This window comes from Drosophila willistoni (assembly GCF_018902025.1).
Source record: "Drosophila willistoni isolate 14030-0811.24 chromosome XR unlocalized genomic scaffold, UCI_dwil_1.1 Seg8, whole genome shotgun sequence".
Lineage (NCBI taxonomy): Eukaryota > Metazoa > Arthropoda > Insecta > Diptera > Drosophilidae > Drosophila > Drosophila willistoni.
Window position 1 is genome coordinate 1,472,154 of NW_025814059.1, and position 72,089 is coordinate 1,544,242.

Here is a 72,089-nt window from a genome sequence, read left to right on the forward strand (position 1 = left end):
AAACTAAAAAAAATTAAAGAATTTCCACTCCAAATGAGATAGTAAATAAATTATTTTGTCAAATGAAAGTTTAAGTTCTTATAACGAAATTAGAAGAAATATATACATAGATAAAATTGTGATCAATTGTGACCAGGAAAATATTGATTTTAAACCACAAAAAATTGCATTTTTGGCAATGATGGTAAACAAGAAAAAATAATAATTAACAAATTTAAACCCGTGTTTTACATTTGATTTAAGATCTGGGTTGTTTTTAGGACAATTTCGTATAAGGTACACAATCTTGAAGTCGAAGAAAAATCAGCAATTGAGATTCCTAAAAGTGCAAAAAGCATTGAGATTGCATTTTCAAATTTTAGTAAAACTTTTGATCAGTCGCTATAAATCAAAGTTTACATTTAATGTACAATTTAATTACTTTCAATTGATTCTGATATATAAGTCAAAACTCTAGAAAATGCTTGATATATTCGAGGCTAAAGGCTGAGAAGTGAGAAATATTTTCCCTGAGGCGGATCTACGCACTTTATTAATCATTTAAGCCAAAAACTAATCATATCAACTAATCATAGCAATGAATGATTTGATACAATCAATTTTCAATCATTTTATCATTAATTTTCATTGCAAATAATTGCATAATTTAGCCATGAGAAATATGTATAGTCCAAAGCCCATAAGCAAGTCATTGGCAATATGCATAAAGTCAAGAACAGGCAATAATCTTTGCATATCTCAAACATAAGTAAGACAAGCAGCAAAAGCAAAAGCAACAGCAACAGCAACAACAGCGGCAGCGGCAGCAATAACAGCAGCAACAGAGCAAACACAGCAACAATAAAGTAAACATCAAAGTGGAAAAGATACATTTTGTATCCAAAGGAGTGCGTGTGTGTGTCTTGAAACGTCTGCTTTGGTATTAATAGCAAATTTGCACGAAGTAAATACCAAAACTCTAGATATATACAGATATATATATGTATATATATATAGATATAGGCTGAGAGACAGACAATCGGCAGCCAGTCAATTATCAATAGACAGAGAACCGCAGCTATCACTGGGTACAAGTGCCATGTATCTTTGGGTGTGTGTGTGTGTGTGTGTTTGTGTGGAACACATAGATACATTTGTAGCTAAACTGTTGTTGTTGTTGGTGTTGTGCTACTTCACCTGCGTGTCATGTATTTCAGTTTGGTTTTCATTTCATTTTGTTATTGTTGCTGCTGCTTGTTGGTGGCCACTGCACACGCAAAACTAACCGCAACATAGCTACTCTCCATCTCTCTCTATCTCTCTCTCTTCCTCTCATACGCGCTTTGCTCTCTTTTTCTCTCTCTGTCTCTCTAGTGCTCGCTCTTGTTCGCCCTCTCTTTCTGTCTGTCTCTCTATATGTGACTCTTTCTCTTTCTCTACGTGTTTGGCTCTCGCTCGCGCCATCCAGCGGATTGGCTAGCCTCTCCATCGTCTACGCTGCTGCTGTCATTTAGGCCACACCTCTATTTTGTTTCCCCTCCCATCCCCAAACCACCCCACTCTACGAGCACCACCACAACCCTCCCTCCCTCCTTCGCCCCATTCCCACACAACACAAACACATCTGCCAAAATCCATAGACAAAGCGACGTTTGCGTGTTGCCACTGGTTCTCCCCTTTCCCACACTGTTGACCATATCCATTGAGGACCCCCCACCATTCAGATCCGCTCCTGACTTGTGGTGGTTGGGAGTCAAGAGCATAAAGCTCTACGTCCATCTCTGGGGCTACCTAATGGCTTTAAGATGCCATCTTGGGGGTTGGTTGTCAAAATGAAAATGGCTTTTATGTATTTGGCGTGCATTGGGGTAATTTTATAGCAAGCCAACATTTAGGATTCAGGGAATTAGACTTGGGGGAGAAACACAACTACAGCAATCATTATTATACACCCACACACACATACACACACACACCAGTTGGGGGTGTACATACATATATATACACACATACAAAATGGGATATATGTTTTAATTGTTCAAATATTGATTTCTTTCTTTCTTCCCTAGGAATAAAACGAAAATGTCATAAGTTGACTTAAATTTATGCTTTAATTTATACATTTTTATGATGAAATTGAGTTCAAAGAGTGAGACAAAAACAGAGAGTGAGGTAGATGAAAAGATATTAAGGGTCCTTTGCGTGTTTTCCTTTTTTTGTCGGATTTGGAAATTAGGTTGCAAAATTATCTGATATGTGTTCAAGTTTATGAACCTTTTTTTCGGGTTTTTTTTTATTGGATTTTTGTGGTTTCCGAAAGTGAAGAAGACTTGGCAGTAAACTACAAAAAAAAACTAGTAAAACTGGCAATAAGGATGAATATAGGATTCAAATAAACCACTTTAATTTAGACCTTAAGTTAACAATTTGGAATAAAGGTACAATTTAGCATTTCAATAAAATTGTTATAGTTTTGTTGGTAACAAGTTTTATAGGATTATGAAGAGAATTTAAGCCAAACAAGTGTTCATTAAATACTTATTAGGATAAATGTCAAATAGATTGATTTACTTTGCGAAATGTAAAACTGTGCGGAGAAGGTAAAGAGGTAAACTCTGAATTTTCCATGTTTCATGGGACACCCTCAATTTGTAAATAAGAAACATCCTAATTTAGTATATTCTGTATTACCTAATGATTAATCAGTAAAGAACTCAATACATATATAGTGAAAACATTTTTATGATTTATTTGTTTGGACCGAGTGTGATGGTGTTAGATATATGTACATATGTTCATGACCGAATTAGGACTCTAATAGATTGAAAAAGGTTTAAGAAGCAAATTGAGAAGAAAGATGCTTAATTAAAACTAGAAAGGACATGAGATATATAAGGTTAAGGTCTCATTTATTGTGTTTACTTTAATATCTTTCATTTCCTAGACTATTTCGTAAGGTTCAGTCTCGAACTCGACATTTGTCGGTCTTTCCGCCATGCAAACCGCATAACCAAATCCAACAACGATCGAATCTAAAATGGCGAACTCCCTCCAATTCAGTTGAGTTTCATTTGTCTTAGAAACTCTTATACCATCCAATAAGATCAGCTGCTTGCCCAAGCACACCTGAACAAGTTTTGGTTGCTGTATAAGAGAAAGACCACAAGCCAGCCGGATTACCAACCGATCTGAGAGATAGACGTCGAGAGAGAGAGCAAAACAAGAGAGTGTGAGTGTTTTTGTTGCTCTCACCCACATGCGGCTGAGACATGGAAAACACCTGGTAAAAGGTGAGTATTGGATATTGGTTGTCAAACGTCAAGCAAAACCATAAAGTCATTGAGTATAGCCAGATCGAAGCTCAGGCCAGGGAGCATGAGAAGAGTCTCTCCTCGGTGACACCGAGCAACTCCGATGACTGCGACTCCGACGACAACGAGTCGCATTCGTGTTCGGCAAAGGTGAGCCAGAGCCAGAGTCGGCTGATGGCTGAGGTGATGGTTGGGCTGCAGGTAAAGACGGAGAGACAGACAGAAATACAGCCAGCCAGACAGAGACAGTGAGAGAGAGAGAGTGAGTGCGAGTGCGAGAGCAGGGGAGGATTGACCAGGCTACTAGCTGACTGGCGAGGTTCGTCTGCGCAAAACCTTCGCTCGTCCAATCAGTATGAACTCGGTACCCGCCAGCGAAGATACGACTGACAGAGACGAGCGCTCGGCCAACAAGAACATATAACAAACAGATATATTTCAACCACAAGATACAAGATACTTTTTACAAACAAATTTCAAGTAACTCTTCACATTTGCATTTCGTTCGTTGCGCGTTGTTTATGAAATATACAAATTATAATAATAATAATATTATTATTAATAATTAAAAAAAAAAAAAAGTTAAGAAAAACAAATAACCCCACCAAAAGTGCCTTACAAAATTTCTACCTTCAAAAATACAAAAAGAAAAAACTTCAACTAAATAAGAAACTGCCAAACCAACACAACAATCAAAAATTTAAAATTTTGTTAATAACTTTAGCGACAGACACAAAACGCGGAAGTGCAAAAAGCCGGCGGCTTTTTACAGGATGATCATGTAGAGCGAGTGCGCGCAAGAGAGAAAGAAAGAGAGAGAGAGAGACAACCAAATTACAAACAGAAATTGGCATAATAATTATAATTAATTCAATTAATCAGAGCAACAAAGCAGGAAGCACGCTACCTACAAATATATATCGATCGATATCTATATCCATATAAATTATTATTTTTTTTGGTTTTTTTTTTGTCATAGTGCAAATAAATATTATCTGTATGAATATATATCCTGGCAATCTGATCAATCAATCCATCAATCGAATAAATCAAAATTCACAAGAAAATTAAGTATTCTTTGAGTGCCATTGAAAAATTGAATATATCTATCACAATCTACCTAAATTTTATGCCTTGAAACTGTTTTTTTTTGTTTTTAAACACAAACTGGCAAATAAATTAACTAAAGAAAAGCGGCATCAACATTAATTGAAAAAGTCAAAATCAACATCAAACGGCAACAGGAATTGCCCTACCAAGGAAATCCTTTTGAATAATAAATTAACATAAATTCTAAAATCATTTTCATAAAAAATAATTCCAAAACACAAGACGCCAACTTTGTTTATGTGTGTGTGGCGTTTTTTTGTTGGGTGTGTGTGTTAGTGTGTGGCATTAATTAAAAATTAAGTGCAATTTTTTTCGATTTTATTTAATGCCAATAAATTAAATTCTGCTTAAATGCATACGGATATTATAATTGGTGATCAATTTGCCGCCAACAATAATTATTGGGTGATGCAGGTGAGTCAATAAAATAAAAATAAAAACAAAAAACTAATAGATCTAAGAACTTCTGCAGTTGGAGATGAAATTCTAATAGGATTTCTTTTCACTTTTATTGAGAGGCAATAAGAATTCATATTTGTACAGAAATCCATTTAAAAATATCTGACAAAGTGTGCTAATTAAAACATTTTTATGGCAAATTAAATTTTGGCAAAAAACAACAACAACACACATACACACACACAAAAGCAAATACGAACAATAATAACAAAAGCAACATTTAAATGCTTCCGCTTATCAAAATGCAAATGTTTTTTAAGGGTTTTTTTTTTCTGTCAGATTTCTGTAAATTTGTTGTCTTCTTTTCATTAATTTTTTTTTCGTTTTTTTTGTTATAAATAAAATGCATGCGGTAAACAAATTAACTTGATTATCGATATAGCGGATATATTGTGCATATGTATATAGCTGTATTTGTGATGATAATAAAGTGGGAACAGGCCCCAAAAGAGAGGAAGAGGCAGAGGTAGAGACGTGTTTTTGGACAGATTAACACCTTTTTATACCCTTTAGGGCTGTGAAAGGTATATTGATAAATATATAAATATCCCTCAGGGTGGATGTATTTATCCTATTAACGAATCTATAATGATCTTTAACGATCCTCAAGAGCTAGAAATTATCAACTTCAGTTTGAGCAAATGTCAAACACAATGCAGAAAGGCTAAACATTGAATTTGTTAAAGTTCCTGCATATCTTTCTTCACCCATTGCTGGGTATCTGAAGGTCGTTATAATCGTATCATTTCTCGTTGTTGTTGTTGTTTGAAGTGTCGTCCCATCATCATCATCATCATCATGCCCAGTGATTATTTGTCAAAGCGCCGTCGGTATTAGCTGCAATCGATTTGTAAATCTTGTTATCACCTGCCCCGGGGCAAAGCAAAAGCAAATTGTTTGCCCCCTCTTTCTTTCTTTCTCTCTCTCTCTCTCTCTTTGGTTGGCTTATTTTAAGCCGTTCTTAAACAGAATCACCAGCGTCACAGTCGGTCAAACTCTTTTGAAGAGTCGATTTGTCGTTGATCGTTTGGCCGCACTTTTCACGCAAGGAAATTGTAGCGTTTGCCTTCTTGTAAATGTTTGCCAGCTGAAGTAGAAGGCAATTGAATGGGGCGGGAGACCTCTCTACCTACGGGAGAGACTTTGACAGTGTCCCTGTGTCTGTCTGTCTGTCTCTTTGTCGTTTTGTCGTTTGTTTGTCCATTGTTTGACTCGCGCTTACTTGCGAAGCTCTGGGTCAATATTTGTGCACAACACTTTGCCAATGTGCCAAGTGTTGTTGCCTCCAAAAGGGGATATTACATATGTATGTATATATAGATAGCCAGTCAGTCTGGCAGTTTGTCAATCAGTCAGTCCGTCAGTCAGTCAGCCAGGCTGAGGAGCGAGTTGATGATCCGTTTGTTTCATTATCCAGACAGTTGCCAGTTGGGTGGCCAGACAAGATTATGACTAATATTGCGTATGAGTAAACGTTTCTTTAGAATTATTGATCCTAGACTGTTAATATATGTACACTACATCGATGTGTAATGTAATTGAATAATTAAGAAAATATCCCCACTTAATCCTTATAAGTTATTTTGTAGAAGAAAGTGATAAGGCCTTTGAAATTAAATTCAGATCTAACCAAATTGTTTTCAAATTGTATTTTCTTTAATACAAATAAGTCTAGATAAATTTATGGAATTGCCTATTAATTACTTTAACTTTAAAAAGAAAATGCCGTAAAAGTTTTCTTGCTATATTTGTTTTTAAATCTGCTCAATCATTATTTCAATATCTTATACCCAATGAATTGATTTCTATAGGTTAATTGTTATTTGTTTAGAATTGTTTTTTTTTGGCCAAATCAATGAAGAGCCAATTTCAGCTTATCGCTGACCATATAAATCACTTTTCACATGTCTTATCATACTTCTTTCTATCGACTGACTTGTTTGTTGTTGTGTTTTTAGCGACACTTTGTGTTCACCAAGTATTTGACACGTCGGCCTACCAGTATTACCCTGTATTGATAAGATCATAGATATTGCCTTACTCAACAATACTCACTCACTTCCTTCCACAAGTTCTATAGATAAACAGACAGCGAGTGTAAGTCTGTGTGACTGCTAGAGAGAGAGAGAGAGAGAGAGATGGAGAGTAAAAGAGGTACAGGGACCCCCCTGTAACCTTAAAGCTAACAATTCTCCGGAAACAACACCATAAAAAGAGTTTTTTCTTGTGGTTGTCCATGGAATGGCACCCTCCGTCCCTACGTTGTTTCTTCTTCTCTGCCGAATCCCGAATCCCCATACTCATACCTTCATATATACACCATGTCACCATATCATCACCTGGGTGTTCGACAAGTGTTCCGCCTGTCGCCATCAATAGCTGCACTAATTAGGCATGTGTTGTCAAATATTTACACACGGTCGCAAAAGTACAAAGCAGTGTCTCACTGACTGACTGACTGACTGTCTGTCTGACTGGCTGAGTGACTGCCTGATAGATAAAGCCAAGAGCAAAGTGTAGAAGAGGGCCATGCAGACCATCACCAACAGGAGATGGAAGGGACAGAGGGGACTTCTTCCGTTTTTTTCTCGCTTTTGTCACTGATTTGTAACGATAAGTTTTTGGTAATTCCCACGACTCAGCGAACGATTATGACGAAAAAACTTTCATTGACTTAGACTTACATACATACATACATACATAGATATAGACACGGACGTAAAATGTATCCACACATACGTATGTTTGTTCTTTATGACATTCTTAGATTTTATGGATCGTTTATATGGAATTTCAGTGAGAAATGAATAATTGATCTAATCGGGCACGTAGACAGTTGTTTTTCCCCTACACCCCCCCTCCCCCACTTTTTTTTTTTTGCATTGCATTTGCTGATTAATGGACAGAAACATAAAGTCGCAAAATGGATAAGAATCTGGAGCTAAGAGATTTATGCTAATTGCTCAAATCAAATGAAACCTAAAGACATAAAGCGTAATTTTTCTTCTTTCTGTTTCTTTTTTTTCTTTCGTTTTTTTGATTTAAACAAAGAAATGAAATGATTTCTATGTATTATAAATGATTGCAAAGTAAATATATATGAAATTGTTTTCATTATCTATAACCGTAAAATGTATTTGCATTCACAAATCACAGAAAAGGCGGCCGCCTTCAAAGACGATGGGTTAACAAGAATTGCAGCTTGATGATAACTTTTTGTTCGGTTTCGTTTCGTTACGTTCATCGTTCATCTGGGCCATAAACACAATTGAAATTGAAGCGAAATTAGATACAAAAACAAATTGTATTTGGTTTTATATTATTTCGTTTTTGCTGCCCGATAAGATACTGTAATTACAATAAGAAACAAATTTAGTTCAGTGTCAATAAGTTCACTTTCCATTTCGAAACCTTTTTTTTTTGTTTTGGCACGAGCAATGACTAAACCGAGTCGAAAGAGTCCAATATGAAATCTCATTAAATTGCCTCACTGTGCACAGTGTGATATCGCGAAACGATTCATTGTCCAAAATAAAGCAGTTCAATTCTATGCAAATCCCTTGTCGATTTCCTCAATAGTTTCGAATCATATTGCCAGTGTTTTTTTTTCTCCTCTTTATTTTTTCTTTTGCCAATTCATGCAAATGAAAACGAAAACTGGCACACACAGAGAGACTAAAAGGAGTGAGTTAGAGAGAGAGAGGGAGAGAACTATTGGGCAAATTTGATTGATATGCCGCCTGTCCAAGCTGGAGGTCAAGTTTGGATCAGACATCAGCCAGGCGAAAATTGCCAAATTGCCAAACGAAAAATCAATCACTCACAATCCATTGAATGCCCCCTACAAAACGGGATTCCGAATCGAAAATCTTTAAGGAATGTGCCAAATTGAAATGTAGAAGAAACCAAAAACAAAAAAAAAACGAATAGACAGTTGCCTGAAATGGAAATCAGAGGATAAAGTTTCAAGGGCTACAGTGGTTAAAATTTAACAAATAAGAATTCTAAGATTATTATTAGAGAATTTATTTTATAAGATTTGTCTATACAATGAAAAGCTGTTTATTGATGAACGATTCTAAATTTCTTGCAGTTTTTATTTCACATACTAAAGTATATCAAAAATTAATATTATCTACACATTTCTTAGACTAGTAACCACTATGCCCATATCCTCTTTATGGCACGTGAGCTCAAGAGAAAGAGAGAGAGAGAGGAGCGAGAGAAATATACAACCACAACAATAAAGGGAACCCTTTTAGTTGGCTAATCCGAATTTTTGGAAATCAACCAAAAATTTTTGATAGATTGCTGACCAAGCGCCAGATTTTTTTTTTTTTTTTTTTTTTTATTAAAAATTCGTAGAATTATGTAGAAACATATTTGGGATTTCCGATCCTCTCAAGCTTATTGAGGTGCTAAAATCACAAAAATTTTCTATATATACATAGTTTCAACATTGAAGCGCAATTCGTTTCAAGTTTGATTGGATCAGCCGGAGCACAGAAAAAAATAAAAAACCAAAACAGAAAAAAAACCAAATCAAAATATAAAATGCTCAACAGCTGACACACACACACACAGACACGGACTTGAGACACGTTTTGAAAATAAAGCTCTTTGGAGATCTCATTTGATGCCGCATTAAGATCAATTATTTGATTATGAAATCAAATCTGCGTAAAATCTTCAAATAGTTGTCCAGCTTAGGTCGTACCCAGGTGACCCAAGTTGTAAATTTTAGTTGAAAATGAAATTTATTTTCGTCATTCTCAGTTGTCAGAGTCGTCGTAGCCGTTGTCAAGGCGAAGGTGAGAAAATACAAACAACACACAGTGAATAATATGTGTCCAATGAAACATCTAAGATCGTTGGCTTCTGATAAAGCCATCATCATCATCATCATCATCATTGGCCAGGCAGCAGCATCATTATGATGTTGAACATTTCAAACTCTAACTTTTAACTTAAACTTAACTAAACCAAACCAAACAACTCAAAACAAATTCAAGTTGCAAAAAAATTAAATTAAAACTTGACTTTAATGGCAAACCAATTAGGTTTATGTGATAACATTTCGCAACAAAATGAAGTGAAAACCAGTTTCTATTTCATTTCACCTGAAAAAAACTTCCAAAAACTGTATAAATACAACTTTTACAGACTTTTAGGTAAAACAGATGGAAAAGTCTTTCAATGTTCCTCTTCAAATCAAATCTTGTATCAATCTTCCAAAACAAACATACGAAAAGGTAAGAGCTTGGTTCAAGAACCAACAACAACTATCAGCAGGATCAATTTCAGGAATTGAAATGGCCATCCGAGTACTTTAAAGCTAAAACTAGTTGAGAATTACAACTAAAAAGTTTGACAAAGCATAGAAGAACCAGATACTATCTTTATTTGCATGCCATCGAAAGTTTTTAGAAATCATTTAATCAGAGTAGATATATCCAATTTGTGATTTATACAATGAACACTTTAAAATAACTATTAAAATTTAATCAAACTCTTAGAGTTAAAGTATAAATCACTCTGCCTATATGTTATATAGAAAATTCAGCTCATTATACCTAATCATAGACTCTGCAATCAGAAGGATAAAACGATTAGATGCAGGATGTTCAATAATGCAACTAACTTAACTACATTGTTTATCAAGTTGTTGAATTCAATTTCAATTCATTCAATTATGGAATTATATTTGTTTTGATTTAATTGCCAACTTTAACTTTATGTGTTATTAATTGCCACAGTCAATTGTTGGGGGGCAAAAACACAAGAAACACAGACTAAAGTCTTTTTGATTTGATTTAATCAAATTATAGCTCAAATGGTGCCCATGACACACACACACACACAAACAAATAGACACACACATGCGCTTAAAATTACTTTGAAAATTTTTGTGGATTATTTGCTTATTTAACTTTTATCACCAATTAAAGGCGTCTATTGATTGTTGTTTCCATATTTGATCGATCGATCGATCGTTTGCGCTAATTGTCAGAGTACGCAAAAAATAAAAATCAAATCGAAATGTAAGGGAAGAGGAAAACGAAATATATATAAAAGAGAGAGAGACAGAAAGACAGCACGCGGCTTCGTAGCGCCAGGTACCAGGCAACAACTGTGCACACACTTGGCCTAAAAATACATCACTTGGCCAGGTTGAAAAATTCGTTGATTTTTTCTTCTTTTATTTAAGTTTTTTTCTTTTTTTTTTTTTTGGGCAATTGACCCACTAATCGTTGGTATCAATAGATGAAATACAGAACGTATACACACACACACACACACACACACACAGTCAGACGAATAGACAGAGTTATTGTTATTGTTAAAAGGTTGGCCGTTGAACTCGTTCTACTCACCCCCCTCTTGTATGAACTAATGGGCAGGTTATATGTACATAGATAGGGCCATAATACTTGCTATATAGCAATTCGGTATGCATATTTCCTGTTGCTTAAACACAAATTAATTGCCCGCAAATCCTGTACGAGTGAGCGACTCGAACCGACCACCGATCACCGATCACCGCTCACATTATTCAACAGTTTTCATTTCAAATTTTTATTGATTTGCATTAAAACTAAACAAAATGAAAAGAAAAACTCAACAACATGTTGCGCATGCGTAAAGTTCCCCTCTCGGCGGCCTCGTGTCAGGCTTCAGTGGTCACCTCTTTGCTCTTCAATTTGATCGGAAATTGGTTTTATATAAAATGTTTATGCCCAGGTCTCTGCTTCCTGGCTATGGGGTATGGGTCACCCTCTAACCTCTACCCTCTACTCTCCCTCCATTTGACTCGAATTGTCAGAGCTTGAGTGGACACCCCAATAATGACATGGATTGTGTAGCGTGAAATTGTGAGAAATATCTTTTAGCGACGCTTCGTCAACATCAATTTATGTTTTATTAGGCATTCATTTTTTTGTTTTTTTTTGTTTTATCGCTATTTGTTTGCCAAAGGATATTCAATATCCTGATGATATGCAATAGCTGTGCGAAGGTTTTTATGCAGATGAATGAGAATCGATTTGAGCTAACCACCCTTTAAAAGGCAATAACTAAATGGGGTGACAATAGCCAGAAAAAAACTAAATAAACTGAGGTGAGAAATTGAATTATTTAACGATATTTTAATGTAGTGAACAAAAAAGGAAATACGTTTGGTGGAAATTTTATTCACTTCCGCTCCAATCTTTGAAATGTATTTTGTAAATATAGATTTTTAATGATCTAAAGCAGACTTGATTAAATTTTTGCTTATTATTTTTAAAGACAAATCAAATTTGTAAACAAATCACGTTCAGTTTTGCTATAGTAGTAAGTATTTCGATATGAGAGAGGTCTAAACACAGTGAAGACTTAATATAAAGGACACAATGCTCTTGAATCTTTGCCTAAAAGCTTAAACTACTTCATTAAATCATTACCCATGCTTTTACTTTTATTCTTTTGAACTACATGTATTTAAGATATTTGAAAAAGCAGTAAATATATGTGTTTGTTTAGATTCGTAGCTAAAGTGCTGAAAATATTTTAATCTATTTAAAAGTTTTCAAAAATGTTTTAATATCAAGTTTCAATTAGAAGCACTTTAAAAAATACTTTTGAGAAACATAACTGTAGGAACAAATAAACTAAGAGGTAAATTTACACTCTCAAGAAATCATTCTTAGCTTTTGAATCTAAAATATATAACAAATGCGATAAGCTTGTTATTTAATATTTTTGTTTAAATTGGAATTCCCTTTGCCATAATTTTAAATAAATTTATGCAACATTTGGAATTACTTTTTAGAGAATTTTACAATAAATCTCCACAAATTTCAATGTACAGATCTATATACAACATTCACAGCATAAAATGGCGCCCCAGACATGAAGAGAAGAACAACAATAATAATAACAACGACAACAACATGAATAGTAAAAGCAACAGAAACAGCAATAAGCATAATAGTTTGAGTATCATTCAGTCTCGAGTGGCTGTGTCATTAGAATAAATAAAAAATAAACCCCAAATAGAAACGATAGATATACAACTTATATACAAATACATTTAAAGTCAGCCAATAATGAAAATAGATACACAGAGAGACAATAAAAGTAGCAGCAGCAACAACAACGACAACAACAACAATCGATAGACACATAGATATAGTCAACAACATCAGTCAGAGAGATATGTAAACTAAAGAGCAGAAAGAAGAAAACAAAAATGAAAAAACTGTCGCAAATTGCGGTCATTCGTCATGCGCACATGAGCAGAACGACGGCAGCAACAACAACAACAACAACAACAGCAGCAACAAATGCTTAGCAAATGGCGTCGTGGCAAATGAGGGGAGGCTCGCTACTTGAAGCCCCAGCCATAAATACACACACACACACACACACATACATAGTAGATAGATAGATGGCGGGGCAGTTGCCACTGCTGCTGCTGCTGCGGCTGCCGTTTCTGGGGTGCTGCAGGGCTGACTGGAGACCAACAACGTCATTCGAAATCTGTTTCAGCAACAACAAAAAAACATTAACAAAAATCTATCTAGCCTTTTATCGACTTGAACTTTTTGTTGTTATCTTTGCTGATGAGAAAAACAAAAAAAAAAAAACTAAACAGCAAAAATTTTAAAAGTATATATGTATCTGCTCGTATATGTGTATGATTGTGTGCTCAGGGAAGTAGTTTGATCGAAAAAACAAACAGGGTAAGAATCACAATCAGTAAATTTCCATTGACATTTTAGCCAAAAAAAATAAAACATTTCCATTGGCAAGCAATGAATAATGTTATAAAGATATTAAAATTCCCCCAAGCGACAAGCTACATGTTGAATAGTCATCTAATTCCATGGTATTAAAGCAGTCATATTTAGAATTTATTTACATGACTTAAATTCATAGAATTTAGCAAATAAATAAAATTAGAAAAGGTTTTCATCCACTTTTATTTCAAATCGTTTTGACTGTTTAAACTTTTTATAGTATAGTTAATTTCAATGGGCAAACAAATTTTGGAATTATTTTGTAAATTAAGTCTTCTTTCCCTTCCTGTTCTATATAAGAAATTTTTAGTCCTTTGGTTTTTTGCAAATCTTTGAGAGGAACAGCACGATAAAACGAAATTAAATTAACTGAAAAAATGTTGGAAAAACTTACAAAACGCTTATTTACATACCTACATATCTGAAATATATTGGTAATCTCTTTACGAAAAAAAACATTAAAAAATCTATTTTCTGTCCCATTTATGTTTTTAAAAAACCTTTGATCAAAAAAGTTAAAAAACTTTGATGAAATAAACAAAGATGGGAAAAATGAATTACAAATCTTAGCATATATGTACATATATGTATATACAGCTGGTAGGAGAAGATTATTTTGGATTGCCATTTCAAAAATATTTCGAAATGGTTTTTTAAGAGTTTCAAATATATAAGAAATAAAAAGCATATAAATTGTTGTGGTGTTCTAAACTAAAGAATATTATTAGAAATTTGAAAATTAGAATTTATGGGAAACTTTGTTGCTTTCCAACCCCCTTTTTGGAAACACCCCTGTCCACCATACACACGGGAGAGAGACACACTCTCGCACTGCCTAAGTATGAAATGTGTTTTGATTTGCTGTGCTTGGCAAAGCTTTTGCCGTTGCTGCTGGCTGCTGGTTGGACGCTTACAGCAGCGGGTGTTTTGTATTATTGTTGACGGAGGGAGGGCGAGACAGAGAGAGAGATAGACAGAGAGAGAGAGAGGTGGGGGTGGCATTGCTGCTGATAGGTAGTCCGTTAAAGAGGGGGGCAAAGGGGGAGTGTTGGAGCAGTTGCCTCAACATGGCGACTTTGACTATTTTGCTGCTGTTGCCGCTGCTTAATGGTGCTTAACTGCCGTCGACTGCGTGAATTGCGCATGTCCCAAAGCACACACACACATAAATCCAAAGTGTATATACATCTTATGTATATAGCTATATCGGTCTATGTGCTGCGACTCTATGTATATAGGAAGACAATTGCGCTTAAACAGTTATATGAGAGAAATGAGAACAAACCAAATTGAATGAGGAAGCCAACAAAATTAAAATAAAATTATCTACATACACACACACACACATACATACATCGCCATTTTGTTGACTGTTAGAAATATGTATGTATCTACAAAATGAAATTTATAAACAAATTAACACAAAAACTTTCTTTAGGGACAAAAATAAATCGAAAGTTAAATGCGTCAGCCGAAATAAAAGTAAACAACTTTTTTTTTTGGCAATTGCAGGAAATAAAAAATAATTTAATAAAATTATTTACTGTCTTAGAAGACGATGAAACATCTTTAAAATCGAATCTATCTGAATGAATATCATTATTTTCACAAATGCTTTCAATTTCATAATAACTTTTTAACCATTTAGTTATAGTTTACATTCACAATAGATCGATCTATCTGCCAAGTCTCTGTCTGTCCGACTGTTTTGTTTCTGCCTTTCCCCAGCCATCGATCGAGCCATTGTTTAGACATTCATTCGAGCTCAATTTTCCCATCGCCCCGCTTAGGTCCCATCATAATAATGATGATCATTATTATTATCATCGTCATAGTGAGTCGTCGTCGTTGCCGTTGTCGTTGTCGTTGTTAGTTATTATGACCATTAACGCTATTATTATGAAAATTTTCAGCATCATTGATTTTTGTTACCGATTTTCTAATTTAACCAAATTATTGTTTATTCCCTCCTTCTTCTTCTTGTCTCGCGACGAGACGTCTTCTCATCATTGATTTATTTTAATTCCAAGCTTTCATCCATTTGGTAGAGTGTTTTGTTTCACTTTTTGTTTGACGGTTGTTTTCTTCTCTGTTAACTGATTGCGTAAATAACTTTTGGGCCTGAATGAACTCACACACACTCAGCTTTTTCTTCAATGAAATACCGAAAACTAGCATAAATTTGAAGTTTTGATTGGCAAAACTCTTAAAGTAGTCAACATAGTTAGGACATTATCTAGTTTTTCTTTTTGAATTCCAAATTCTCGTCTTAGCAAATTAATAAGTCGATTTCAAAAATCAATTGAAACAGATTTTGATACTGACTTAATTTGATAGAGCTCTGTAATTGATATTAATAAGTAATGTATTTACATAAATTAAAATTCGTAAATGCTTTTAAAAGTTACTTAAATCTGTTGTTTGGTGTTATTATTTCTTTTGGGCGGCTCGCAAAAAAAAGAAAGAGCGCAAACCTGTTCACATTTTGAACGGAAATCGTGTTGGACATGATGTGTTACAACCTCCCATCTTTCCCCCTATTCACTCTGCCCTTCTTTTTAGCCATCTTCATCTCCATCTTATGTGGCATACGACTTGACGGGACTGCAAGGAAAAGAAGAGTTCACTTGGACGATGCGGTTATTTGTTTGTTGGTGTCAACGCTGTCACATATTTCATGACTCTCGAGAGTCTGGGGGTTTTGGGTTCAATAGTTCACGCATCTCATCCAGCGAATCCCGCAACGAAGTCCCCCCCCCCCCCACTCTTCTATAACTGTGTGGCTGTGTGTGTGTGTGTGTCTCTGTCTCGTTTAGTCGCCTTCAGTGGCTTGGACATATGCATTTTGTGTTTTTTTAATTTCCACTCGTTGGGTAATTGCTATTGCTGTCCCCTTGGGCCATCATGCCGCATTTGTCCCAACCAAGAGAGCCATGTCTGAGCTTTAGCTTTACTTTTCGCTTTGAGTCGTGATTGCAATTGGCAGGCAATCGACGGGGGCAGCCAGGAGGTGCCTACAAAAGGGGGCTGTGGGATGTGGTATGAGGGATGAAGGGTAAGGCTGTGTTATGTCCAGACATACATATGTTAGAGCTTTATAATTTATATGCCTTCGATATTTCGTTTATTAATTGTACATACAAAACTAAAAAAATGAAAACTTTTGTCGCCCGAGGTTCCCCAAACAACATACAACATTTTTTTTTTTTGTTGCAATAGCAGTATTTGCAATATTTGTTTGTAATTCATTTAATTACATAGAATTTAAATTGCTCAAGGTTGTTTAAAAACACACACAAAACACAAACACACACACACACACACACACACACACACACACGCTCAGTTGATAATTTATATGTCACTCGTAAAATTAAATGCATTTAACACGAAAATTAAGCAAAAGGCAAATAGCAAAAAAAAAAAAAAAAAAAACCTAAAAAGGAAGAAAGACACAACAAAACAGAAATAACATCAACAACAAGTAGCAGAATATTTTAATTCATTGAAAACAGAAACAACAACAACAACAGCGAACAAAACAAAATACAAAAAGAAATAACTCAGACTTTAATTGAACTCATTTAAGAAGCTCATTAAAATAAATCAAAGTTGAATGTATATTGTTTTTTTTTTTTGTTCTTTTTAGTTTTTTAATGGTTTTCATTTGAGCGGGTGTGAAAGACGTTTAAAGTGAGAAAAGAGAGAGAATTAGTGGGAGATGAAATTTTAATTTCATATCATGAAAGTTAATTTCTATTAAGATTCGTCATTTTGACAACTTTCTCAAGCTAAGAGCAATAAAAGATTTTTGTGAATTCTTTAAAATTCGAAAAATTTGAACTTCAACCTTTAAAGAGGGTTTAAAAAAACTACTGAAAAGAATATTATCTGTCATTTTATTTGGTTTGGAGTTATTAATTATGTTATATAAGTATTCTAATGCAATCAAAAGAATGTGGTTGTCCACTTTTTTTTTCTCTTCGTTTTTTATCTCGCATTATCGTTTTCGTTTTTCATATTTTAAACCACTTCTCATTCCATTTTGCATTCAATCAAATATTGTCACACATTAAACGATTTTATCTTTGCCTAATTAAATGCTAAAAGTATGCTTAATTGGACAGCCGATAGACTTTTGAATGCAAAATGGATATCCAACTAACTGGCTTAGAAAAAAAAAAAAAAAAATAGAAAAATGAAAACTTCAAGTCCTCGTCTTCGTCTTCGTCTTTGACTTGGTCTGGCATTTCAACTTGCCACACAATCTGCATATGAACCGCCAAAAGGAGAGTCACACACTGTGACATCGAGAATGGATATATGCCAAAACATTTTGACAGACCAACTATCAATTTATATCGTTAGCGTTTTGCTTTGGTCTTTGGTTTCGTTTAGTTTGGTGTGGTTTAGTTTTTAGTCGTATTGGAATCGTTTGGTATGCGATGCAGATCGTTCACTTAAATGTTCCACTCAAGGCTCAAATTGAAGCTAATTGAAATGTCGATAAGGCAAACATTTTGACAATATTTTGTTTCTTTTTCTTGTTTTTTTTTTTTGGTCTGTCTGTCATATCGAAGAAGTTACAGCTTGGCCCACATTGCGTATACGTAATGTTGACTCATTCTAAACAAAGTGACAAGCAGCAAAAGCACACACAAACACACACAAAAACAAACATGCCGCAATGTGACCCAGTTTGAGACAATAACCATGAGCCATGACTCATTTGCAGACTCCAGTTTTGGATGTCCCAGCTAGCCTGCCAGCCTGCCAGCCTGCAAGCCAACCAGCAGCAGCAGCTGCGAAACTCCTTTGAAGTTTAACTCATTGCGAAATTTATGCGAACAATATGCGAAATTTATTGTAATGACAAACGCTTAGTGCATAATTCGTTTCATTCTGAGCATTCGAAGCAGCGACTCTTCAAGTCTCAATGTATGTGTGTGTGTGTGTGTGTGTGTGTGTGTGTGGTTGCGCCCGGTTGGAACAGGAAGCGGGCAATCATTTTGAATTGTGCTCTGCAGCTGCTCCAATTGACGCCCACCTGCAGAAGGGAGAACGGAGAACGGTGAAGCAACAGCAACATCATTTTGTTTAGGGTGGGCAGGATGAAAGAGGATTACATTGACGTCAGTGGGTTTGCAACAATAACAACTAAGTGCAACATGAAATATGTGCAACAAAGTCAAGAGGGATGCACAATTTGTTCATAAGTGAGAGAGAAAGATACAACTATCATAAATATGGTTAGAGCTAAATTTGGTAATTGGGCAAAACGAACAATTGCTATACACAAATACATACAGACAGACGAATGAATGTACAACCCAATTCAGAAGACAATTCCCTTTGAATTACTATATCTAAACAATGTATAACAAAGGAATGAAAGTCAACCTTGTTAAATGATCACTGTTTGTTTGCTTCAACTGTCTAAAGTAACGATTTACCAGAATAATTTCGAGATGGAATCTAGTAGAAACTTTTCTATATATACTCGACATATCAATTAACTTTTTCAATTGTTTTAATCGTCAAATCTTTGGAGTCTATTTCAATTGATAAGACTTGAAAGCTTTTCTCCTTATCTTTATCTTTTTGGGCAATCAGGAATTTAATTTGTTCCTCATCAACTTCTTTATTCGTTTTGTAGAATTCTTTTGCTTTCTTTTACTTTTCTTTCTCTCTTTCAATCGATGTGTGTTAGTTTCTCCTTGCATTCATTTTTTTTTTGCATCCCTGGGATCCATCCTGTTTGGCATTCAACTGCATTTCAACTGAGTCGCTTTCATTTTCATTGAACAATGTGCATCATTAACGCAAAAAAAAAGAAAAAAAACGCGTTGTTGCTGTTGTTGTTGTTGCTGCTGCTGTTGCCTTTTTACTGCTCGTTAACAAAAGCGCAAATATTTTAAGCTTTAACATTTTTGTTGTTGGTTTTTTTTTCTGTTATTTTTACAACAAATAAAATAAAAAAAAATGTATAAAAAACATTGTTGTTTTGTTGTTGGTTTTCTTACGCCTTAATGAAGTGCGATTCAGCTTCTCGCGAGAAGCAAAAAAAAAAATAAATAAAAATAAATAAAAAGAAAAAAGGAAAGAGAGGAACGAAACGAGAGGAGAAAAAAAAATTGTATTAACAAATGTGTATAAAGTTTATTTTTTGCTAAATGAGGAAGTTGAACAAAATTTTAGCAAGTGCTGTCTTTGCCCCCCGCCCTCCACCCCCACCACGCTGACCCCTCTCCTCCGCAACTCACATCACCCGCTTAAAATTCACGTGTCGCCGTTGAATGCTTTTTTTTTGTTACTCTTTTCTGGTTGCTTTTTTTTTTTTTGGTTTTTTGTTTTTTTGTGGGCTGGTCTTTGACCATTTTTGGTTTGACTTTGTTGTGTTGATGTTGTTGTTGGGTCTTGCATTGATTAACGCATTTCTTTGGCTGTCTTGGGCATTGTTGTTGTTGGTTTTGCTTTAGCTGTGGCTTTGGCCTGAACAATTGTTGTTATTTGGTAGCTGCTGCCGTTTTGGCAAGTGATTTATGCCGCCTTTGGGGGATTTTAACTGACACATTGAGGAGACACATTTGTAGCTAACTAATAAGTTTAGTGGCATAATGAATGGCAGTTGAAAAGGTCCATTGAACAGCAAGAATTGTATAGATGTGGAATGGTCTACTGTGGTGTGGATTGGATTTGGAGGTGGCTTGAATTGGGTTGGGATTGCAACATAGATTGCAACAAAATGAATCACAAAATAAAATAAAAACTTCCAATTGCAATTCCAAATTGAATTACAATTAATTTGATGATTTTGAAAATGAATTTGGCAATATAAGATTTAATATGGAAATCGTTAAAACCGATTGATATATTGAACAAAATTCGAGTTTAGATTTTGCAATTAATAATGCACTTTTAATAAAATTCGTTCAAATCAGGGACAAAGATTGACTAAGCAAATAGAGCGGCCCTATCTTGAAGGCTTAAGGAACCATTTCGACTTTGACTAAACACATTAATATCTCAAACTAAACATCCTGCACACACATACATTCATTTGGTGTCTCATTTTTTATGGTCTGGGTATGAAAAACATTGACGAAACGTTGCCACATTGACTTTTAAACACGCGCACGCGTCGACCCAGAGCACACGCCAGAGTCACAAAGGTGTTAAAAATACTGAGACCAAAAGGGCAATAAGCCAAAAAGGACAGGCATACACACACACACGCACATGGAAAGAGAGAGAGAGAGAGAGATGGAGATAGCGAGGGTAAGTTAACAAAAAGGTGGTTAATAACCCGAACGCTAATGAAAAAGGCACTGAAAAAAGGGGCAAACCAGCAACAACAAAGTCAAATGACGTCAAATTGGTGCACAAAAAGGGAAAGAAGGGCTGACAGGCAGGCAGGCAAGGTTAAGCCGGTACTCAATGAACTTCATGGAGGGTTGAGGGTCTGTCTCTCGTCATCATCATCATCATCATCATCTTCATGATGATGGGGGCGTATTAACTAATTTATGATGATGATTTAGACTGGTCAAGAAGTTGATGATGAATTTGGGTCTCTTCATTTCGGCTTTTTGGTTTTTTTTTTGCAGCTGCCCTTTTATATACTACCCCTTCTCCGTATTTTGTGTTGATGACGGGCAACTTTTTAATGGACTGAACTGGCGAGGTTGAGAAAGCGAAGAGATAAACGTTTCATGCTTTTCTTTTAACACCTTTTCGAGAGATTTGTGCATGCGATTTGTTTTGTTTGCCCAGCCACTTAGCGCCTCAGCAAAGATTAGAGAAAATGTGTAGGCTGTTTAAAGGCAGCACAGCGTATAGCTTAGATTAGAGAATGAGTGAGAAGGAAAGACAGAGATTGAGAAGACGAGTGTGTTGCGGGAGCAGGGGGAAGACCCCATTTAATTATGTAAACGACACGAGCATCAAGAGTCCAAAAAGAATAACTCCTAACGAAAAGAAAAAGAAATAATGTTTAAACCTAAACCGAAACCGAAACCCATTTATGTCAAATTGACACCTCGCCTCTCTCAGATTTCCAATTCTTCTGCTGATGCTTGTGCCTCTCGACGATATTTTCTCTCTAATACACATTAAATATTTATGAGCTTACCTCGGCTTTTTGCCTAATTGATGAGTTCACTCTCAAGATAAAGGTGTAAAAAGGGTTGGGGGCGGCAGCTTAGTGGGCTAGCGAGCGGGCTGGGCGGGTATAAGGCAGTCATGTAGCGGCTGTATGTTGCAGACAGGTGAGTTTGTTCTTCTGCGTTGAACAATTTTTGTGTAGTTGGTGCCAAAGGCAACATCCAGCTGTGCCGACAAATGAGACTGGCGACAAGCAAATAAACAAAATCAACTTCGCCTTCTTCGCCATTCCCCCGATACACCCGTACCATAATCTTTGCCTCTGCCTGTGCTGTGCCTGTGCCTCTGCTTCTGCTTTACAATTCTCTGCTCTAGTCGCGTGTAAATGATTCTTCATGTCCATGTATAGGCTGTTGTTGTTGTTGTTGCTTCAACATGCACTGCAGCGCACTTTTTGGTCTGCTGCTGTGTCAGAGTCAGAGTCAGAGTTTGAGTCTAAGAGTCTGTGCAGTTGCTTGAATGGTTGCTAGATGCAACAGGTAGCCGCTCGGCCTGTCAATACCTACACGCCTGCAGGAAAACCAAATAAAAGTAAATGTTGAACGAACGTACAACAAAAACAAAATAAAGTTGAGCTATGACTTGGCATATATGCCACATAAAATGCCTAGACTTTAGGGATACCTCTCTTCTGCCGTCAAACAAAGTATTACTTCTTCATTATGTGTGTTTCTTTCGTTGCATTTTGTAGGGCATGTCACATTCGATTAAACACACCCTGTCACAAAATCGCAGCCAAAAAAGGCTGCCTCGTCCGTTCCTCTGCCTCTCTTGCTTATTTAAGTTCACAAATGTTGGAGAAAAATCAATTCCAAGAAATTGACTGCAAATCGCCAACACACAAGTGACTTCCAAACTGAAACTCTAACTCAAATTCAAGCCCAGACTCAGACCCAAAACTGAAAACTCCTCGTCTTGGAAGACTGTAATTTTAGTTTGGGTGACATTTAAATAGAGGAACTCAAGGGGGCTAAGGAGTTGACCAGCAACAACAACAGCAAAAAAAAACCGAAACGATGCAAAACGCATGTTCAGCATGGGCTGCACTTGTTGCTGGACTAAGGCTAAGCTCTCAAACTCTCTTCTCAGCTCCAAGCAGCAATAAACTCCACTCCACACACACACACACTCGCACACACACACCCAAGCACCAACTACTGTTCCAAATTTGATTTGCTATGCTGATTTGGCGACAAGCTAAGGCAGAGGTAGACTTTCCAACTGCGACTTTGGGGCGTATGCAAAAAAGAAGAAAATGCGGAAAACATATTTGGCATAGTTTTTTTTTCGGTTGTTTTTCTTCTTCTTCTTTTGCCATTTGGTTGACCAAACTCGTTGTGCCAAGATTTACGAGCCAACTTGGAGTCCAATAAAATGATTGCCAGCAATTTTTATTTTCAGTTTATTTTAGTTTTCTTTTATTTTTTGTTGTTGTTGGTTTTTTTTATGCAAATTGTTTTCTTTTTTTCTCATGGACCTTAACAATTTTTGTTAGAATGTTGCAAACTTATTTATTTTTTTTTATTATTTTTATCATTTTTAATCAGCTTTTTACCATTTGACAGGGGAAAATCAAATGACTTAGGCAACGAACTTTTCATTGGTATTTGGAAAGCAAAAGACTTAGGCAACAAACTTGTTCAATTGACATTGCAAATCAAAAGACTTAGACAACGAACTTGTTCTAACTGTTTATTTCCTGACTGCAATCACAGGCCAATGGGTTGAGCTGGAGTTGAGGCTACAATAAAATCCAAAAAAAAAAGAAAAAATTAAAAAAAAAAAAACTTTCACTATTTCACCTTAACAAACATTTTATACAACAAATTTCAGGAAATATAAAATCTATAGTATTTTTTTTTCTTGCCTTGTTTTGTTTTTTGCACTCAAAACTCAATTGAAGTTTGCCCTCGGGGCAGGTTTTTTTTTTTTTTTGTGTTTGAACAATAAGCCATATTCAGCGATTATTTAACAAAAGCAAAAGAAATGTTGTTGATGTTTTTTTTGCGATTTATCAAACATTTCTCTCTCCCTCTCCCTCTCTCTCTCTCGTTCTCACTCTTGTGATAGCTTTTATTGGTTCTTTCTCTTGCCTCTTGACTCGTTTTCTTTCTTTTCTTTTATTTTCACTTGAAGCAATTACTTTTGTTTTTGGCATTTAATCGGCAGGCGTGTGGCATTGAAGGAGAAGGTTTTTGGGGTCTCGTTTTTGTGTGTGTGTGTGTGTGTTTTGTTGTTGGCTTCTTATCCGGTGAATACATTGAAATATGTTGCCATTGTTTTGTTGGTCTATGAATTGCGGATTAAAGCGTGTCTTATCAAGCAGAAATCGTACTTTTTTTCTTCTCTATTATCGGGGTTACAATTGGAATGTAAGCGAATGATGATGCGATAGCTGGCACGTGCCGTTAATGAAGTCGGTTTGGTTTTACCACAATCAGAAGGTGAGAAGAATCGTATTAGATTCTTCCAGGCCAAAGGCAAAATGATCATTACGAGTAGTTTTATGTATTACTGATCATTGGTGGCAAGCGCTTTAGACTCTTTTAGTATTTGGAGAGCATCTTTGATGTTGCATCCTTTTTCTCGTAACTTAATTGTAAGTTTTTCCGTTTTGTTATATTCCCATGCATTTATTTTGTCGGCTTATGACAAAGCAGTGAGGAAAATGCATTAGTTTATTTCCATTTACATTTCCCCATATTTGTATACATACATATTTCCACTTTACTTGTTATTTTTGTTGCAAATTTTGTTCGCTTCAATTAGACATGGCCCGTTTTTCAGTGCATTTTGCGGCTATTTAACAATTCGTTTTGGTGATTTTTCATAGACATTTCAAACGTTTTCTTTCAGTTATGTATTTTTTTTTTTTGTTCGTTTTTTTATTTTTTCATCTTTTTTCTTATTTATTTTTATTTTTTGTTGTGTTTTTGTTTCAAGACTCTGACAGTTGCTGATGAGTTTTGTGGCAGCTTCTGCTCCTGCTGCAGATGCAGATGGAAGCAGGCACACTACAAGCTTGTGTGTGTGTGTGTGTGTGTGTGTGTGTGGTTGGGGCGCATGTTGCATGTTGCATGTTACTTTGGCAGTTCCTCAGCTCCTACAGCTCAGGTGAATGGCAAATAAGAAACGTGAGGAGCAGTTGCCTATGACTCTTTTAATGGTCGAGAGCGTTAAGTGCATATAAACATACAAATAAAGTTGTTAACTATTGTTTAACGCCACAAGACGGCGCAAAAAACATTGTTGTACTTGTTGTAAGAAACTGAAATAACAACACCAGCAACAATAACAACTACAACAGCAACAACATTTATATTTATATGAAAAACAAGCAAAAAGCATAAAAAATAATGACAAACATAAATATCAACTTTACGATTGCAACGTGACTTCATTTAAAATCGAACAAAATATGCAAAATAAAGCACAACTCGCACACACACACACACACACGCACACATACACCACGCACATACAACATATATGCTTGTGTGTGTACACACATCACAGTTGTGGTCATTCTCATAAAGACACACACACACACACACGTGCGTTCAAACCAAATTTGGCACTTGGACAAAAGATAGCAGCAACAACAACAACAACAACAACAAAAATGATCAAACAGGGAAATATAAAGCCACACACACACACACACACACAGAGACAAACAGAAAATAATGCCTATAAAAATTAATAAATTTTATGTTCCATTATTGTTGTTGTTGGCTGTATTGTTGCTGTTACTTTTATTGTACTCCCCTCTGGCAACGGTGGCTGCCGCTTTGCATTTTAAAGAGTCTCTTCATTTACTACCCCTCCCCATCTCCGCCCACCATCGTTCCGTTGCCTGACATTTCTTTTCAATTTGATACGTCTCGCTTCCCTCTCTGCCTCTTTAACTCTCACGGCATTTCTTACTCTTTTTTTTTTTTGTATGTCCCCCCCGCCTGTTGACTATCTATTAATAGCCATCAATATGCCAAATAGTATAAAAAAAGATGTCAAATTGCCAACTGTCTTTTTTATTATTATTAATTTAACCAAAGAAAAACGGAGAAAAAAAAAGAGTCGAAAAAAATAATAACGACACCAAAAGAGCTAAAGAAATAGACGCTCATTTGATTTCGTATTGAGCCATAAAATTGGCCATTTTGCGTTTTCTCGTCTACGAGATTTTTGACAGCTGCGCATAAAGCTGATCATAAATGTCTCCCCATTTGCTCCAATGCTGGAGCTCCGCATATTTCTGTATCTCCCAGAGCTGTGAGCTGTGAGCTGTTTCTGAATCTGAATCCAACTACCCCATAAAACTCGTAAGAAATGAGTCCGAATAATATCAATAACAAAAGCAAAAGCATTTCAACTGTGCGGGAGATAATAAATTAAATGCCTAAATGGTTCAAGAATTTGTTTTCTATGGGGTTATAAAAATTCACCACAAACAAATGCCGATTTGTATGTATATAGTCTAAGGAGTGAAGTGGGCGCCCCACACACACAATATAAATTTCAAAATTTTGATGGCAAAAGATAAAAAAATTTAAGATCAAATAATGGTGGTTATAATTCTTCATAAATTGAGGATGCAAATCAATTTGTTTGCTTGCCTAGGAATATTCAAATTGGATTTATGTTTCTTACCATTCAATAATGGCGGGCATTAGCGAAAGTTAGTATATATATGGGAAAGATCTCCCATATAAGACGCAGAGTATAAAAAACCATTACAATTTATTGCTAAATTTCTCATGAACTTCAGTTTAACTTCAAGTAATTGTAATTTTTTTATGTTCCGATTCCTATTGAATGTAAATTCTGAATAATGTGATTATTTAACTTTCCTGGGGGCGGAGTATTAAATCAAATAAACACATATATATATCAATTAGCATTCTGTGCCTCTAAGGCAATCAGATATTCCATAAAAATCTATTTTCCATAGTTATCTATTTGGAATATTTGATGCATTTCATTGGGCAGCATTGGTTAAAATATATTAATCAGTTTTCGGGTTACAATTTTATAGCATTTAGCTACCTAAATCACGTCATAAACGCAAACAAAATAGGCCAAATCAGTAAACCAAAAAAAACAAAATGATAATAAAACGTAAAAAACCAAAGAGAAATACAATAACTCACAAAAATCGGGACAAACAAGCCGTTACCCAGCCACCTACTCTGCCCCCCCATTCTCTTACCACATCACTTTTCCCCCTTTCCTGACTCCCTTTCATTACTCTCCCCCTCCCCACCTACCGTATAAACATTTTAATTTCTCTACTCAATATATGCAAATTGTTATATTGACCATTTATTGCTTCTGTCTGACTCGACGCGATTATTGACAACGGCATTTTAATGTTTAAAAAAAGAAGAAGAAGAAGCTCAGAATAATAATAATAATAATAATAAATACATAAATAAATAACTTGGCGTGCCAGAAGAAACAAAAATTTTAGCTGCAGAAAACATTAAAACAAAACAAAAAAAAAAAAAACAAAAAAAATAAACACAAAGTACCTGAACATAATTTCACCCAAGAACTTGGCGAAGAAATGTCCAAAAGAACAGGTTCATAATTGAAATTCATGTTCGTTGTTGGTATTGTTGTTGTTGTTATTGTTGTTATTGTTGTTGTTGCTGGGCCTGTCAATGTGTCAGGCAGACATTTAGTGAGGTACCCAGTTACCGTTTGTTGTATGTGAGTGAAGTTACCTCAAAGTCCAATCGAACTAATGCCCATTCACAGTTTAGACGGCTGGTGGCTAGATGGCAGCAGAAGGACAGGTATTTGAAGGGGGAGGGTGGGTAGAGGACCACTTAAAGATTCCGCAACGCTTCAACGCGATGCGTTACGCATTTTTATGAGGTCATTTGCGTGTGAAGCCCACTAAATGTGCCCTGGAGTTGCCCCACACAGAACGTTTTGCCAAACCAGAAGAAGAGAAAAAAAAAAACAACAACAAACAAACACCAACACACACACACACTCGCATTGGAAAAATCAATTGAATTTCGTGGAAATCTCAATGAAAACGAGCCCAATATATATATGTATATACACACACACACACACACAAAAATCCTAACCAACACATTACTCATTCGACCCGAAAAAAAACCGAAAATCTATTAAAATTATCACACGCCATGTTGACCTCCGCCAAGTTGAGCAAACATTTTTCATACTAACAAAACAGAAAAATGGCAAAGAAAAAAAAAAAAATAAATAAATAAGAAGAAAAAATAAAAAAAAATATAAACCAAACCACAACCAAATAAAATGAAAAATGCTGGCGCAAAAATATTGCAGCTAAAATAATTTGCCACGCTCGTAAATTTTCAGCTCATAAAAAAGAAACGAGTTGCCGATGTTGAAGGAGGACTGAATGACTCAGTGTTGAGCATTTCTCGGATTGACTCAGATTTTCGTTTTGTTCAGTAAAAATACAATATGTAGATATATATATATATATATCAAATTTGTCGCTGTTTGTTGCTTGGTTTTTATTGATCGACACTTTGTTTGATATATTGGGTCTCCTCTCTTTCTCACACAGCCTAACATCATTTGCATGTGAAAAGCCTCGTTCGTTCACATTTTGCTGGCTGCTACGACAAAAAAAAATTTCACTAATTTGCCAAATGATTATTATGTTTGCCTAAACAACGTTAAGTGTTGTCATAAATTAGAAGAAAACAACAAAACAAGGCAACGCAAAACAACAACAACAACAACAATGACAAACTTAAATCAAAGAAAAGGCTATCAAATTTTATAGACAAAAAGAAAGAAAGAAAAAAAAGTTTTATTTCAAAAAGCAAATAGAATTGAGATGTTGCGAGTAAAACATATAGACTTCCGATGACGACTGATATATTCAGTTGGCTTTTGCGTTGAATTTCACCGTATTTACACTTGGAAAAAACCAAAATTTTTGTAATAGTTTGCAATTAATGCAAAAGTAATGCAATTTTTTGAATAAAATGTTTAGATACAAGACTCTAAGACTTAAATTGAAACAAATGTAGAATAAATTATTTATAAATCATATGACAATTGGTCGTTCTAACTAAAATATATACCTCTAATGGGCATAAGATTTCAAAAAATGAAAAATAAATTCAAGTTTCTTCAAGTGTAGATCTTTTCATCACTTTGACACTTTTACCTCCAATCAAAATCTTTCACACATCTAGAGTTTGGTTTTGTCTTAGCAACTTTCAAGCCTACTATACTACTGGCATATACAACTTGACAAACATTTAGCAGATTTATGCATAGAGTGGAGAGAAAGAGAGGAAGAGATGGAGAAGGATGAAACAGCAGAAGATGTATACACAAAAATGAAGATCAAATAAAGAATCGATAAGCGGATTTTTAGCATAACAAAAGCGTCAACTTTAGCGCGTTTCTATTTGTACTCATTTGCACACTCAACATCAGAGTCTGTTGTTTTGAGAAAAAAATACATTGACAACGAACTTGCACCACAATCCACCACCTCCTCCCGCCCCTGAAGATAACTCTGTTGGCCTACCGAGCAGCTGCCTCATCTTGGGCCTGGTGTCTTGGCCATTTCCTTTTGAGCTGTTTTTGGTTGGTTGGGCAGTAAAAAATCAAAATCAAACAATAATCAGGCGACAAATCTACAAAACAAATTTCGGTGCAAAATCAAATTAAATTGAAGCGAAGAATGCAATAAAAAAAAAAACAGAAATAACAACGAAAAGAGAAAAGGAAAATGGTTAAAGTTAAAGTTGAAGTTGAAGTTAAAATTAAAGTTGAGACTCTGCTCTGAGATCTTTGCATGGCAGACGAGAGCATAAAGATAATGCTCAAAGTGTTTTTGTTCAGCGATAAAAATTTAATCAAAATTTATGAAGAAGCCAGAGCATAGCAAGACAGAGACTCGACAGTCGACAGTCGACAGTCGACAGAGAGACTCAGTTGGAATTAGAGTCTTGGGGTCGGTCTCTGATTACCTGATGGGCCATATAACACACAATTTACTAACAATTTCTCTCCTTCTTCTCTTGCTCTCTTTACAGTCGCCGGAACTGGACTATCGGCATGAGCTGATGGGACGTCTCCATAAAATCGAACCGGCCGATGTTGAACTGGAAGTATTGGCTGCTACAGCGACTGTGGCCACCAATAGTAATAGTAACAACAACAGCAATTCGAGCACAACACCCACCAACAGCAATAATGTAGTCTCAGCCCATCAGCAGCAGCAGCAGCCACAGCAACATCATCATCAGCAATATCATCAACACCTGCATCATCATTCCCATCAGCATCATCATCAGCATCATCATCAGCATCAACATCAGCATCATCATCAGCATTTGCATCAGCATTCGCATAGTTTGCAGAGCGGTGAGAGTGACAACGACTCGTCGTGGCAATTGCCATCATCAGCGAGTTATGCCAGTGATCAGCCTCAGCAACAGCAACAACAACCCGCCGGCTCACCTAATTCAAACTCAAATTCCGCCTATGGCTGTACACCGTTATACGATGGAGCGCCCTACGATGTGGCATTGGCTTATAGTGCGTCAAGCGGCGGTGGTGGTGCTGCTGGAGGAGGCAGCGGCGGTGGAGGAGCAGGTGGTAATGGTGGTGGTACTACGGGCAGCACAAGCAGCGACAAGGAATATTTGTATGGTAAGTAAAATGACAGACACATATATAGAGAGTATGTGAGTGGGGTTAGGTTGGCCAGGGAGTGGGGTGAGGGGTCTATAGGCGGAGGTCTGACAAAATTACACGCATGGTGAAATCTCACAAGTCAATAGCAAAAAAAAAAAAAAAATACATATATAAAAAACTGTTGGCAACTTGTTTAGGTTGATCTTCGTTACGTTTCGTTTCATTTCTATGGTCCAAAATGTGAAATTTGAAACCAGCAGAAACAAATCGCAATGAACCAGACTCTAAGATTAGACCAAAACTGATGGAATTCGGGCATAGACGAACTCTCAATGAGCTTTAGCTTAAAAAATCAGGAGTTTTTTTCTTCTATTTTTTTGCTAAGTATAAATTCAAATAATCTTAATAAAATACTTTTGAGCCAAAGACAACTTACCTCACCTCCTTAGCATCTATTTTATTTTCTTTCTTGTTCGTTCATTCATAATATTATTATAGTTATGGCAGTGCTTTTGGGCCGATGTCAAAATCCGAAAAGTCTTTCATGAAGCTCTCTCTAAAAATAGTCAAACAAATCAACATCTGTTTATAAATTTCATGCATATGCGAGATTTTTTTTTTCTTGTGTGTGTACACATTATTAATACCTCCCTTTGCTGTGTGCGTGTGTGTGTGTGTGTTTGGATTTGCATAAGATATTAGTGTGTCGATTATATAGCGTTTTCCTCTATTTGATCAAAACAGAAACCAAAAACAAAGAGGCTCTCTACGCGGATCCATTGGACGATCCCTATCAGCGGCCAGTTTTATGGGATGATATTGCTACCTCAATACAAAATATTGATCCCGAGAATGCGCTCATGTTGAGTGCAAGTAATGGCAATAGTGGTGGTGGCAATAGTAATAGCAGCAACAATAACAACAACAACAATACAAGTGCCAATAATAACAACAACAACAATGGGGACAATGCCACATCTCAGTTGCCGCAGGTCAAAATGGAAGCAATAGATGATACTCTGCTGGAAACTTTCTCGACACCATTGCTCAGTCCCCTGGAGATAAAAACAGAAAAGCGACAACACCAACACCAACACCAGCAGCAGCAGCAACACCTTCAACACCAACAACAACATCAACAGCATCAGCAATTGCAATACCAGCAACAACAGCAGCAGCAACAGCAACAACAACAACAACAGCAACACTATCAGCAACATTATCAACAGCAACAGCAACATTTGTACCAGCATCATCCAAGCCTGGCGCTGTCTGGTCTGCCACCCGCTGCTGATGTCGTTGAATTGCATTTGCAACAGCAACAACATCAACACCAGCAACAGCAACACCAGCAGCAACACCATCAGCAGCAGCACAGTGGCAGCAATAGCCCAAAGCTGTTAGCCACCAGCGACAGCAGCAACTCCACCTCCTCCTATCAGCAACAATACGCATCTCAATTGACCAGCGGATCAACTGTTGGCTATCTGAACGGTAGCAATGGCAATACCACCACCAGCAGCAACAGCAGTTCAACAGCCATCAGCAGCAGTTATGGCTATAGCTGGCATAGCAGTCAGGTGAGTTAAGAGAGATTGGCAAGAACTATTAGGAAATTTTCCGTTATAAACAAAAACCCAAAAAAACAAAAACTTTCCATCTTTTAACATTCTCTCTCTTGCATTCGGTTTTGCTCTTTCTCTCTGTTTGTAGACCTTTCATACCAAATACCAAATACACCCGCCATCTGGATTAAGTGCCTCATCGACAGTCACACCATCAACAACTGCCACGCCCACAGCTCAACTTGGTGCTCAACAGCAATTGCAACAACTTTGCCCACCAGCCGCACCTAGTACACCATCTGCCACATCAGCCGCCTCTTCCTCCTCCTCGTCATCGTCATCGGCGGCAACAGCAGGAGCCACACGTCACATGTTTGTGCCTCCATTGACGCCACCCAGCTCAGATCCCGGCAGTCCCGGCAGCTCCATGGTGGCAGCAGCTGCTGCTGTCGCTCAGGCTCAAAGGCGCACCACACCACCGCCTCCGTATCAGCAAGGTCATGGTGGCCTGGCTGGTTTAGCTGGCCTAGGCCTTTGTCCTAGTCTAGTGAATCCAGCGCCAACATTGCAATTACTTGGTGGTGGTGCTGGCACCACCACAACCACGCTCACCAATCTAACACCCGCCACACATGCAACAGCCCCATCAGCTGTGATTGGTCTTGCATCCGGTTTACAGCAGCAATCATCGGTGGTGCAGCAGCAGCAGCAGCAGCAACTGCCAGGAGCATCACAATCAGCATCAGCAGCATCCGCACCACCCCCACCATCAGCGACAACAACAACAACGGGTCGACGTGGCCGGCATTCGCATCATCAGCCAGGCACTCCGGCCCATATTGCCAGCCTGATGAGTGTGCGAACGGTGCGATATAATCGGCGCAACAATCCAGAGCTGGAGAAGCGTCGCATCCATCACTGTGATTTTGTGGGTGAGTAGAAGATTCAGTTTCATCCATCCATCCATCCGTCCGTCCAACTAACCAGTCGGTCCAACCATTTGGCATTCGTTGCATGTGCGTCTCGTTTATCATTTCGCATGCTTTGCGACACTTTTCGTAACAAAGTCAACTAACTAACACCAGCAACCAGTTGTTGTTGTTGTTGGTCTACCTCCCCCGCTTCTGCCCACACCACTTTCCCCTCCTCCTCTAACGATTCCTTTGCGTTGGGCATTCTCGGCATTTGCTGACTCCACGTGCGAGACTCATTGCTCATGCGTGGCGCGTTTTTCCAATCGGCATTTATTTATTCTCCATTTATCTATACATTTATTTATTATCTTTTTTTTTCTCTCTGACTTTTTTTTGTTGTCCGCATCTCCTCTGGCTGTGCCACTGACAGTTCCCGCTGCTTATTGTCGTTGTTGTTATTATTATTATTATTATTGGTGGTGGTGCTGGCTGTGGCGCTTTTTCTATTACCTTTTTTGTAATTCTAATTAGGCATTTGCCATATATTTATGTAAGAGATATCTCTCCCCCAGTAATAGTATGTGGGCTGTCTATTGTTACAGTTGCATGTCTTATGCATGGCCAAGTGCGTTTTCAATGTCACAAAAACTTGGAGCTTGGAACTTGAGTTGAGTCATTTAGCAGCAGCAGCAATCGTTGCAACAACAATGCAACGGCAAATCAATCTCTCTCTAAAGATCAGTAGAAAGTTAAAGCTATATGGAAAAATCAATCGTTTCTGATTTATTGATTCGATAACTTTGGAAATCTTTCATTTAAGAATCAACCAAAAGGCAACTCTTTGATCTAAGAAATTACAATTTGTTTAAAGTTAGACAAACTTTAAAGTAAAGATATATTTACCTGTCTTTTTTTCTTCTTTTAGCAAAAAGTTTCTAAAACTTCCAATATTTCAAAAGGGAAAGAGAAAGATGAAGAGAAAGAGAGAGAGAGAGAGAGAGAGCGCAAAATAAAAACACATTAATAATTTACGTTAAGATGATATCACTTTAGCCTTCATCGTCAAAAAAATTTGTTATATAGATAATTCTATGCTCTGTCAAATATAGATATATATCTCTATATACATTAGCTATCGATCGCCATCGATCCCCATCTCCATCGCCATCTCCATCTTCGAAAAGCACTTAAGTGGCCCAACTGTATTCCGACATTGTCTAGACTTTAGACGACTACGTGCGTTGCCACTAATAAATAATTGACAATTGTCTGACACGTTTGCCATGGCCATTTTTAGACGAAAACGATAGACGAAAAACGACTGAGAAAACTCAAAGACCACAAATATTAGACAAAACTCCAATGAATGCACATAGCACAACAGCAATGCTGTCCAAATGAAGTTATTATGCCATAAACGCACGCATCAGACATCAGGCAATACCAATAGCAATAGCAACTGCAGAAACTTCAGTAAACTGCCAGTGCCAGTCTTGATGCCAAGTGAGTTATGTCCGCATGGAGTTCAGCAATCCTCCGATATCTAACCAAGCCAATCAACTGACTCTAACTGTCTAACAATCGTTCGTTGTAGTCATAGTCATAGTCGTAGCCGTAGTCGTAGTCATACAACATTCTTGCCTCGCTCTTTAGCTATTTAATTCGTTTAGTATCAGTATTTCTTTTTTTGGGTTTTGGTATGTTGCCTTTTTGGCTTTCAATTAGAGCGTACGTGTTGGGGGCATCCTTTTTAACAGCCTCATAAATGTCACACTGTCTCCGTGGGCAAGTGAATTTCTGTGCAAAAAAAAAAAAAACTTTCACCAGCCAAAAAAAAATTCCGATCTTTCATGGGCATTAATTAAAGCACACAAAAAAGAAAAAAGGCTCCACAAAGTTTTCATCTCCTTTTCTCTTGGTAACGCCCACTGACCCAGTCTATGAGGTGCGGCTCAGCGAAATGTATGGCACTCATTTTGATGATTCTCACTAATCAAGATTTTGTACTTTTACTCTAGAATCTAGAATCTTTTTCCTTGTGGCATTTAACTAAATAATGACGTTGTAAATCTTTATACAGGAAATTCCGTTTAAATACATACATAGATCTTAAATATTCTCTGTTCTTAGCTTTTGTTTTTGAAATCATCATTTTGGTGGAGAGAAAAATCAATATTTGTTTCGAAAATAAATATGAAATCTTCAAAATCTAAGAAGTATTTAAATTTGATTTCCTTCTTTAGCGGCTTAAACTTACTTGTTTCATCATTTCCTTAACGATTTTTGTGATATCATGTACTAAACCCTCAAAAACATCCCTTAAAATAAACTAATTTTATACATTTTCTAATTACAGGTTGTTCAAAAGTCTATACGAAAAGCTCACATTTAAAGGCGCATCAAAGGATTCATACTGGTAAGTTGCTTTTTCTTTTGTTTTTTGGTCATTATCCACCTACATATGCTTCCTACATGAAAAGTATCTTCTGGTTAACAACTGTCACAACATTTGTCCATTTAGTCCTGAACCAGGGGCAGGTGGGGGGGACACCGATGAGTTAAATCAGCCACTGGCGTCAGCTGTGCTTGGGCTGGTTGGGTTGATGGTTGGGCAATCGGTGGGCAGACAGACAGTCAGACAAACTATGGAAAAAGGCTTTTGATTAATTCGCGAGCTCATATTTGTAGTTGCCAGCACATAATTTGCCATGAGAGAGCTTCGAGCGCCTTTTGCCTATATTTTTGTGTAGTTTTGGGTAGTTTTTTTGTTTTGCTTTTTCAATTTCTGTGCCACAAGACCAACAGAAAAACCACAAAAATCGTGATTTCGATGGTTTGTTTTTTGTTGTTGTTGTTTGCTGTTTTGTGGTCAGCAGTTGCAACATCGCAAACAATCGCCAATCGCCAACGCCATCAGCTGGGCGCACGTTTGGCCTGCATTTCCTTCTTGCTCAGATTACACTTGACGTTCCGTTGGATATTTCGCTCTGTTGGATGTTGCTGCTGCTGCTGTTGCTGCTGCTGTAGCTGTAGCTGATGTTGCTGATGTTGATCACCTGCCTTCGTTTTATGGGCCACACGTTTTATGCCTCCCGATGGCCGACCCAGACCCAGCCGCAGCCCTGCCTAAAATCTCTCCCCCTCTCTATACTCTTTGTCCACCGAATGAATGTTGGGTTTATTAATCGCACATGACCGACCGACCAGCTGATTTATGCGCAAACTTAAAATGCTGCATTAAAAACATTTTTATTATTATGATTTTGCGTTGCGTTGATTTTTACTTAACTGATAAACTTAACGCCCCGTCAACGCACGCATCCAATGAAGGAGAGCAGGAGGACACGAGGTGGAGGAGGAGTTTTGCTTCTTTTTTTTTGCAAAAGGTCGCAGAGAGTAAACTTTTATGAAATTCCATAGAAAAAAACCTTGGGTGATCTCACCCTTTTTGTTGTTGTCTGGCACTTTAACTGATTTAAGGTATGTGTGCGGTAAAAGTGCTTTAATTGACTTTACTTTAGAATAAGGCCAAACACGATCGGTTCGATCTCCTACCTCCTTCTTAAGCTGCCTGCTGCCTGCTGCCTGTTTCTCACCTTACTTTACCCATTTTCCTTTCCCTTCCAACCCGCCGCCTTCAATTAACCTGCCTAATGGTCATGTCTTTCTGCATTTAGTTCAAACCTCTTTTGGTTTTTAGCTTTGGCAATTTTGCAGTAGTAGTGGTAGTAGTAGTTTTTTTTTTTCTTTTCAAGTGGCCACAGCCACCTGAAGCATTTGTGGGGCTACTGTCTGATGGCTGTCCGTTTGTTTGGCTTTTGAGTTAGTTAACGTCCAGACCTACGAAACGTAGACCCAGCCTAGAATTCACTTCCATTCATAGCTCACAACAAACTATCTATCTGCCTATCTATCCATCTAGCTGTCTATCTATCATCTATTTTTTTTTTTTTGTTTATGCAATTTAAAAGCTGCTGCATGGTGTAGCTTCTTGTGGCGCCAACACTCAGCTAAGTGTTGTCATTGCTGATTAGCAATGATGCCAAGTACTAGACGACTATAGACTTTTGAGATTTCGTTTAAATATTTGAACAAGTCATAGAGATGTCTTTAGTAAATCTCATCTTATGTTTGCTTATTTCATTTCTAATTCAAATGGCGCAACTTGACCCTATCGAACAATGGAAAACCATCGAAAATCGGTTCTAATCAAAGTCAATGATTCGATTTCACCCTTTCTGGTCAGTCACATAAATTTCTCAATTTTATTTAGGCTTTCTGCTTTTGTAATCTCTTCAATGATGAGATGGTGAATGGAGTTTTGGGGTGGAGAAGACCTATGCCGACGTCGGCGATTAGAAAATCACCGGGTAACTAATCTTTATGCAACAAGCGAACGCATAAATTTTCCCTATCTTCAGTTTTCTGTTGTCTCCCTCTGGAGCTGGACTCCTTCTGCAGTCTCTACATACCGCTCAAGAGCCTGAGTCTGAGTCTGAGTTGATGCTGTTGGCTTATTTTGTACTGATTTGTTTGCTAATATGTTCGCACTGCCATAAATTAGTTTGATTTGATTTTTATGCCCATGGACTGGAACCTGGGACTGCAACTGAGACTGAGACTGAGTCTGTAACTGGGGAGGGAGATTTCAAGTGAGTCTAAACTGGCAGACAGACAGCAACTGGAGGTGGTCCATAGTCCAGCTAAAAAGTTTTCATATTGCCTTAGGCTTGAACTGAGCTAAGTCTCTGGATTCGATTCAATCCAAACCAAGCCGATTCCAAGATCCAAGAGCCTTTTTGTTTGCCTTTTCAATTTATTTATATTGCCATTGCCGGGTGATTTGGTTTGTTTTCTTGTCGTCGTCGGCGTCGTCGTCGTCGTCGTCGGTAACAACAACTGCTAAGTAAAATTATGAAGTAATTCTGCTTTGGCTTATCGCATTGCGTTCATCGCACATTACAAAACAACACTTACATAACTTTCTGTGGTTGTTTTCGAATCGGTTTTTTTTTTCATTTTGCCAAAAAAACACACATACACACATAAAAATATGTACGAATATTGTTCCCACGGAACAAGAGTCGCGGGGAGGTCTAAAAAACTCTTTTTTTTACATTCTGTGCGATGTTGTTGTGACTCACCAAAAAAAAAAAAAAAGGCAAAACCTTTTTCTGTGTGTTTTTTTTTTGGTCTAGGTAAATTTTTATATTTATTTATTTATATATTTTTTTTCTTTTTATGTGATTATGATCGGGCATCTTGTCTCGAAACACTTAAATTCATTAAAAGAGATCTAAATAAACCAATAAGTCACGCCACGAGTCGCATTCGTATTGAGTTTCTATACGAAAATCCGACAAAAGTGTCAGCTGAGTGCCACTTGAGATCATTCAACGAGCGAGCGAGAGAGCAGAGTGGTGGAGAAAAGGTTTTCGAGTTTACCTTAATTGTTGAGAGAAAAGGCCCTAAAGATGTGCACAAGTTGAAATTAGATATCCAATTTCTAGTGAAGATCAAATCGAACAATCCAATGATTTCAATAATTTCATAAACCTTTCATTTCACTCGACGATTTCAATTCTACACAGAGAGAAATACAAGATATCCATTGAGTTTTATATTGTTATAGTCTCATATATTTTTTGTTTGAGTGTAAAATGCAAAACGCATTCAATTCGATTCGTTCAAATGAAAAATGTCAAGTTCACTTTTAACAAATATCTCGAATCTACATAATTATTTTGTACAATTTCAATTTGAACATGAATGTTTATGCTATAATAATAATCATACCTCCCCCTTACCACCTATCCCCCCATCCACACCCTCACACCCTCTTTTTGTTTGTCTTTGAATTGAATTAGTCATAGAGTTGCCGGCTTTTGCCGGTTCACTTGAAAATGTCTTTTGTCTGAAGCATCGAACTCAAGTCGTGTGCCATAAAATACAGAAATAAAAAAAAAATAGAGAAAAAAAAGTTAGATGCCAAAATTTGGACACAGCTGCCGGTTGGTTGGTTTAAAGAAACATGTTTCTGTTGGGGATTGGGTTTTGTTTTCTGTTATTTCTTTTTTTTTTTGATTTTTTTTGTGTTTTGCCTAGAAGTTGTTAATAGTTATTCTTGATATTAACATATTTTCGTCACTCTTTTCTTTATTTACAGGCGAAAAACCTTATACCTGCCAGTGGCCCGAATGTGAATGGCGTTTTGCCCGCTCCGACGAATTGACGCGACACTATCGGAAACACACTGGTGCCAAGCCCTTCAAATGCATCGTATGCGAACGTAGCTTTGCGCGAAGTGATCATTTGGCATTGCATATGAAACGGCATTTGCCGAAAAATAAATGAGAAAAATGAGAGACGACAAAGGGGAAGCTGAAGCAGAAGAAGTTGCGCAGAGAAGCAAAAACATCAACTATACCACAATCCAAAGGACTTTAGTTTAGTGTCTTAAATAAAATATTTTTTTTTTTTTTTGTTTCTTCATATAGTTAAAATAAAAAAGGTTAACTACTAAATGTATGTAAAATGTAACTTACTAATCAAAGAAACACAGACAAACACACACACACACATACACACATACACACTCATAAACTGCTTACTATGAGAATGAATTATCACCAAGAGTTAGACAGAGAACGATAAGGAAAACGAGAGATAGAGAGAGAGAGGTAGAGGGAGGTAGAAGTATGAAGAGAAAAGGAGAGGAAAAGATTTTAAAATATAGAGAGAGCGAAATTTATGCCTATGCCCAGTTTTCCAAAATGAAAGCTAAAGTTATAGCTACAACAATAAATTTGACTTTTCTTTTCCCCTCTCTTTCGTTCTCTCTCCCTCCCCAGCTGTCACTCTTTTTCTCACCCCTTCTATGTCTCTCAATTAAAAGCTAAGTAAAAAACAAAATATCTTAGTTCTAAGCATTTGTCCAATTAACAACAAAAAACTCAACAACTCAATGAACAAGAAAGACAACAAAATAAAACAAAACAAAAAATAAAGCAAAAGGTTAGAAAATATGTTCATTCCATACTGCACACATACAATCAATTTTTTTTTTTTTTTTTAATCTAACGAAATAAGTTGTGTAACATGCATTTAAGGAAAAGCTGTGCACAACTTGTGTGTATAAAAAAAAAACAAAACAAAAACAAACAAACTATATAGCTATGCCCCTTAGATCTGTATACATCTATCGAAAAAAAAAACCAATCAAGTTTTCATCAATAGTTGTATATTGCCTTCCCCCCTCCCACACACACACACACAGTTCTATAAATTTATCTATTTTCTGTATATGTCTTAGTTGTAGTTGTAGTTAAAAAGAAAAAAACCATGATTAGTTAATAGTATTCTACCATATACGCGTGTCTCTATGTATCGTTTTTAAACACCAAAAAGTGCTGGCACAAAACCATCCAATAAAAATTTTTGAAAAATTCCAAAATACTCTGTAGATTTATTTAAGTTTTTCTTTTGGGAATCTGAATTTATTTGTTATATGGGTTAAAAAGATGCTCCAAATGCTTTTGAAAACGTACTATAGATCATGAAATGTCTGGAAAACAGCTCGGGAAATGAATCCAAAAACAAAGTGTCAGGAAATGATTCCAAAAACAAAGTGTAATAATTATATAAATAAAAATGTCTAACAAGCCAAGGATTCTTTATTTTTTAAGAGATATGTATGTACATACATATGTAGGTACAACTTGCATCTTATTCTAGTCGACTTTAGTTAATTAACCTATCTTCTTTAACTAATCGTAGAATTATGCTTGGTGTAACATTTCTTTACAAACTTTTGAATGGTAAGATTGACTCTTCCGAGCTGTTGAGCCAAATTAATATTTCTGTTCCATCTAGAAGGATCCGCAATTACACACCGCTTATACTTCCTACTTGCACAACTAACTTTGCTCTGCATGAACCTTTTCATATACTATGTAGTGACTACAACAGACTTTGCCACGTTATCGGTTCCGAAACATCGCTTCCGGGTATAAAAACTGCGCAGGACAAGAACGCTCGTCATTAATTTAAATCATCTTTATTTTAACCTATCCTGTTTTCGTTTTTAATTGTTTTATTTTCTATTTCTATAGTTTAATTTATGTTTATATATGTAATACGCCTTTGCCCTTAAGTCGGAGTGGGTAGAGTAACACTAACTTTACTTGGGGTCATTCGTAACAGGACCTGGTGTCATATGGGCCACTTGTTCGTACTGAGCGTTTTACGACTACGGGTATATGTTCTTTCTGTGACTATTTTGGTGACTAGCAGCAGCAGCAGACGACAACCATTCAAATTTATTTCTCTTATAAATGTAATCGATAAAATTCTTTCTAAATTTCTTATAAACATATAATTATTTCTATTTATAATTATTATTAGCAATATTTCTCCATTACGTGTCTGGCAAGAAACCAAAACTGCTGTCTGAGACAGATAGAGTGAAAGAGAGAGAGATAGAGAGAGAGACAATAATTTCATTTAGATGAGAATGTAAAGCCGATAAGTGTGACCCCAACACGGTCATATATAGATATATCAACATTCATTTTATATGTCTTGGAAACTCAGTCAATTGCTTTTTGTTGTTATTATTGCTTCACGATCATTATCAAAATATTTTGTACACGAAACAAACATGTCAAGCAAATGTGGCTTGTTGTTGTTGTTGTTGTGGATGTTGTTGTTGTTGCTGCTGCTGCTTGAAAATTGTTTAAAATAACAATAATAATTTCAATTGTTTGACTGCATTTGAAATTTGAACGCGTCATGTAGCTGCTTTTGATTTGTGCGATAAAATTCTTCATTTCATTTTCGTGTCGTTTCATTTCATTTTCGTGAACAAACAAAAAAAAAACACACACACATACACACACACACACACACAAAATGTATTCAGTAGATACAATTTAAAGTTTGATTTTATGAGCCTCATTAATTTATGAGTTAGCATAGGAGAACTCTAGATAAAGGAACTGAACTATGCACAGTCTCAGGTTAAACATGACAAAAAAAAAAGAACTGAAATAAAACCAGTTCAATTTGTCATAAATTTATGAAACGTGTTAAGCAACTAATTTTGTTTCTCGTGATTGGCTTTATTTAAAGATCTGGCATTAATTTAAACAAATTATTCAAGTCATAGTCATAGTTCATCCGTTAGAATGCAATTGATTTCTATTTGAAAGAGAAATTATAGATAAAAACCTTTTTCGTTAAGTAAATATCGCATACGCCGCGTATTACTTATCCTATCAAAGTAATAGGAATGTAGATCGAAAGTTTTAAATGACTTTATTGACTCTCCATCAACTTTCAATTTAAAAATAATGTTTAACAAAATTAGATAACACTATAAAATTTACATTATTCACATTTTAAATGATAAATTGACATAGGAAATGTTTTATATTTCCTATGACCTTATGCTACATAAAAATATTGTTCAGGGACCACCAGAGGACTACGAAAAGTTATCGCATCAAGTACCTTTTACGCATCTTCTATGTGGGCGTTGAGGCAGACTCGAATATATTTTATATATATGATGTGTGTGTGTGTCTTTACTGATGCAGACAGACATTGGCATGCCCCCATTCATTCAGTCAGTCAGTCAGCAAGCCAGCCATCCAGCCAGCCATCCAGCCAGCCAGCCAGCCAGCCAGTCAGTCAGTCAGTCATTCACTCGTTCAGTCCCTCCATTCCATTGGCATCGACATCAGTTCAGTTTTTGCCTCATTGTTGCGAGTATCTTCAATTGTTGGCTTGCTTTGGTTTTGTACGTTATGGCGCTGATTAATCATATTACGACTGACAGCTCAACTTTGTGGCCACAACGGGGCAACCCGCTTATTAAATTGGCTTAAGATTGCTAGATAAAGTTTATTTTCTTCGTTTTTATTTTTAATATAAAACTCATTCAGTCGGTTAAGTACGTGTAGGTATGATGAGGACCGCACAAATTGATATTATGCATACAAAAGGCATGTGTTTCTCCACCTCCACCTTCACCTCACCCTCTCTCTTCTTTCTCTTTCCTCTATGTATGTGCAGCACCCACTTCAATACTATATATCTGGATATATAGATTGATTCGATTTCAGTCAAATCACAATGTGTAATTGTATGTGTGTGTGCTGTGTTTCTTATTATTTCAATTAATTTGTGAGCTTTTGTTGTTGCTCATTTGAGAGGCAAATAAATTTTTGTTGATGAATTGCCAACTCTTAGGTGAAGGGTTGGCGGAATGCTGCAATGCATTATGCCAATTTGGTTAATGTGACAATGGAGAGCTCATAATGATTTAGCAAGAATATATATATTTTAATTTATGGCTAATTGAGTTAAGTAAACGATCTCTATTTTGTGTTTTTTTTTTTTTGCGCAAATTGATTGGATATTATTTTGTTTTGTTTTGTTTAGTTCCTTAATGAATTAATATGGCTAATGAATCATAAGTGTATTCAAAGTATACATAATGAAAACGTCTAATGAACTAAATGGAAATTTCAAGGTTAAAAACTCAATTGCAGCTTATGTATGTATGTGTATAGGAAATGATTTGATTCAAATCGACTGATTGATTTCAATCAGGAACTGCAGCAAGTAAACAAACCAATTTAATATTAAAAAGTTCATCCGACTTAAATGCTTTTCAATATAAACAGCACTTTCAGTTTTTTCAGCGTTTTTTTCTCGTTTTTTTTTTTCAAAAAAAAACCAAAAACCATTTCTAAAAATTTCCCCAAAAATTTTCCTACACATTTGGGGTTTTGGTTTTTGGGCAAGTAATCAATTACCTGCTTCCTTTACAACTTCCATTAATTTGAACATACTTCTTAAGCCTTTTGCAACACCTTTTACTTTCATTCAGACAGAGTCCAGCTGTTGCTGCAACTCAACACCCACAGCAACAGCAACAGCAACAACAGCTCAAAGTTAACCCACACACAAATTGAAACTCAAACAACTCCTTAGCCAGGCTCATCCATTTTAAGCCAGGCCATAACATAAAAGCGCCCATTAGCAAATGTGCAAAGGGGCAAATGGATGAATGGATAGAGGGGCGACCAAACCAACAATAAAAACAACAACAAAAACTATCCATGCAATTTTATCGAGTCTCCAACTAAGTGATACCCTCTAATAAGAGAACATTTCACTCTCTTTCTTATGGTTTTGAAACAAAGGCGCTTAAATTTAGAAGTGTCTTTTTTATATGCTTCATAGTTTAGTTATTTACCCTAAAAATAAATATTTGAAGAAATATGTAGATTAAAATCAGTGCTAATGTTGCTTAAAGTCACATTATAATCGTCTATAATAAACAATATATTAGGTATTTCTAATTATCCTATAAATAGATTCACTTATAGGCATAAAGTTTTAGGGCACAAATACGGAAAAGGAATATGAAAGGACACATGGGGTCTATTTCTTATAGTTCCTGTTGTCAAGCTCCAAAAATATATTATCAAAATTGTACAGGGTATATGAAAAGTTTAAAGTACAGTATAACATTACTCGTGCTCGTGTCGTGATCGTGTCGTATTGCATGTGTGTTTGTATATGTATGACTGACAGACAGCAGCATCAGGAAGGGGGGAATGGGTGGGCGGGTTTGATTTTTGTTTTTCGGCGATGCGGAAGGAATAGGGAGGAACAGGAGGAGGGGAGCTGGGTGCCGGGGCGGACCCCACAGCCGAAATCGAAAACTGCAGGAAAAAAAAAAAACAGGAACCACGCGCCCAGATCTCTTACAAATGCTAACTAGCCTATGCCTATAACTATGGTTAACCAGACATCAGCTGCCAGCCAACCAACCAGCCAGCCAGCCACCTGCCCCCTGGCCCCTGATGTCTGCCCCGTTGCCCTGGTGGCCCCTGTCACAGACTGTTGTTGTTGTTGTTGCTGTTGTCTATTTTGCATACAACAAATAAAGCAGACAACAACAAACATGTTGGCTAAAAACGGGCGACAACTATAATTAAGCTTAATTGCTGTTTAATGTGAGTCTAAACAACTTTTTGTTACCATCTATCCCCCCGCTTACGCCACCATTCATCACTCTGAGGGTGGAGCTGGTAGCGGGGGGATGGGGAGAACCCACGCAACGTTCAATACGGCAAAACGAACCATTTCACGTATAATTAAATTAAATTTATAATGCGAAAATCAACACAATAAATAAATTTTAACCAGGTGTTGGGTTAATTGAAAAAATAAACTCATTGCACACACACAGACACACGTTAGATATATCCTATATAAAAAATTGAAACTCTGCTTATCTCTCACTTAGAAAATTATTGTTTTTTGTGTGTCGGGAAAATTAATTAGCAATTAAAAATGCAACACACCACGAACCACAGGCCACAATCGACTTGAGAGACACAAGTCACTGAAGACGGCGGCGGTGGTGGGGTTGTGATGGGGGAGGGGGCGGGGTTAAGGTGAATGGAACGAAGGTATATAACAATAGATTGAATACGTTCCTCTAATCTGTTGGAAAATAATTCATATTTATAAATAGACAAACATTATTCAAAGTGTCCAAACGAACCGAGAACCGTAAATTAAATCAAAATCAAAATCAAAATGAAAACGATATGGTCTTATGCCTAGAATTTATAACAAAAATACTCGTAGCAAAAAGGCAAAATGGAAAAAAAAACTCACAAGAATACAAATCAACCAAAAACAAAACAACAACAACATAAAAAAAGGAATAAAATTCCGAATCGATTGAAAATATGAATACCCTAACCCCAAAACTAAATCAAAGTAAAGCAAAAGTGGCTAAGAAATAATAATTCATAATTTATAAGTCAGCAAATAAATTAGATGCAAAATGGAAATGTCATATTTAAATATTTATTAAGATGCATTAATTAAATAAAAAAACGTGCAAAGACATAAACAACAAAACATTTCCATAAGAGTTTGGTTTCTTTACTTCTGTTCATTATGAAATTTCACAACAATTCAATTTACGAGTGAAGAGAAAGGAATTTATACTGGATAATTTTCTCTTAAGTAGATAAAACAACTAAGTACAGAATTAAATTTAATTAAGGTTAACTTTTTTTAGGAAAACTAATATTTCACCTTTAAAAACTTAGTCTAGTATTTGTTTGTAGTACCAACTATTGCTAGTCCCATCTAGTCTGTGAATTGTAAGGATCTCGCAACATCTGGTCTTAATTAAAGCAGCCCAAGTCAGAATTCATAGCTTGATTTGAGATTTATGCAACTCTTCCACAGAAAGGGTAGTTCAAAGAAAGAGAAAAAAAAAACCATTTGGTCAGTGGCCGCCCACAAAATGCAGCTTGCCGTTGCTCTGTCAGCAGTCAGGCAACAGCAGCAGCCGGCAGTTGGGAAGTTGATTTGGAGGTTGGGAACTCGCCAAGTTCCGTCCGTATGTCCATGACTACGGCGTGTGACTCAATGTGCCCAGCTGCAGCAGCAGCAGCAGCGGCAGTGGCAGCAGCAGTTGATCGACCGATCGGTTGGTCGGCTAACAAAATCGATCCGTGGCAGTCAATGGCAATCCAATATAATGGCAAAAAAAAGCGGCTGTTGCTGTTGCTGCATTTGGCAATGAACTTTTCGATATCGAAATATGTATAAATGTTTGTCAGCTGGTCTCTGTGTGTGTGTGGCGGCAGAGGGAGAGAGGTAAAAAATAACCCAATCCGTGCCTATGTGACTTTGAACTCGGTCAAGTCGAGACACATTTGAAAACTGTTTGCATATTTAATTGAACACCTACAACAACAACGGCAATGGCAACAAATGAGCTGCAGCTGCTGCCGCTTAATACAATAGTTTACCAACATACATACATATACATATATATCTCTAAATATATGTAGTATAGTATAGTAATAATAAGCATAATAATAATCAGGCGCAAAAAGGCTCAATAGGCCAAATGGCTGCCGGGCAAATACAGTTACTTTGTCAAAGCGTCAAGAGTCGTGCCGGACACAAAAACTTTTTAGCAAATGACCATTATTAGATGTCATGAACCTACGCTAGAGTCTCATTAAATACGAGTACATGGACCTAGGGGTTAAACTATACCCGGCTAGGGTACCATAAACCAGTGGGAGTGACACTCACACACTGAAATGCCCCCTGTTAGAATGTTATAATACGCCAAAGGTCACAATATATAAAAATAAGGACATAGATATGGCTTATTACCTACATTTGTTATGGACTTTAATCAATTTTGGGTTAAACCCCATCTAATTTACGGTTCTTTAAGCTTAGTTCGCTTAGACAGAGGCAAAAAGATTAACTTCAATGCCAATACTAATAATAAATAAATGGGTAGCTGACAAAACAATAAATCTTACATTGTTTTGTAATTTTTTATAGCATCTTTTGATTTATATTAAGTGTAAGTTCTTTTTTAATGCAAATCTAATAGATATATTCCTTAAAATATTTTACATATCTCTAAAAGATGAAACTCTTGGAATGAGTAATAACTAATTCAAGCTTCTCACTCAGTTTTCGTTACTTTAATAGAAAGGGAGAAACACAACTAAGTGGAAAAAGGTATTAAAATTAAATTAAATTTGTTAGTTTAGTCAAAATATTTATACCCATTTAGTGTAATCATGTAATAAATTTTGCTCTTATTCAATTTCGATTTAAAGACAATGAGCAATGAGCATTTCCTGTATATAGTTCACATTACTCTTCATATGTCACATGGCCTGTCATGCCCACTTGTGGTTGGGGGGGTGTAGGGGACGGGCCAAAGGCGCTGCGGGGGAGGACTTGGTTTTTTTTCTTCTTCTTCTTGTATTTTGATTAATTGTGCGGCACGCGACGAAGCGATGCCAATCGATTTGGGGGCCAAGTGACAAAAATCAATGCACTGCAAATGTGTGAGCAGCAGCAGCAAGTGAATGGGCCAGGCAAAGAGACAACAGGCAAGAGCCAAGAGAACAAAACTCATAAATCTTCTCCTTTTGGGCCCCCAAGATCAGAGATGTCATTGTTTACCAGTGTGTGCGTGTGCCCACACAGAGAAGGGTCTCTACCCAATACCCTATACCCAGGGCCCGACAAAGAAGAGTTACATCAGCTTGAAAAGAAGTTAAAAATGCAATCCAGAGTCCAGATTTACTTCGGATAAACCTTCTAGAGGGTATTAGAATGTCTTCGTTCATAATTTGTTCTTTCGCTGTGCCGTCTTATCAGCTGCCAACTATCGCAAGTCAAGGGACAATTCTTCTTCGGAATGTAATGTGTAATGAAACGGAAGTTGGCCACAATCAATCTCAATTAAATTGATAGCTACTGGAACTGGAACTGGTTTGTTGCCGGTTTGGCTTGCAGGCAATAGCAAAACCAAAATCGAAAAGTCTCGATGGAAAGGTTGTACCTGCAATTTTGAAAGATTGTCGAGTGGCTGCAAGCAAAGAAAACACTTTTCTCTTTCATATTTTCCTTTAATTAAGCCACCTCTTCACAGTTTTTCAAAAGAAAAAAGAAAGAGAAAACCAGCCCAAAGCCAGATAAAATGTTTAACCCCCAGGAGTGTTGCGTGTTACGGTTATATATACGAAAAAAAAACTACTACAACAACAAAAAGGAGGAAAAGCAAAAGTTAGTTCACCTTTTCATGTGGACCGGCACGCGCCTCATAAAAAAACATAAACTTCAGTGTCGACAAAATGCGCGTAATCATTTTTAGAGCGAATAGAAGGGGGTCTTCTTTTTAGGTCCTTATCATCAGACCGCACTTTATATACACTTCCTGCAATCGAAGGATTATTACATACAGTTTGCCTGTCTATCCTTACTTCAAATAGCTAAACTTCTCAACTATTTTAAGCATTAAAGGACAATAGAAGGGATCATTGAAATTCTGCGGTCGACAGCCTTACTCATAGTCATAGTTATCCTTGCCATTTGCCCATATAGAAAATCGTTATACCCTGTTTGCAAGGGTATAAAAAGAAGACCAAAGTCATTTGGTAATAAAATGTTGGTAACAAAAAAACAGAAGACAAAATAAAAACACGGACATAACAAAACAAAAAAAAAAACCAACCCCAGAGGTCACTGCAACAACAACAAAACCATTTTGTGGCACAATTTTAACACCTTTTTATACTCGCTGTTTTTTTTTTCTCTCCCTGGTTTTTAGATCAGTCTGCAAACTGACCGACCGACCGACCGAATGTTCCTCTTGAACAAATTTATGAGCCTCGGGGTCCAGGCATTTTTATGTATTTTGACTCATCATTGGGAAAAGTGAATGGTAAAATCGTGGCAGGACACGCGACTAGGCGCATAATTTAATTTTCTAGGATCGACTGAGAGCGTGGCACGGCTGAAATGGGAGATGGAGGGTTAAACGGCACATGCGTGTGACATATGGTTAATAGTTAATGAAAACGTTAACTGATGATGATATGCCATGGCCAATATATGTATGCATAGAGGGCAGACAGTCAAAAGTTCTCGGAAGGTAGGAAGAGGAAAGGTTGGCCAAAGGTTGAACTAGTTTAGTTTGCCGCCCTCTTCTGCATATTAGTTAACTGGCATTATCATTAATTAGTGACTACAAACTTGAGGGTTGCGGACAAGGGAGGCGGGAAGAAAAAACCATTTCTAGTGTGATAAATGAATTTAGCAACATTTAACATGCAACAGAGTCAACACAACAACAACAACTTCAATTTCGATGCCGTCCAACGCATCTTCCATGGGTTTTGCTTTTGCTTTGCTGGTGATGGTGAGTCAAGTCAAGTCAAGTCAAGTCCGTGGGCTTCTCTCTGCCCGCCCATGTGCAATCCGTAAGAGTTCTCTACCCTTCTATCTCTATCTTAACCCCTCATGTCTCTTTCTCTCTCTCTCTCTTTCAATCTCTTAGCCATGTAATTGGTCTTTGTTTGCCATTTGATGTCATGTTCTTTAGCTTAGTTTCTTGTGTAGGCTGCAGGTTGGTTGGTTTTTTTTTTTTTTGCCCAAAAGATTCGTTGATGTTGTTTGCCTCTATGATTGTGCAACACGCAATTGCCATTTTTTTCCTTCTTTTTTTCTGTTGCTGTTGTTGTTGTGGTACGAAACTAAACTGACTTCTTTCATTTGGTCTGATTTGCCGCTGCCATTTGTATGGAAATATCTTGCCAAATTACGCTTACTCTTGGCTTTTGTTTATGGCCTCTAACATCTAACAACTAACGCCATCTCAAACTCGTTGGTGTTTGCGTTTACTTTAGCCATATCGTTGTAAATTATGGCGCTATGTAACTCTCTTTAACAGCGGATGTAAGCAATTCAAACCACAAATGTTCGTTCTTTCATTGTCAACCCGAAATGTGTCTCTAAGGTGTTGGTGTCTGCCTTTGTGGTTGGATCTAATAACTTATATATACATATGTACATATATATATTTCTTTTCTGTTTCTCTTTTCTTGCTAAATAGTTATAATTGGCTATGATGGATGAATACTTAGTTATCCCCAATATCATAAAGAAAAAGAAACAAGCCGAGTGGGAATAGAATTTTATTTACCACAATTTGGCATTAATCTTATTTAATTTTATAGGCCTAAGTGTGCCATAAGTTTAAGAAGTTCAGTTTTATGCAATACCAACTTTCACCTATCATTATCTAATGTGGAGAAGACCTTTTGCCTGCCCTCCATTTAACCCACTTAACCAGTAACCCAATTTACATAAATAGTAAAACAAAAATTGCACATCATGACGCGGTGCGGAGCGTACTCCAAAAACATAATTAGCTCACGAGTTAACCACGCGCCCTGCGTTTGCCAAAAAAACAACTAAAAATCAAGCAAAATTCGAATGAAAAGAAATTGAAATTGGCAAGACAAGTAAGTTACGATTATTGCATAATCTCCATAGATTGGCTGATTGATGGATTGGCCTAAGATCAAAGCATACCCCAGACGAGGCACTTCAACTATTCATAAACTAATTCAATTGCTTTATAATTGAACTAAGGAGGCGAGACGATTCCAGCCGTCTCCAACTTCAGACTCCATCTCCATCTCTCAACATTAGTTTGGTTTGCTTTAATGAGTTAACTTTGGAATCAAAGTTAGACACACACATGGGGCACGGACTCAGCAGGTTTTCCCAGTTAATAATTTAATGGACAACGTTGTAATTTTTATACTCACACATTCAACTGGGTATATCAATATTGAACGAATGTTTGCCTTGCATAAAAGAAAATAAATGCAGTAGTTTTAATATACTTAAGATTTATAAGTGCTTGATCATAAAAAGAGCTTAGCATAGGCTTCATTGTTTCTTCATCTTTCAATAATTTTGTTGAATTCATTTAATATTAAGAATTTAATTAATAGTCTCAATTTCATTAAAACTATAGACACTTTTGAAAACCTTGAAATATTTTAAGAAAAAGGCTTTAAAGCTCTATAAACCTTTTGATTTTAGATCTAAAGGTAAAGAATTCAGTTTCTTTGTGAGAGTATAGAAAGGTCGGCATGTCTCACATTTACATGATTGTTTTGTTTTCTTGATTTTTTGTTGTTTCAGTGTACAAAATTGCCCAATAATCGATTCCAATTCAATTTCAAATTGAAAATGAAATTTAATGCCGAATTAATAGAAAAATTTGTCTTGAAGTGTTGAAATGATGATGCGATACTTTGTTATTGTCTCTCTGTGTGTGTGTGTGTGTGTGCGTGTGTGTACCGGTGATGATGAATTACAGTTAAGAAGGGGCATGGCCCGGCCCACGTCGCTAATTAGCCACAGCTTGGCTTGGCCTTAGCCACGATCATGATCATTCAGACAAATATTCAAATTTATATGAGGTCTCCGGAGCTTAAAATGTGTGTGTCCTTTGTTTAATTAGTGCACTGAAAAATTAGTATACAAAAAATACTAACAAAAATAAAGATTGCCAAAAAAAAAAGAATGTTTAAGCGGATTATGCGGCGATTTATCAAAAGCAATTAAAGATCCCTCAGGCCCCCCCTCCGCCAATGAATGAATGAAATAACACACAAAAATTTTGGTATATATTTTTTTATTTTTTTTTTCCATTTTTTCGTGGAATGCCTCAGCGATGACAAATAGTAGCAAAAATGTTGAGAAAACAAAATGTTTATAATGCTGCTAAAAGCATGTCCGTATCGGTCCAGATACAAATCAGAAAACTGAAAACAGAAAGCCGAAAGTGGATTCTGTCTGGCCAAAAAAAAAAAAGCGCAAACAGAAAAAAAATCATAAAGTGGGCCAAATTGGCTGGCACAGTGGGTGGACATTAGTACTTTTCCCCAAAAGCAGACAAAAAGATCTCTTGTCATCCGAAAGTATAAATTGTTATCACAAATAGTAATCAAACAAATCTGGGAAAGTGAAATAAAATTACTGTCATTTCTTAGGTGACACTGAAACATTTTTTCAAGCTAATTCTAGATCCTCTGAAAATTAGATGTTAGCTTTTGAAATGTTCGACAATCTATTAGTCGAAATTGCTTAAGTAGAGAAAATCATTAGTAAAACACTTTGAAAATAATTTTGGAAAAATTTAAAAAAATAATTGTGATTTATCAATTAAGGTTTTATGATTCTTTGAATTCTCCTTAATTTTCAGTTTATTTCGAACACTGTAAATCGTTGTCATCGTCGGCTATCTGAATGAGATCAAAGCTCTTAACGATATATACGAGTATATTTTGTGGCAAGTGGAGGCAAAAGTCTTCAAGTTAAAGCTACTGCAACTACTACTAATTACCCTATGGGGAGCAACTGTTGCTTTGCTTTGCTTCACTCCACTCCACTCCACTCCACTCCACAGCACTCCAATCCACTCTACTGGTAAGCTTATCGACGACTCCTTCTGCCTTTCTGGTGTCTGTTGTGTATGTATGCTCCTCTTGGTGGACCTGGCGGACCTGGTGGACCTGCGGCAGGCAACTAGAGCAATAGCAAGTCGTGAGTTCGCTTTGCGCGAAGCGTCGTCAATATTTGTCAAACTGTCAGTTGGTTTGACATTTACGTTTGATCAACACCAAGCCATGGCCAAGACAGACCCCAAAGCCAGGCGGACAGTGGTCAACTACGACAGAGACACACACACACACACACACACATACAGAGGGAGAGTAAGTGAGTGAGAGGAGAGACAACAACGAATTGTATGTATGTACTACTGGGTAGCCACCAGGAGCCGCTTGGCTTGGCAGTCGGCGGCCGTTTGCCGTTTTGCCGTTTGTTGTTTGTCGTTGACACAGAGTCAGATAAGTAGAAAATGGTAAGAAACATTGTAGAGGGAGAGGGAAAAATCAACAACAGAGGGAAAACTAGTGCATGTCCGATTTCCATCCATCCCTCCAACCACTCCTCTTGCCTTCACCTCCTCCTCCTCCTCCTCCTCCTTCTAGAGCAGAGACACAAATTTAAAGGCGACACATTAACGAGGCTGAGCGATGGAGTAAGGTCTCCCTCTCGATTCGACTCTGGATTCGAGTGTGTTTTGTGTGTTGCCTTGACGCGCTTTTGTTTGGCCATTTGTTTGAGTGTGTGTGTGTGTGTGTGTGTGTGTGTGTGTGGGTTGCCATCGGTTGCATTTTACGGGATTTGGAGATAAATATCTGGCGACAAGGCAAGTGTAAAAGTGGATAGACATTTAATGAGTTGAAGCGAAAACTAGCGAATCAAGCAACAGCAGCAACAGCAGCGTTTGGTGGCTTTAGTTGTCCAAGTAATGATATGTATTGACATATGTATAACAACCATTAAAACTCCATGACATCAAACGATGGAATCACATCCATATATATATATATACAATTTACAATTTCAAGTGTTTTGTCAGTCACTTTTAATGACTAATGCAAGTAGGCATTATGGGGCAAGGAACTATTTTCTCTTTCAATCAATAGCAAAACGTTTTGAATTATGGTCAAAGGTGTAACTACAGTTTTCTTATATTTTAGATTAAACCAAAATCGGTAATGGAACAAGACTAACACTAACATATAGGATTGAGTCAATCTTCATTCAAAAAGGACACATTTCGAATATGTTTCAAAATATACTTTCCCATATAGTACATGAAAAAAAACATGACTATAATACACATTTATTCGCCAAAAAGAAAGACGAATGGTATATGCAACTTTCTCTTCAAATTAATGCATATTAGACCAATAAAAAATCTCTGTGAATTGGCAAAAATTTCCAAAGATTTGCTTCTCTTTTTAGCACTTTGAAAAAATATATATCTTTGCTGTCATTCCAGCCATAGATAGATATTCAATTGACGATTTATAACCAAAAGGCACTCAAGATCACTGAACATAAATCAAATTGCAATTGATAGAAACTGAAAGCTGTCTATAAAATTTCGCGCTCATTCTTTCGATGATCCCTGGCCTAACCTCCTGACTGAAAAAGCTGCCTGAATTAAGTAGCTGACTGCTTCTTCTTCTTTCCATCATACTTCAAGCTGATTGATTGAGTTGGCCAAGAGAGAAGGAAAAAAAAGAAGTAACCACACAGCACACATTTGGCCTTCACATGGAGGAAAAATGCGGGCAAGTAAACTTCCGTTGCAGATTGACCACTTGGCACACTTTTACTTGGACATCATTTGCCGTTGCTGCCTGATGCTGCCTGCCTCCTGGACCGAAGCTCAGGCCATAGCTCAGGTGAGTGAGTCACTGGCGAAAAAACAAAACACAAAAGTTGGCCAAGTTCAGGCACAGCTGGAGATCCGAAGACCCGGCACGTTTAATGTAGTCTTCTTTTTCTCTGTTTCTCTTTATGTTTTTTTTTTTTTTTCTTGTGTTTTGTATGCTGCGTAAGAATTTGTTGACGGGCATGTTTAGTGGAGGCCCCCAAACTACATGCCTATACAGACAGGCAGACCGACAGACACACACATAGAGCCGATCATCGAATGGAGGGACGCGAACCTCTGGGGCGTTGATATTTTTGTGAATGAACTCAAGAGTTTCTCTCTCGTGGAACATGCGTGGCGTGTGGATTTTTATGTTCCATCAATGAAATGGCATTTAATTAACATAATTTTTATTGATTGAAACTCAGAAAAGACAACAAAACAGAAAGAAAAAAAAACTATATATATAATATGAAAACAGAAAACAACAGAGACAAGAGATCGCTAGCTAGGCTACACACATACATATATAGATCGACTGTGGATGGGGTCGTTGTGGCAAGTTCTTTAAACTTCTTTGCGGGTCTCAAGTCTGATTTGCATAATGCGCACATCTACAACGAAACAAAAAAAAAAAAAAAACTCTTCTCTGGCATAGATTTTTTGTAAAGACTTCAGACAAAAGGTCTCTTGCGTGGGCATTAATCGCTATGTCTATGTATCTGTCTGTCTATCTATCTATCTATCTGTGTGTATGTGTGTGTGTGTGTGCTTAGTAAAGCTGAGAGGGAGATGGTAGGGGAAAACACTATAAGTATTTAAATATGCATGTTAAAACGTTGTCAAGTGTTTGACATAACCAGCGAAATTATGATTGAAATTAAGATAATGCTTTTTTGGGGGTCTCACTTCTCTATCTATCTCTGGTCTCTCTCTCTCTCTCTCTTTCTGTCTGTGTGTGTGTGTGAGCAGGTGACAAGCAAATAGGGTCTAAAGCTATGTATCTGGCACGATCTAGTCGTTTCACCGCTGACATCACTGCATTATTCATGCCGATTTTTCAATTTGTTGTCAAGTTGTTGTCGGCAAATGTTTAAAGTATCGAACGGACATCGAGCACCTAATCACACACAATCTATATCGCATATGCTGTTAGAAGATGATCTTTTGGTGTCACTTCTCCAATTCAATCAGTTACACTAGAATGGTTGAAAAGAACTTATAGTTTTGGTATCTAAACTTGATCCATTTGGCCAGCTAATCAATTAATGGAACAACAGAAAAACAACAACATAAATCGTTTAGATCATTGCTTATCATTGAGTTATATAGTCATGAAAAATTCAACACATATTAGGAATTCAGTTTTTTCAGTCTGTAATGGGGGCTAACGGTTAAACTTTTTCAAACTTCAAGACACTTATTTTTCGTAAATTTATGAGCATCAATATTAGGTAAATTGAAACAAGATTGGCAGGACATTTTATTCAAACACTTAATCCCCTAATATTACCAACCGACCATATACAAAGTTCTTTGATATTGTGGCCAACAACATGGGAAAAACGCTTTTATTATAAGTTAATAATATGTAGTTTAAGCTATTTGGTCACTTTACAAATTGCTGACATACTTCTCTCTCTATCTCTTAATCTAATATCATGTAGAAGTATAACAATCAGTTCCAAATCAAAACATTAAGCCAAGATCACGTACCTGGTAATACATACATATATACTTATAACTCTTCACCTACCGCCCCCTAAACGAGACACACTCGAGTCGTAATGCTCCAATTACAATTTGCCATTTGCTTGTTGTTGTTTTCCTTTTGCAGGGGTTTTCTATTTTTTTTCTCTTATTTTTTTGCAGTTGCATTTTCGTTTAATATTTTAATTAAAAGCCAAACGTGAGTCCATGTTTGGAAGTCATAGAGAGCAGCACCACATGCACCGCTCTAGCCTGTATGCATACATACATATATATTGGCTGCTGGCTGTTGCAGGTGTCGAAGGTTGTCTGCTGCAGCCCTCTCCAAGCCCCAACCCACCGCTCTCCCTTCGGTCGTCGCCCAATCACCCCCCTCGTTTGAGGCTTTGTACATGCCGTGTTAATCACCAATAATAATTGTTAAACGCAAATCGCGCGCCGAACTAACTCCTTGGTGGGAAGCCAGAGAAGGCAGGCAAATGCTTTTGGCGTTTGCATGAGTTATGAGTGAGACTGAAAGTCAAGTGCTGGCATCGTGATACAGTTTGTTACGAACTCACGGTGTTTGCATGAAACGAGCTCTCATCTCTAGCATGGGGACAGAGTAAGGAACTCTTTGGCGTTTCTTTTTTTTTTTGGAGTATGGAGTTTTTGGTTCGTGGTTCGGTTTCAGGTTCGTCTCTGCATGCCTATTGGCCATTTTGGTTATGCGATGAAATAATTTAAATATTTGTAGGCAGCAGCGGGAGCCTGGCTATGTCGTTTGGTCTACTCTACCACTACAGTGAGCACCCCCAAGCGTGGCTTATGCAATGGGCCAAAACAACAACAAAAAAAACACAGAGAAGAAAAAAACTGAAAAAGAAAGAGTCAGAGAGAGAGCAAGAAAAACAAAAAAAAAATATATAGAGGAAAAACTTTGCACAGCTAGTTGACAGCCCACGCGTGGCTTTCGGCTTATCCCATTTACCATTTTTGGCTATCGACATCGACGAGCGCTGGCGGCCAGCCTCCAGCTTGGGTGAGCTTAGCCAAAATGAACCGCAACCACTCCTGCTCTTCTACAGCTGATGCGGCTGATGAGGCAGCAGCAGCAGCAGCCTTACAGTTTGAAGGAGACGACAAGCCAAGCTAGCAAAACGACATCAACTACATTGCGCAAGTCTCGCCTAGCCGGAGTACAAACGTCATGAGAGATTCTCAGATATATTTCATTTTTATGATTGTGTCTATTACCAACAACCACGCACGTTTGCCTTATTTTGTATGCCCTAATGGGTTCAGGGTATACAAGTTGGCTAATAAAAACAAGTCCTACACCTTTTTGACCTATAGGTGAAAACCATAATAATGATTGTTTAATTTACAAAAAAGTCTCTTGCAGAATTTGAATAGAACAACCGAAATGATATCGTTATGTCCTTATGAAATAAACAATAATTATAAATATAAGTAGCTAAGTCTAAGCCAAGGCAAGGTAGCCTAAGTCTAAAGTGTTAGACTAAGCTTGTCATTGGTTCTTATAGTCATAACCTTAACCTTTATAATAACCGTTATTAAACAGACATGTGAAAAAAATGATAGAAATTAAATGAACAAATAGTTTATAAATTATTTAATAAATTTCAATCGATTACTCTGTTAACCGTTTAGAGTATCGTTTCGGTATTTGGTATTTGGTAAAGGGTATACAAAGTTTTGTTTATATAAAATAATTGTTTTTCCCATTTTGCTCAGCATTTGGTGTTGCAGTTATTGTTGTTGTTGTTGTTGCTGTTGTCGTCGTTGTTAATGTTGCTGCTGTGCCTGATGTTGCTGCAGCTTCTTGTGGAAGTTAGTGAGCAACATCTACAATGGCAACAACAACATTTTGAGGTGTTGGTAATTGATTTTTGTAATATCTTTGCTGGCACTCTTTTTGTTTGCCTTTTCTTAACAAACACAAACACACACACAGAGAGAGAGAGAGAGAGAGGAGAGCAACAGCAACAACATGGGCAAACTTCCGAGATGTATCTGCGCGACATCCGCCGTCTTCGCTGCAACAGCAACAACAACAACAACTAAGCAAAAAAAAAAAGGCGCGCAAGCGTGCGAATTCAATTGCTCAATTGTAGAGTACCAGCAGACTGACTCCCTCACCCATGCAACTCACTCCCCCGTAACGGCCAACCCTCTCAGCCAACAGATTGCTCTTGGCCTGGTCTACCATCGTGACGCCTGCGCAATATTTGGTTGTTGCATTTGGCTTATTGTTGCTCCTTTAGTTTTATTTTATTTCTTATTTTTTTTTCTTGGTCGCCGCTTCTTTTATTGATTTCTGTGGTTTAGTTTTACACAACAAACAAAAAAAAAACAGAGAAACTGTTGCGTCTGGATATTTTGGGGCAACAAAAAAGTTTACAAGTTATTGTTTTATGAAAAATGACTCACACTTTGGGATTAGCGTTGTATTTATTTTATTTTCTATATTTTTTGTTGTTGTACTTTTTGGCTATTTTGTGCAAATCGTGGGAAATTGTTGTGTGTGTGTGTGTGTAACATTTTGACAAACACACATAGACACCCGCACAAGAATAAAAGACAACCGCCAACACTGAAGATGGAGTGACTCCAACTTTAACTCCAATTGGAATTGCAACTGCAATACCAAATTTGATTCATCTGACTTCATCTTTGTTTTTCATATCGAATGATTGCCATCACAAAGACAATTGCAGTTTGGGAGACGTTTGTCTTGGGTTTCTCTTTTTTGGCTGAACCTTTATAGGCAATCCACAGCCTGTCATAATTGTTGTTGTCGCGCTAAATTCTTATTAGTTTACATTTAATATGCATTACAATCTGACATTTTCAACTGTCATTGGGGAGTCCGATTGCCGTTGCCGTTGCTGTTGCCGTTGGTGTCAGTGTCGTTACGGTTTCGCATTGTGTGACATGTCAAAGTCGCAGTCACAGTCACAGCGGTGGCTGTTGTCGCCCGCGTGACACTTTACACACACAATAAATCACAAGGGGCAAAAACAGAAATACTCGTAAACATATCGAAAAGAAAAAAAAACAAAAAAACTGTGAGCAAATGGTTGCCCATTAAATACATTTGAGATACAAGCTGAAATGACCAGATGAATGCCAAACTGAATGACATTTCAGTGGATTTTGATGGAACCGACTGTGATGTCAGTCAGTCAGTTAGTGGACCAAACGGTGACAAATCGAAAGCGAAGTGCACAACTGAAAAGTGTTGGTAGCGAGAAGGTAAATAACTTGGATGAGTCTCTTGAGCAAAAATATATTACACAAAGTGTTAGGCAAACATATCCAAGGCTTACCAATGAACAAATGGAACAAATATGGAATAAGGACAAATAGAACAAAAAATGTCACAGAAGTAAGAAACAGTAAAAGCTGTGAAGGATTTGTAGGAAAATGTCGGAATTCAAACTGAAGAAATGGGGATCAAAAGGATCACACAAAGGGATCCTAACCCTTCCGTTGAATTACTCTCTGAAAAATAAGTAAATGAATGTGAATATGGAGCGAAAAGAAGTTAAAGGGGAATGTAAGAGAAATATCGAAATATATTGAGGATACAAAATTAAAAGCTAAAAGATACATTTGTACAGATACAAGACAATAGTAGGAGACAAAATAAAGATAAAAATCCAAAAAGAAATAAGAAATTAAGAAAATAAAAAGGGAATGCAAGAAGAAGAAAAGGATAGAAAAAGAAAGAAGAAAAGGAAAAAAAAAATTACAAAGAAAATCGTGAAAAGGGTTAAAAATGGCAAGAAAAAGGTGAGGTCTACCAAAAAGGACATAACAATTTGGTAAGAAGAATTTACTCAAAATTAATAAAACAACACAAAAAATTAATACAAAAACTTTACTTAAGAAAAGAAACCTCTATTAACAGAAGAAGGTGAAATGACAAGACATTAGACTAAAGATTAAAATAAACAAAAACCTAAGATATGGAATTGAGGTGGCCAAAATTCTGCAAAACTTCTGACTGACACTCTATCAAATAGGTAGATACTTTTCAGATTTATGCATATAATATTATTTTCACCTAATTCGGATAGCATTCGCACTGGCATTGGGCATTTGATTGGATATTCCAGCAATTGGTCAGCAAACTGCTAGTTAATTGGACATCCCACTGAGCACAGACCCCTTGGAGTTTAATCTTTTGCTAATTGGACAACAGAGATATCAAATGCAGCAAATTGGTAAATTTAACTTTGCCAATCGAACAATTAAGCCTGCGCAAAAGCTGCAGCAACAAAATCGTAAAACAATATATCATAAACTTTGCCAGAAATCAAAAGAAAATTGCCAATTTCCATTTCACCCCAAAACAAAAAAAAAGAAAAAACAAAAACAACGAGTGAGCCAAGCTTAATGATATATAAACACAGACAATGCAAATTGTTTTGCCGATCACATAAAATTAGATATTTGCAATTGGTGGGTGGATGGGGAGGTCAAGACGGGGGCTTGGGGCATGGGACGACGATTGAATGTGGAGACGGAGCTGAGCTTAACTCAAACTAAAACTGAACTAAACTGACTGAAAGAGCTCTGTGGCATAAAAAGCCAATAAATTTCAAATGTCGACATTTAAAACGCACACTTTAATTAAAGTCCACTTTTTTTTCTCTCTCTCCCTCTCGAGTTTTGTTAGTTAGACTGACTGGGGAGCAGGCAGGCAGACAGACAGCAACTGTACAATTGTAGCAACTACCAACTAAACGCCATGACGTGGCGACTGCGGCGGCGGTTAGAGATCGTGCGGAATATGTTTAAGCCACATAAATAAGAGACAAAACAAATCTGAATGCATTTTAGAGCTCGGCAAACAAAAAAAAAAAAAAAACAAAAATTTATGTACGGCAAATTGATCGATTGTGACTTGCCAGTTACCTATACATATGTATACCAGAGTATCGAGTATCGATATCTATATCTGCATCATTCATTCATTCATTCGAATAACGAATTATTATTGACAAATTTAATGAGCACAGCAAAATGTGTGTGTTTGTGTGTGTGTGTTTTGTGCATTTCACTCGTTGTGGCGGAAATAATGTCAGACTTTTCAGATGATATTTACAGTAGCTCCCCCATTCCCCGTCATTCTCATTCCAAAAATATAAAGTTACAATAAAGATTTCATCGGCAAAAACAAAAAACGAAACAAAATAATAATAATAAAGGGGCAACAGAAATTGTTTTTAATATTTTTCAGTCATAAAAACTTGTAAAGAAAATCCCAAAAAGCTGAAAGCTGATTTCCAAAAAGAGACAAAAAACAAAAATTGTTACAGGGGACATATGAATAATCTTGACAAAAAATCAGACGACGCGACGTCATAAAGCGTGTTGGAATTTATTATATACCCTATAGCCCATAGGGCCTATAATTGGGTATATCCTACATAGTTGATCTTAAGTTAATCAAGACTAAAAGAATTTCTGATTGAAATTGTCTTGAACAAACGAAATCAAACTATGCTTTGAATTGTATGTTCTTCTGTTGGTCACTAAGTGCCCAGCTATGAAAGGGTATTTCCAAGTCATAATCCCAATTAAGAGTAGGTCAAATTTTCTTCAATCTGTTATGAATATTAAAAGAGAATCTGGAGACAGTCAACACAGCAGCAGCAGCAGCAGCAACTGTCCCTCTGACTGTCATCCGTCATTGCAAAGTTATTTGAAATTTCTCGTTTTAATTGAGACAATAAAATGCCATAAAAACCTGTCATAAAAATGCATAAAATCCGATAATAAAAAAAAAAAAACAAAACAAAACAAAAAAGCAGCAGGAGAAAAAACAGTTTTCCAAACAGTTCAGTAAACACACCAAAAACTCTCATCTAAAATGAAATGTTAAACAAGAATCTTGTTTGTTTTTACCACGGTGGCATATTGATATTTCATATTTCCAATGAAAATTTTCACTAGATTTTTCTCTTTTCTTTGTTTTTGTTTTTTTTTTTTTGTCTGATAAAAATCAAATAGTAATGTGTTTTATTGGTTTCAGTCTCGCTGTTGTTGGCTTCGTTAGCCACAAGTTGGTCAACTGGCCAACGACAGCAACAACAATAACACATTTACCCGGCAAAACGAAAACAAGTGTCACATTTGGCCAAGAAGAGATGGCAATGGAAATGGAAATTAAAGAGGGGAGATATGTAAAGAGGCAGAAAGAGATGGAGAGAAGAGGGAGGCGGGACTAAAAAACGGCAGCTAGTCAGTGAGTAACTAAGTAAAGTGTGTAAATATTTGTTTAATTATGCTCATGTTTATGCAAAGCATTCAAAGTGTTTGAAAGATGTTTGGTCTCGGTACGGACGACGGAGAATGGTGGATGGAGGCTGGAGATGGAGATGGAGCTAGTGGAATGTGGATTGTGTGCATGAGGCATTCAACCGAATTGGAGACAACTTTAAATCAAGGTAAAGTCAAGTCAAGTGATTCCAAATGCGAATCAAGATTGGGCTTAAAGCGGTTTTAGTATAGGAAATGAGCTTGGCTATCAAAAGTTGATTTGTGACATTTTTTTCTCTGTCCGCCCAACCTCTAGAAGAAGAAGGAAAAACGTGAAAGTATCTTTGAGTTAAGTAATCTAAGAAAGTAGCAGAGAAAAAGGAGAAACAGATCAAAGGACTTAGCCAATTATGGTTTGCAAGCAAGCCTATGAAAATTTACGTAAAATTTTTAGAGAAACTTTAGAGAATCTCAAAAGAGAACCACTCTAAGCAACCCCTCCATGAAATCTGCTCCTTGTGGACTTACACATCGTTTTATCTAAAAATCTTCAAAGAGCTATGATTTGTCTTTAATGTAATTAATCTTAGGCATGTTCAGGTTCAAGTGCTCTTAATATAAAGCTTTCAGTTAGGTCGTCCATCAAGAGATGTGACCATTTCGACAGTTAATAAAAGAATCCCGTTTAAAAGTAGTTTTATCCTAAATTTGTAGGCCTTTGCTGATGTCTGATGTTAATTACATTTTAAAAAGTTATTTGAAGAATTTCTGAATAATAAAGAAACATAATTTTGCTCACCAAATTTTTTTTATTTGTCTTTGACTCCCACCCAGTATCAAATTTTCTGAAACGGTCTCTTACTTTCATCGGGTTATGTTAAATTTTCTTGGAATTTTGATGTTTTTCGGCCATTAGAAAAATTGAAATTGCACATCAATAATTAAGATGTCATGCTTGATTTAGGATCTGTTTTTTATTGAGATGATTTCACTAAAGATTTCGTTGAGCTGGCCCACTTTAATGAACTTTAATTGAGCCATTCACAAAATAGTTTTGATTTGTTTAATTCCCAAGAAAAGCAATTGACACCAAAAATTTAACTCTATTGGGGACTTACAAGCAGACAATAATATCTAATTTTTATTTATTTGTTTGAAAGACCAATTTTTCGGGTTTTTTTTTTCGATTTCATTTTTTGCACATTCGAAAATTTCACAACCACAATAAAAGAGAAGAAACACTCCCAAATGAAACCAAATTGTAAGTTTTCATTTCATTTACAGATTTCCCAGAAAAAAAAGCCATCCTAGCCAGCCAAAAAGCCAACTGCCACCAATTACATATCACAAAGAGGCAGAAACTACAAATGAAATATCACATGGCATTCAATTGAAATGGCCATAATGCCCCTGCCTAACCCCCCCTCCCCCATCCCTTTAAACGCCATGCTTCATGCCATCAGCATCTCTTTTGGGTTGTGGAGGTGTAGAGGGGGGTGTGTGGAGGGGGGCTTGTAGTGGTAATAAATGTAGCAACCATTAGAAAACGTTTTGCGCTAATGTGTTACAAATATTTCATATAACGACTGCACTTCAGATTCGAATTCGGCTCTCGAATTCAGTTAGTTGAGCATTTTTCAGGCTCTTTGTGGTCTTTGGTCGCTTCAGTCTTTGAGTCTTTGAGTCTTCGGTCTTTGGTCTTCTATGGTCTCAATAGTCGGTGTCGACTATGCGAAAGCACCGTTAATGCTCTCAACATTGTTGTGGTAATATGTTTGGTAAATTACTTGGACATATTTTTGCTACCACTTGCGATAGTGGTTGGAGGAGCTGAAGCTAAAGCTAAAGCTGCTGGTTTGGCTACCGACAACTTAACTTCATAGCCATTCGAACCATAAATATGGCCTTTATGTATCCCAGACGTTAGCCGTAATTATTCATCTTTGTGGTCGCCTTTTGTTGTCTCTTTTAGTTTGTTATTTGGTGGAATGGTGGGAGGATGCGTTTTTTGACCCAGTGAATTATCTTTTGGCCAAGACTGTGTGCCATCTGTAAGCATCCATCCATCCATCCATCCATCCATCCATACATAGATCGCCTGCTTTATGTGCCACATCAAATTGTCAGAAAGACTGTTGCTGTTGCTGCTGCTGCCACAAAGCCACAATACATAGCCAAACAATATATCTTGCAACACGAGTCAACTGTCGGTTTTTATTGTCGTCGTTGTCGTTGTCGTCCGCAGAGCAAACATTTCTTTGTTTTCGGCATTTTTGCATTGCAAATTGCTGCAGCAGAAATCGCAGCAGTAGAAAATGTTGCGGAAAAACTCATAAAAAAAAAACAAAACACAACAACAACAGGAGGAGAAAAAAAAAACTATTGCAGCCTCCAGCCTTTGCTTGGCAGCAGCCTGCGGCCTGCTTTGTGCTTCATTTGAAAGTCAAATAACTTTTGGTCGAAAAAGAAATCAACAGAAAAACCAAAAAAACAAACAGAAACAACGACAAAAAAAAAACTATTACCCAAATAAGAAAGAGCCAAAGTGAACTTCCAAACTCCAAGTGCGTTCAAGTCTACGGATTGAATTGCTGATACCCTTTTTCTGATTACGCCCTAAAATCAAGAAGAAGCACTCAAAGTTCGACAATTCCATTTTGGCATCAAAGCTTCTTCAGGTAAACCAGCTCCTGGTTAGATCCTTCTTGCATATACCCGCATTTTGCTCTAGGGTAGCCATTAAATCCATATTTGACTTACTTTTTGGAAATACATAAGCCGGCTAGACAAATTATTCCCAAGAGATTAATATCAAATATCGATAGTTTATCCTTCATGATGATGATGATGCTCAAATGTGGCATACCTTTACCATTTTTAGCTTGTTATAGGGTATGGAAAATTGCCTGCTTTGCATTCAAAGTATTCAAGTTTTCCTTCGAGTTGATTTCAAATGAAAATTACTGGCTAAAAAATAATTTTTACCAAAGTGTTTGCCAAAGCCGACGACGACGCCGCCGACGCCCCATAAATGGAGAGCTTGTACTTAATGCAAAAATGTTTTAATTAATTTACCACCTCAGGGTGGTGCTTCGGCGGGGGATAAGTTGAAATAAAATGTGGGGGGAGGGGAAAAACAACTTAATAATTCATAAACCAGGCCAACACCAAAAAAAAAAACAAAAAGAGAAACAGAAAAATAAAAATTTCAGTGCTTTTTTCTTAGCAAAAATTGTCACGTATTTTGGTTACAGGCGGCAATCATTAACGACTTCTTGGGAGAGAGGTACAAACTAACGAGAGGTGGAGATCTATAGACGATAACTATCATTTCAAATGCCATATAGAGAGGAGTTTGAGTTCTCGGGTCTCTTTTTTTTTTCAGTTAATTGGCAGCCAACAACATATCAACATCTTTCACTCTATATCTCTCTATCTCTTTTTCTAGTTATCTATCTATCTCGGTTTCTGTTTTTTTTTTTTTTCCTTTTTTTTGTCATGTGTGTCAATTGGCGGACGCTTCTCGATCCCCAAAAAAAAAAAAGAAGGAAAAAAAATACCTAACCGAACTGAAACGAGTTCATAATGAATGGCCAACAAGGCAAACTCACGTTTTTGTGGTACCCAAACAAACGAATGTATTTTGATTGTTGTTTGACGCATGTCAGCTGGGTCTCCCTCTCTCTTTCTCTCTCACTCGTTGTGATCGTCGATGTTCAGCTGGCGCCACAAAAATGTCAAAAATTGTGCTACACAAAACTTCACATTCGACTCCATTCCGTTTCGTTCCGCTTCGCTCCGGAGCTCTAATCAACCGAAATGAAGTTGTTTCGCTTGTGCGGCACGTGCGTTTGCTTTTCGGATTTAAGCTAGAGTTGGAGACTCCATCTCTCTCTCTCTCTCTCTTTCTTTCTTTTTTCTGTCAGTAAGACACGACAACGAAGGCATTGACATGGCCAAAACACAGTTGGGTGCCACCACCCCTTCCCTTACATCACTCTTCACCATCAGAGCTCCTTCTTTGGTTAAAGGTATAGATCGTTCGATCGTTCGATCGATCTACCGACCGATCGACTGCAGTTGGCGCATGATGTTGAAGCTAAGCTTGCAATTAGTTTGAGATTTGTGATGTATGAAGTATGTGAAATATGCTGATAGATCAGACCGATCAATGCAATGTTCGACTCTGATCGGCATACAAAGTGGAGCGTTTTTTTCTTTTATTTTGCCATCTTAGCCATTAACAATTGAAATTGAATTCTATTCTATATTAGTTGAGCATTAGAACTTTGCGCTAAATAACTAAGTTCAAAATCGATTTCAGCCTATAAAAATAAAGGGCCAATGCCAATTAAAGCTAACTGATAATGTAATTTTATTGGCAATGCACAAAAATAAAGCCCATTGCAATTGATAATGCCATAATTCGTAATTAGATCTCTCTTTTCTCTCTTAGTGTCTCATGGAAACTATTTACTTAACAAAGATTTCAATCTCGTTGAGCTGTCTCATTTTCTTTAACTAGTTTGCTGATCTTCATAGATCTTTCAATTCACTTTTAATTGCTCTCTATTTTATCTTTAAAATTCGTTGTAAGTTGACAGCTCCTTCGCTTCGATTGTATCTTATATCAACGATCTCATCTCATGAACTTCAAGTCGAACTCTGAACACGAACTCCATATGCTTCATTAGTTGAACAATTAATTTTTCAGACCATATAAGGACACACTTAGGGAGGGAGAGAGAGATAGAGAGAGAGAAGAGGAACAAAGATAGAAAACCCATTGTCATGCCTATTGCTGGATTAGCTAGCCTTTTCACCACTCTATCGACATATGGGCTAAAATTGAGTAATAGGCCACTTCCCCCCCTTCCACCTTTTCTCTTTTCTAGCACTGGCAACTGGGGCCCAGGCCAATTGATTTATTTTATTTTCTATTTTTTATGAACTAACTGAAACTAGACAAATAGTTGAAGCTTGGAAAGTGAGCCACACTTCGTCATCGTTGGCAGTTGGATTAATTTTGAAATATTGCCGGGGCAGTCAACGTCGTTTATGCGCATGTAAAGTAAACGAAACCACTGCTTAGGGGAGGGAGGTGGAGAGCCATTGAAGTGGACTAAAGGTGGTGGACTGAGGGAAAAGAGGGAGACTAGTGGTGTGCAAAGGAAGTGTGGGGTACTGTGGCCAGGGCCACATGTGAGTCGCTGAGAGCTGGCGCTTTGATTTATGATCACAGCACTAATAAAGACAACAAGCTGCAAGCCGCCTTAGAGACCAACCTGAGCTTAAGCTTGGGAGTTGGAAGTTGCCTAGAGTTTTTCTATGTCTATGTCTATGTCTAAGACGATGGCAATGGAGTCTCGAGTCTAGGCAGGATGTGCCGCTGGCAAATGGCAATCATACTTGCAGATCGACATGAGTATGGATAAACACCAAAATGGCCAAAAGGAAAACAACTTGAGAAAATCGGCCAAATTATTATTCTATCAATATATAACAATTATAGTTTTCTGATCTGCAAATTCGTAATAGTATACAAATCTCACTTTCCTTCATTACCTTTTATGTGTTTTAATTAGACAGCTAGCTTCATCATTATCATCATTCTCAACGTCATTAACGTGATCAGGCCGGTATCAGTATCAGTATCATGGCTTAGCTGTCTTAGTGACCCAGTTAAAGGACTGGGCCGGCAACTTGTTGGCCAAAACATGTTCTATGAGAGGCGGATGAAAGCCAACAGCCAACAGAAGAAGAAGAAGAAGAAGAAAAAAACACAAAACTGGTCGGGTCAACACTTGCCGGCCGACAAGTTGCATCATCATTGTAAAGAAGAGGAATAGCCAGCAGCCGAGGCAGTGTTGAAGTAGTAGGAATAAAGTGAAGTAAAGACATGGAGGTGGTAGAGGAGGAGGAGGCGAAGGCGAAGGTGGAGAAGCTGAAGGAGGTGGAAGGTTCAGTACCAACTATTGTACAACAAGCAAACGCGCGCCTGGCAGCAAATGATGCCATGTTATATATTTTTCCAAGCATATTCGTGCAGCTCAGATTACTGCGGGGCGATAAAAATGACTTGCCAACTTGCACATTTGGCCAAGACCAAGTCCGAGGAGTCTCTCTCCATCTCTCTGTCTCTCCGTCTCTCTGTCTCTGTCTCTGTATACAGCTTTATGGTCCAAAGCGAATTTGTGTGTTGCCCGAAAGCAAATATTTAGATAGATTTGACTTTTCATGTTAATGGCGCGCTTTCAGCTGTTCATAATTAATCGGGCGTCCGCATTGAACAAGTTAGGCATTTTTATTTGCCAGCAAAAAACTTTGCTGGTTATATCAGCAAAAAAAAAAACAAAAAAATACCAGAAGACATTTTTATGGCTAATTAAATGCTAAAGAAATTCCATGACTTTGAGCAATTGATGAAGTCCATGAAGAAGATGAAAGCGAAATAAATTCCACACTGAGTTATAACCAATTGCCGGTAAACCCGATTGAATAGCCAACATGCAATTTTAAATTGAAAACGACTTGTAATAATAATTAGATTAATTTATTACATAATTAATTGAACTCCATTATCGATAACACATTAAACTCTCTTTGACATGAAAATAATGAGTGTAACATAACTGCAAGTAAACCAAATCAACAACTAGAAAGTTGTTCATTGTCTACGATAGCAAATGGGAATGTAAACGATTACTCATTTAACCTAACTGTGCGATTAAGAATATGAAATTGTTCTAAAATTTTCCATAATCAACACCTTTCAAAATGAGAGGGGGAAAAACAAAAATCGAAATCCAAATCGAAATCAACAATTCGGATCTTGTTCTATGTTAACAACCTTAATCTTTCAGTTTCTCATTAATTTAATTCGCTATGTTTTTTTGCCTTTTTTGCCTCGCTCTTTGTGGCGAGCAACATGATTTAGTTTCAACTTGTAACAGCAAACTCATAAATAATATAAAGCAACACCAAAGCAACACAACAACAACAACAACAACAACAAACGATACAAATTATTTATGAAATATGCACGCAAACAAAATTTTTAATTAAATTCGTACATGCAAACCGAATTTGGGGGAAAAAAACAACTAAAAACAGAAACACTAAAATGCATTTTTCTAGACCGGGTCAAATCGATAGAGTCAAGATAAATAAATAAAATTCAAGTGCAAAAAACAAAAAAATCATTTTGAGCCTTTGAGCCCGCCGCTATGCAGAAATGTTTATTAATATTTTGTCATAATTTCCATTTTCATTTTCATTTTCATTTTCATTGCAAGTTTTAGACCGTTTTTCTGCGTTTTTGTCTATATAGAAATCGGTCGGCGAACGTGAGAAATTATTTGTGCAATCGCAAGGTGTTGTGTTGTGACAAGCAGAAACATTAAATTATGCTCGAGCATAAATCGAAAGATAAATCGCCTCTGATAAATGCCACCGATGCGGGTCAAGTGCAGAGATTTAATTAAACAAAACAAAGCAAAGCAAAAAAAAAAAAAAGAACAAAACAAAAAATCTCCCAAATGATCAGGGACGGATCCGAGAGTGCCCCGTTACAATGTCATGCGGGAGTCTGGCCCTTGAAGCAGCTCAATGCATTTTATGCCTTCAAAAATTCCCCTAATTCCAGCACCTTGACGCTTGAGAGTTTTTTTTTATTTTTGTAATTAACACGATTTAAAGGTTATATAATAATTCATTCAATTTAATATTATTTATTTATTTTGCATATACAAAACGCAAACTTTATGTGCCTTTTCAACAAATTATAATTATTTCTTTTTTTTTATTTAGTTTGTTAATATTTATAGACCTAAAACCTTTTACAATTTAAGCAAAAGTTTCCATTTAATAAGAACATTTCGAAATACATGGAAGGATTAATATCACTATGTAAAAAAAATACAAAATTTCTCAGTCCTTGGGATGTAATTGTTATTTCCTAGTCTGTTAACTCTTAAAAGTATGAAAACTACCTAATATTTCTCGGAAACTTTGCTTTACTTATTGAGTAACTTTAGACATGATAAAAAAATCTGAATGTCCATTACATTATTTATGCAAAAAACATTAAGAGTCATGTCATTTTGTTACAATTTTGGTGTAATTGTATGAAAATTTTGATAAAAGCTTGGAATTCGAATTAAAGAAATTTATTTATTAAGGAACTTAGTCGATGAATTCTAACTTATGTTTAAAACAGCTTAAAAAACACTTAACGGTTTGATTTAAATTATATTTAAATTAACTATATATCAACTATATATCTTTTGATTTGTTGATAATTGGTTTTGTGGCAGAAAAAAAACACAATTTTTATGGTTGAAAAGCTTTATTTAAAGTAAATTTTAACTTTCATATAAATGTATATATTTTTTAAGATCCTAGATCCTATTTAATGGAAAAAGCGTTCTAGTTTATAGCCAAAGCTATGCTTTATTTTTCTTACTCTTCGACGACAGCGCCAAACTCGCTTGCTTCTCAAATGTTTATAAAGGCCAAGTACCTTAGCACTTTTTCAAAAATAAACCAAAAATCATACAAATTTCAGAATTTATACCATCATAGTAAAAAAGTAAGAAAGTCTTTTAGAAAAACTTACTTTAAAACTCGAGCGAGTCCAATTGAATAGATGGCTAAAAACTGATTAAGAGACGAAAATGGATTCCTCTTCTTAGATTCTGTGATATTATGGAAAATAAATTGGCCCCATTAACTATAGAAATACGGACCTGTAAACCATATCCAAAGAGAGAGGAAAAGATAGATCGATACTTAGAGGAGGCAATAGATATGAGGGGAGGATGATGGGGGGATGGAGTGCTAAAGGATGGGGTGTGGGTTAAAGCTATCAGCGCTTTTTTTTTTTATCGTTGTCCAAGTTGAGAGCAATTGCAAATTTATTGACACACTCACGCATTAAAATCATTTATGGAACGCATATCAATGGCCAGCAAAGAGTCGAGGCGATGCCGATAAAGCGACCCGATCTGAATTTATTAAAATGCAATTTTCACATTGCCAGGTAGTTTGTATATCTCTTGGTGTCTCTGTGAGTGTGTGTTTGTATGTGTGTGTGTTGCATGTTTGGCGATTTGTTGTACTACACAGAGGTGTTGTTGTTGTTGTTATTGTTGCTGCACCATCAGCAAGTGGACGGTGCCCAGCCTACAACAGTTTGACTGTGGCAAAGTGTTTGGCGTGGCAATACAATCAATTTTTAATAAATTGTGAAAAATCTTTTTTTCATTTTTTGTGTGCGCAAAACGTTTTACATTTTCATATGCAATATATATATATATATATATATGTATATGTACACAAATGCTGTTATTGAGCAGATAGATATTTATTATTAACAAGGAAGTTGATGAAATTCATTAAATAGATAACAACTCAGTTTCAGTTTCCCACACATTGCAATTTGAAATCAGACTTTATTGGGCCACAATCAATTTGCCACCCAG

At 36.7% G+C, this 72,089-nt stretch overlaps 1 protein-coding gene across 1 annotated transcript; it reads left to right on the forward strand.

The window, feature by feature from the left end:
• Nucleotides 1-4,741: 4,741 nt before the first annotated feature.
• LOC6645858 (dendritic arbor reduction protein 1) lies at nt 4,742-39,399 on the forward strand. The gene is made up of 6 exons (XM_023177655.2): nt 4,742-4,814; nt 29,866-30,484; nt 31,214-32,049; nt 32,183-32,966; nt 35,305-35,364; nt 39,115-39,399. The coding sequence occupies exons 1-6, from the start codon at nt 4,752-4,754 to the stop codon at nt 39,300-39,302; spliced, it is 2,550 nt and encodes an 849-aa protein (XP_023033423.1). The 5' UTR covers nt 4,742-4,751; the 3' UTR covers nt 39,303-39,399.
• Nucleotides 39,400-72,089: the final 32,690 nt, after the last annotated feature.

Excerpts from the sequence above, each read along its gene's own strand:
- LOC6645858 (XM_023177655.2), top strand. The coding sequence starts at position 4,752 with ATGCATACGGATATTATAATTGGTGATCAATTTGCCGCCAACAATAAT. Across the intron at positions 30,485-31,213 it reads CGACAAGGAATATTTGTATG|AAACCAAAAACAAAGAGGCT; the intron begins GTAAGTAAAATG and ends TGATCAAAACAG. Across the intron at positions 32,967-35,304 it reads CCATCACTGTGATTTTGTGG|GTTGTTCAAAAGTCTATACG; the intron begins GTGAGTAGAAGA and ends TTCTAATTACAG.